A 72,089-nucleotide genomic window follows, 5' to 3' on the forward strand; every position below is an offset into this window, starting at 1 on the left:
CTCCCAACGTGACCTGTCCTCTGGCGGGAAAGGGTACGCCATTAGTAACTTTTTAGAAATTACCAGTTTCTTATCGGGGGAAGCCCACGCTTCTTCACACACTTCATTTAATTCATCAGATGGGGGAAAAACCACTGGTAGTTTTTTCTCCCCAAACATAATACCCTTTTTTGTGGTACCTGGGGTAATATCAGAAATATGCAACACATTTTTAATTGACGTAATCATGTAACGGGTGGCTCTATTGGAATGTACACTAGTCTCGTCATCGTCGACACTGGAGTCAGTATCCGTGTCGACATCTGTGTCTGCCATCTGAGGTAGCGGGCGTTTTAGAGCCCCCGATGGCTTTAGAAATGTCTGGGCAGGCACAGGCTGAGAAGCCGGCTGTCCCACATCTGCTATGTCGTCAAACCTTTTATGTAAGGAATCGACACTGTCGCGTAATTCCTTCCACATAACCATCCACTCAGGTGTCGACCCCGCAGGGGGTGACATCACATTTATCGGCACCTGCTCCGCCTCCACATAAGCCTCATCAAACATGTCGACACAGCCGTACCGACACACCGCACACACACAGGGAATGCTCTGACTGAGGACAGGACCCCACAAAGCCCTTTGGGGAGACAGAGAGAGAGTATGCCAGCACACACCAACAGCGCTATATAACACAGGGATTAACACTATAACTGAGTGATTTTTCCCAATAGCTGCTTGTATACACAATATTGCGCCTAAATTTAGTGACCCCCCTCTCTTTTTTACCCTATGTAGTCTGGAAACTGCAGGGGAGAGCCTGGGAGCGATCCTTCCAGCGGAGCTGTGAGGGAAAATGGCGCCAGTGTGCTGAGGGAGATAGCCCCGCCCCTTTTTCGGCGGACTTCTCCCGCTTTTTTCTATGTATATCTGGCAGGGGTATTTTACACATATATAGTCTCTATGACTATATTATGTGTTATTTGCCAGCCAAGGTACTCAATATTGCAACCCAGGGCGCCCCCCCCCCCCCCCCCCCAGCGCCCTGCACCCATCAGTGACCGGAGTGTGAGGTGTGCATGGGAAGCAATGGCGCACAGCTGCAGTGCTGTGCGCTACCTTGATGAAAACCGAAGTCTTCTGCCGCCGATTTCCAGGACCCTCTTCTTGCTTCTGGCTCTGTAAGGGGGACGGCGGCGCGGCTCCGAGACCGGACGACCGAGGCTGGGCCTGTGTTCGATCCCTCTGGAGCTAATGGTGTCCAGTAGCCTAGAAGCCCAAGCTAGCTGCAAGCAGGTAGGTTCGCTTCTCTCCCCTTAGTCCCTCGTAGCAGTGAGTCTGTTGCCAGCAGATCTCACTGAAAATAAAAAACCTAAAATAAACTTTCTTTTTCTAAGAGCTCAGGAGAGCCCCTAGAGTGCTTCCAGCTCAGCCGGGCACAAAATTCTGAGGTCTGGAGGAGGGTCATAGAGGGAGGAGCCAGTGCACACCAGGTAGTCCTAAAGCTTTCTTTAGTTGTGCCCAGTCTCCTGCGGAGCCGCTATTCCCCATGGTCCTTACGGAGTTCCCAGCATCCACTAGGACGTCAGAGAAAATAAAGGAACACTTCTTTGGAAAATTAAACTGAAAAATGGCCTACTTTGGCACTCCAAATATAATGGGAACAAAAAACAATAGAGACACCTACAAGAGAGAGAAATGGCCAATAAGAAATGATACACACTCTCACCAAACACACACCATGATACCCAGGGACAGGCAACTTACCTGCTCAGAAAATAAAGGAACACTTCTTTGGAAAATTAAACAAAAAATGGTCTAATTTGGCACTCCAAATATAATGGGAATAAAAAAAAAATAGACACCTACAAGAGAGAGAAATTGCCAATAAGAAATTTAAAAACCACTCTCAGCACTAGAACGGCCACATTGGAAATCACAGGTAACGTAACTATTAGATACTACATGTAAAAAAATAAAAAATAAACAACATTAAACACCAAACAATAAAAACTCATTTTAAACCACTACAAAGGACCATTGCACACCCATACATACTTGGTTTGGTAATATACTAATTTTTTTGAAAATACAAAATAAAATATGTTTTAAATACGCCATCCGCAACACAACAGTAACAAATTTGCAAGCTAACAAACGCACATTTTTATGCTATATACTGAAATAAAAACGTACTCTGAAATGTGATAGGCAACACGTCCACCTTGCTTGTGTCTTGATTCACCACTTATCATCATACACCCACTCACACAGGCTGCAGTCAAGGGTTTTAAATAGCCAGGACAACAATTACTGAAAGTATTTGCATAATTGACACCTGTGCGAATACCTGCACTGGAAATCACACGCAGCTATAAATCGCTAGACACCTGTGCAAACACACATGCCACCAGCAACATGGCTACTCGTGAGCAGATGGCAGCAGAGATGGACCAGGTGCAGCAGCAGATGTCCGCTTTGACACATAGGTGCCTAGCACTGCGGAGGCACATGCTGGAAGCTGCCAGTGCAGATGATGAAAGTGCAGGACCCAGTACTGTTCAAACTCCATCTTCTGATACACAGGAGTTAGGAGGGAATCCCCTGCCAGACACAGATACTGGGGAAACTGAGGGAGATTCAGGCCTACCATCTCAAACACAAAGTACACAAGCAGCTAGTGAAGAGGAAGATGGTGAGGAGGGACAGGACGATAGCTCACAGGCTACATCCCAAAAAAAAAAAGACAGCCCGCCTTCACTAAGAGGGAGTTACGTGTTTTGGTCACACAGGCCATGGAAAAAATTAGAGGCAGCAAAAACATGGGTGCTGCATCCAAAGATCGAATCTGGAGGGACATCACTGGCACATCACAGGAAGTTAGAAGACGGTAAGTGTATATTGACACACCATTTTCTGAGCCAAGTATTATTAAAAACTTAGCTAGATGTGATGCTGCCTATAGCAACCAAATACATAACATGTGTACTATCAATTAAAGCAGGTATTCATAACTTTTATGTCCCTTGCCCCTAATTCTAATCACATATGTAGTTGGGCCGACTTCAAATCCCGCCTGAAGGGCAAGAGGTGTGCGGAGTGGAATGCCTCGAGGGCAACAGGGGGAGGTCCAGCTGCCACTGTGGAATACACAGATCTTGAGATGGCGATGGACTGTGTGAGCTACGACGAGGAGGTTGGGGTGTCTCATATGGACACGGACCTGCCTGAAATACTGAATCCACATGACTTGCCAGGTAAGTTTACACACATATTCCTAAAAAACTAATTTAGTGGTTCAAAAAGTCTCATGTTGGTTTTTTCTTCACTTTTTCCACTCATTCTTCTATTTGCTTTTAACATAACACAGCACAGGTGGGTGAGCAGGTAGAGTCACAGGAGGGTTATGTGGCTGAGGCTGAGGTGGGGGGACCTAGTGTCTCTGCCACTGTGGGACCACAGATTCTATCCGTCCAGATTCCAACTGGCCCCCCCACCCAACCCTCTGCTATCCCGGACATCAAGTCTCAAATTGCCAGGTATGGTATCAGGCAGGGCCAAGAGCAACTCGCCTCCTCCTTCCAACAAATTGCCAATTCCATTCTGCAAGAGCTCCAGAACATCGCTGTCTGCCTTGCCCACAGTGGCAGAGAGCCAGCCACATCTGCTCCCTCCCCTCCTTCTGCCCAGGAAGAACATCCCACTGGGCTGGGCCCTCGAAGGTCACTTCGCAGACCGAGCCGGGAAGAACAACATCAGGCGGGGAAAAAGAAGAGAAAGTGATGTCTCTCCAGATGGCCAGCACCCATGTTTGACATGTTGCCTCAATGTTTTTTATTTTTGCTTGTGTGACCAGAATGTACAACTCCCTCAAAGTGAAAGGGTATTTTTGTGTTTTTTTTAAATTGTAGCCTGTGAGTTATTTTCGTCTACACCTGAGCCATCTTCCTCTTCCTAGCGTGCTGTGTATGTTTGTTTGTGTATTGGTTCCAGAATCGACCTTAGTTCCCCTAAAAGTTTCGTCTGGCTGGGGGTTCACAACATATACTTAGTAAATATTAAACATCATATTTTGTCAGAAGATGGGGTTATCATAGTACTGGGTTCTGCTATGTCAAATTTGGCTCTGGCATCTGCTTGTTGCTATGTCCATCTTTGTATGTGATGCTCATTTGTAGCCATATTGTGTTGCTGCTTTACTTTATTTTTTTAAGTAAAAAAAATATAAAAAAACCTTTTTTGTGTGTTTTATTAAAGGTTATGCACTCTGGAAAACTGTGCCCTGTAAACTATTACATGGCATATTGACATTTGTGGAACAAGGGAACAATCAGAATATTCATACAAACATTGAATATTATAATTTAAAACATGTATGCCTTGCACAACACTTAAGTGGCCATATAAAAAAAACACATAAAAACTTTGGAACTTGGGTTACTAGGGGCAACATGGCATAGTATTAGATATGGACACATATTCCCACACAAAAAAAAAATGGTATTAAGTAACATTAAGTGTAGGCTGCATTATGTTGCTCATGTTATTTGGTATGTACAAAGGAATATGTCTATGTCGAGAACATTTAGCTGATGTAGTTTATAAGTTGGTTTATTCACACTTGATTAAACTTAAAAGTATTAAGCAAATAATTAAAACATGCAGATAACATCAAAGTATTTAACCAAATAAATAAAATACAGTGCATTATTTGTGAGTGTGTCAGATTTATACGTGGTAAAAATAAAAATGTTATGTGGGCATACAATTGCTGTTTGTAGTCTTTTGTAACTGCAGTGTTTGGCAAGTAATTGGTCAACATGTGAATTCATTGGCCAATTAATTGCTAATTAGGGCAGACACACTTCGCAAGTGCTGAGTAGCTGCAGACATACTCCTCGGCTGCGACAAGATAGCGAACATTTGTTGTGTAATTTTTACCATCGCCAACGCATTTCTGCACAAACACGCCTACTGCCAGTTGCCTACTCCCACACTAGCCACCCACTTTCACGCCCATTTGATAAGATAGCGAAGCCGAGCCTCTGCCACGCCTCCGTCACTCCCTGTTTTCGGTGATGTGGTACGAGCTGATTTTCAGTTAGTAATTTTGCACAAGCGTCGTATCGCTCCCTTTGCGCACGCGCATTTCTGCTTTCGCGCATGCGCAGTTTGCGATTTTTTTTGCCATTTGCGATGCGATGAACTGCTGTGAACAACTCGGAATGAGGGCCCAAGTACGGACTTTTGCACGACAAGGCTCCCAATTCTGAGACATGCCTAGCAGAAGCCAGGGCCAGTAACATCACCGTTTTCAATGTGAGGTACTTATCTTCTAACGTCGTCAGAGGTTCAAACCAGGAGGACTGTAGAAAGCGTAACACCAGATCCCAAGGTGCCGTAGGTGGCACAAATGGAGGTTGTATGTGAAGCATCCCTTGCAAGAAGGTCTGAACGTCCGGCAAGAGAGCCAACTTCTTCTGGAAGAACATGGAAAGAGCTGAAATCTGGACCTTAATGGATCCCAGACGTAAGCCTTTATCCACTCCAGCCTGCAGGAAACAGGAACCTTCCCAAGTGGAATTCTGCAGAGGGATATGTGCATTACTCGCACCAACAGATATATCTCCGCCAGATATGATGATAGTATTTTGACATCACAGGTTTTCTGGCTTGCACCATAGTGGCAATGACCTTTTTGGTGAGCTAGGATGTTCTGCTCAACTTTTATGCTGTCAAACAAAGCCGCCGTAAGTCCAGGTAGACGAACGGTCCTTGTTAAAGAAGATCCCTTCTTAGAAGTAGAGGCCAAGGGTCCTCTACGGACATGTCCAGAAGAGCCGCGTACCACGCTCTTCTGGGCCAACCCGGGGCAATCAAGATTGCTCTCACTCTTTGATGCCTGATCCACTTGAGCACCCTTGGGATCAGCGGAATCGGAGGAAACAGGTAGACCAGCTGGTAAAGCCAAGGCGATGTCAGCGCATCGCCTGTGGGTCCCTTGTATGTGAGCAATAGCAGCAAAGCTTCTTGTTGAGGCGAGAGGCCATCAAGTCACTCTGTAGGTATCCCCACCTTTCGATGATCTGTTGAAACACCTGAGGGTGTAGTCCCCACTCTCCCAGGTGGAGGTCGTGGCGACTCAGGAAGTCCACTTCCCAGTTGTCCACTCCCGGAATGAAGATTACAGACAGAGCTCTTACATTTCTTTCTGCCCAGAGGAGTATTCTTGACACTTCTCACATGCAGGCCCTGCTTTTTGTCCCTCCTTGTTGATTGTCTGCACCAGGATCGCCTGATTCCAGAGTAGAGGGGATGCCTGAATCAGAACATTGTAGATAGCCCGAAGTTCCAGAATGTTGATCGGTAGTAGGGCCTCTGGGGCAGACCACCTGCCCTGGAACTGCACCCCCTGCACTCCCCATGCTCTCAAACTCGCATCTGTCGTAAGGAGGAACCAAGCCTGAATCCCAAAGTGTCGACCTACCAGTAGGTTGGAAGACTGTAGCCACCACAGGGGAGAAATCCTGGCCTTGGGTGACAGCCGCATCATCCAGTGCATCTGCAGATGTGAACCGGACCACTTGTTCAGGATGTTCAATTGGAAAGGTCTGGCATGAAACCTCCCGAATTGTATCGCCTCGTACGAGGCCACCATCTTTCCTAACAGTTTTATGCAAAGATGAATGTATACATGAGCAGGTCGGAGAACAATGCGAACCATTTCTTGAAGTGATTTCACATTGTCCTCTGGAAGGAACACTTTCTGTGCTACAGTATCCAGTAGCATCCCCAGAAACAGGAGCCGCTGAGACGGTTCCAGGTGGGACATCTGCAGATTGAGGATCCACCCGTGGCGAGACAGAAGTTGGATAGTGTGATCTATATGGAGCAGTAGAAGCTCCCTGGAACTCTATTTTATCGGGAGATCATCCAGGTAGTTGACCGCCTGGACCCTGAGCTGAAACATCATCTCCGCCATCACCTTCGTAAACACCCTTGAAGCTGTAGACAGGTCGAAGAGTAAAGCCTGAAACTGGTAGTGATCGTCTAGTATGGCGAACCGCAAATAAGAAAAAAATAGGTGAAGGCGCACAAATGTATAGTAACCGACTGCTGTTTTGATGCAAATTGGTAATTTATTTCTAATGAAATTTAAAATCTTTAAAAAACACAATAAAACAAAGGTAATTACCATAAGACCAACAAACATTCATAGGGTTAATACCACATATATTAGAATTCGCTCCACACAGACTGATGCTTTGGTTAGTAAATGGCTCCTTTTGAAGATGGCTTAATGCATGCACCCATCTAAATTAGACCGAATATGCATAAATCTCCTTCAGCTGATATACTCAAAGTCCATGCACATGTGTGAACAAAATATGATTAGTTTTAGTCCCAAGCATTAACTGTTAGTCGTGCAGAAAATAGATCACAAGGGAACCTTGATTGCATGCACTGATGATTAATGAGAGTTACAGAATAATTCTCTTTCAGCTGATGAGTTAAATTTTATGTGCACATAAGAATACAGTATATCTCCAGACCGGCTGAATACTGATTAGTGTGATGGTCACAAGAGTTAATATGAACACGTGCCACTTAGGAAGTAGGTGCTAGCTGTTGTGATGGTGTGGTTTATACTTCACCCATTAGTAATCTCAGGAGCGCTCCCGTGTTGCGTGAAACCCGTGTGTCCTCCTTTTGGTTCCTCCTGCCTGGTCCCCACTCACCGGGGGTACTGATGTCGATTGCAGTGGATGGAGGGCTTTGTAGCTGTGTCCACGGGTTAGTATAACCGCGGCGGCTGTGGAAGAGTGGAGACGCTTGTGTATGTCGCGTGCCGCGACTTCCGGTTTCGGGCTTCCTTTTTTTTGCGTTCCACTTGCGTTTCTCCGCCCACAAAGATGGCGGTTTCATCAGAGGATGATCAGATGCAATTATGTGCAGGTATATGTACATACTAGCATATATACATACACATGTACATATAAATACTATAACTCAGAGAAAAATCATATCCTCTCAAATTTCTATTTATTTTCCATATATATATATATAATATTATTACAACTACATATTTGCAGACTTTTTATATATGGATATATGCATAACACAGTCTCATCAAAATTACAATAAATAAATAATAAGATCAGACAAATACAAATATTTAAAAATCGGACAGGTCTGATTATATAGAGAAATAATTATATAGAAAAAAAAGGGGGGAGGACAAACATCCAATTATCCTAAAGGAGGAGACAGAGGTCATATGTAGAAATAAATATTCAAACTTAATATTTAATATTTATTATTCTACATTCAATATTCCGGAGGAAGGGACAGGGGAAAACGGACAGATAGATATCGTCCCTTTAATTTTCCTTTTTCATGTAGAGACAATAAGAATATATTTATTACTTAATTGTTATGAATACTCATTATTTTTATTTTTATATTTATGTTTATTATTTAATTATTCTATTCAGATACTTGATGTTATTTGTATTTTTTATAAAAAAAAAAAACGTATATACTAAATATTCAATTAAGAAGAGGTATCATAATTCCTATATATTATTTAATTCAATATTTTCATTAAGCCCTAGAGGTTCCAGTGTCTTTAGTCGGAATATCCAATAGGCTTCCCTTCTGCATAGCAGATTAAACCTATCACCCCCTCTTTCCGTCATTCTGACTTGTTCAATCACACATATGTTGATATTCTTTAACTCTCCTAGTTGACAATAATTAGTATGTCTGGATACACTATGTAACAAGCTTTTCTTCAAGATGTTACGTCTATGTTCCAGAAAACGTATTTTAATTTTTCTAATAGTGCGACCGACATATTGTCGACCGCATAAACAGGTAAGTAAATATACAACATAGGAAGACTCACAATTAGTGAAACTTTCTATAGGGTATACCTCTCCCGTGATGTAGGACTTAATGCTGGTTACTTTCCTAGAGCTAACAAAATTGCAGGTAAGACATTTATTTTTAGCACATTTAAAGAAGCCCTTTGGTTTTTCTAATCTCCAATCATTAATGCCCATACTCCTGTCTGTCATGATATTCTCTTGTTTGGGTTTCCTCTTCCCAAACATACTAGGGGCTAATTTTGATTGTAAAGTATCCGACTTCCTATAAAACACTTTAAAATTAGTGTTAGACCCTACATTTAAAAGGGTATCTACTTTCAATATGGTTGCATTCTGATTTATAATTCTCCTTATATCTGCAGCATGAGTATTATACTGTGTCACAAAAACTAATGTACCCCTATTTAAATCTTCTTCTTCTTCCTCCCCCTCGTCTATATTTTTAATTCTAATCATATTTTTATTTATATTTATGTTTTTAATATCATTACTATATTTATTTTTATTTTTTATAAGTAATGCACATCTATCTTTCTTATTAGTATCCTCTAACGCATTCTTCAGGATATGAGAGGGGTAACCTTGGTCCTCAAAAGCTTCATAAACCAGTTTAACCTGTTCTTGATAAGTATCTTGTCTATAACAGTTTCTTTTAATCCTATAAAATAGGCTTTTGGGGACATTATCCCGCCAAGCACGCAAATGACTACTGTCATATCTCAGAAAGTTATTTGTATCTACCGGCTTGAAAAAGGTTTTAGTTTCTATATTATCATCCGCCCTGGACAGGAGCGCAATATCCAAAAATGTAATAAAGTGAGGGTGTGTCGAATGTGTAAATTTTAGACCAAAATCATTACGATTAAGGTGATTAACAAATAAAGTGATAGAAGTTAAGTCCCCATCCCAAATGAAAAATAAATCATCAATGTACCGCTTATAGAGGACCAGGTTCGCCCCAAAGTCAGCACCCCAAATGAGCGCATCCTCAAGTGCACCCATATAAAGATTAGCATAACTCGGGGCGAACCTGGTCCCCATAGCGGTACCCCGTGTCTGTAAATAAAATTGTTTGTTAAATGTGAAATAATTATGCTCCAATATGTATTTTATTGATGCCACTTTAAACATCCTCAGCTTTTCTTCTAAGGATGGGTCTTTCTCTAACACCTGAGTAATCACCTCCAATCCCTTCTCATGGGGTATATTGGAGTAAAGCGATTCTACATCGCATGTGAGGAAATATGTTTTTTTCCAACTTATTTCTTTAATAATGTTTAAAAATTATATTGTGTCTCTAGTATAAGATTCTAATTTAGTGACATACTTTTGTAAATGTGCATCAACAAAATGTGAAAAATTAGAAGTGATAGACCCAATACCAGAAATAATAGGGCGACCCGGGGGTGAAATAAGTGTTTTGTGAATTTTAGGTAAATGATAATAAATGGGAGTGATAGGATAAGGAGTGTAAATAAACTGCCAAGTATCCCTGGAAATTGCGCCCCTGTCTCCTACATCACGGGAGAGGTATACCCTATAGAAAGTTTCACTAATTGTGAGTCTTCCTATGTTGTATATTTACTTACCTGTGGATGCGGCCGACAATATGTCGGTCGCACTATTAGAAAAATTAAAATACGTTTTCTGGAACATAGACGTAACATCTTGAAGAAAAGCTTGTTACATAGTGTATCAAGACATACTAATTATTGTCAACTAGGAGAGTTAAAGAATATCAACATATGTGTGATTGAACAAGTCAGAATGACAGAAAGAGGGAGTGATAGGTTTAATCTGCTATGCAGAAGGGAAGCCTATTGGATATTCCGACTAAAGACACTGGAACCTCTAGGGCTTAATGAAAATATTGAATTAAATAATATATAGGAATTATGATACCTCTTCTTAATTGAATATTTAGTATAAACGGGTTTTTGTTTTTTTTAAATAAAAAATACAAATAACATTAAGTAATTGAATAGAATAATTAAATAATAAACATATAAATATAAATCTAAAAATAAAAATAATGAGTATTCATAATGATTAAGTAATAAATATATTCTTATTGTCTCTACATGAAAAAGGAAAATTAAAGGGATGATATCTATCTGTCCGCTTTCCCCTGTCCCTTCCTCCGGAATATTGAATGTAGAATAATAAATATTAAATATTAAGTTTGAATATTTATTTCTACATATGACCTCTGTCTCCTCCTTTAGGATAATTGGATAATGTTTGTCCTCCCCCCTTTTTTTTCTATATAATTATTTCTCTATATAATCAGACCTGTCCGATTTTTAAATAATAAGATTTTACTCACCGGTAAATCTATTTCTCGTAGTCCGTAGTGGATGCTGGGGACTCCGTAAGGACCATGGGGATTAGCGGCTCCGCAGGAGACTGGGCACAACTAAAGAAAGCTTTAGGACTTCCTGGTGTGCACTGGCTCCTCCCACTAAGACCCTCCTCCAGACCTCAGTTAGGATACTGTGCCCGGAAGAGCTGACACAATAAGGAAGGATTTTGAATCCTGGGTAAGACTCATACCAGCCACACCAATCACACCGTATAACTCGTGATACTATACCCAGTTAACAGTATGATAACAACTGAGCCTCTCAACAGATGGCTCAACAATAACCCTTTAGTTAGGCAATAACTATATACAAGTATTGCAGACAATCCGCACTTGGGATGGGCGCCCAGCATCCACTACGGACTACGAGAAATAGATTTACCGGTGAGTAAAATCTTATTTTCTCTAACGTCCTAAGTGGATGCTGGGGACTCCGTAAGGACCATGGGGATTATACCAAAGCTCCCAAACGGGCGGGAGAGTGCGGATGACTCTGCAGCACCGAATGAGCAAACTCTAGGTCCTCCTCAGCCAGGGTATCAAACTTGCTCTTGCAAGAGTGTTTGAACCCGACCAAGTAACAGCTCGGCAAATTTGTAAAGCCGAGACCCCTCGGGCAGCCGCCCAAGAAGAGCCCACTTTCCTCGTGAAATGGGCTTTCACAGATTTAGGGTGCGGCAGTCCAGCCGCAGAATGTGCAAGTTGAATTGTGCTACAGATCCACCGAGCAATAGTCTGCTTAGAAGCAGGAGCACCCAGCTTGTTGGGTGCATACAGGATAAATAGCGAGTCAGTTTTCCTGACTCCAGCTGTCCTGGAAACATATACTTTTCAGGGCCCTGACTACGTCCAGTAACTTGGAATCCTCCAAGTCCCAAGTAGCCGCAGGCACCACAATAGGTTGGTTCACATGAAAAACTGCTACCACCTCAGGAAGGAATTGGGAACGAGTCCTCAATTCCGCCTTATCCATATAAAATACAGATAAGAGCTTTTGACAAAGCCGCCAATTCTGATACACGCCTGGCCGACGCCAAGGCCCACAGCATGACCACTTTCCACGTGAGGTATTGTAGCTCCACGGATTTAAGTGGCTCAACTCAATGCGACTTCAGGAAATCCAACACTACGTTGAGATCCCACGGTGCCACTGGAGGCACAAACGGGGGCTGACTATGCAGCACTCCCTTAACAAAAGTCTGAACTTCAGGCAGTGAAGCCAGTTCTATTTTGGAAGAAAATCGATAGAGCCGAAATCTGGACCTTAATGGAACCCAATTTTAGGCCCATAGTCACCTTTGACTGTAGGAAGTACAGAAATCGACCCAGCTGAAATTCCTCCTTTGGAGCCTTACTGGCCTCACAGCACGCAACATATTTCCGCCATATGCGGTGATAATGGTTTGCGTTCACTTCTTTCCTAGCTTTAAATAGCATAGGGATAACTTCCTCCGGAATGCCTTTTTCCTTCAGGATCCGGCGTTCAACCGCCATGCCGTCAAACGCAGCCGCGGTAAGTCTTGGAACAGACAGGGCCCCTGCTGCAGCAGGTCCTGTCTGAGCGGCAGAGGCCATGGGTCCTCTGAGATCATTTCTTGGAGTTCTGGTTACCAAGCTCTTCTTGGCCACCCGGAACAATGAGTATAGTTCTTACTCCTCTCCTTCTTATTATTCTCATTACCCTGGGTATGAGAGGCAGAGAAGGGAACACATACACCGACTGGTACACTCACGGTGTTACCAGAGCGTCCACAGCTATCGCCTGAGGGTCCCTTGACCTGGCGCAATATCTTTGTAGCTTTTTGTTGAGGCGGGACGCCATCCTGTCCACCTGTGGCCTTTCCCCACGGTGTACAATCATTTGGAAGACTTCTGGATGAAGTCCCCACTCTCCCGGGTGGAGGTCGTGTCTGCTGAGAAAGTCTGCTTCTCAGATGTCCACTCCGGGAATGAACACTGCTGACAGTGCTAACACATGATTTTCCGCCCATCAGAGAATCCTTGTGGCTTCTGCCATCGCCATCCTGCTTCTTGTGCCGCCCTGTCGGTTTACATGAGCGACCGCCGTGATGTTGTCTGACTGGATCAGCACCGGCCGGTGTTGAAGCAGGGGTCTAGCCTGACTTAGGGCATTGTAAATGGCCCATAGTTCCGGAACATTTATGTGTAGGGAAGTCTCCTGACTTTTCCATAGGCCTTGGAAGTTTCTTCCCTGTGTGACTGCCCCCCAGCCTTGAAGGCTGGCATCCGTGGTCACCAGGACCCAGTCCTGTATGCCGAATCTGCGGCCCCCTAGAAGATGAGCACTCTGCAGTCACCACCACAGCGACACCCTGGCCCTTGGAGACAGGGTTATCCGCCTATGCATCTGAGGATGCGACCCGGACCACTTGTCCAACAGATCCCACTGGAAGATCCTTGCATGGGACTTGGCGAATGGAAATTCTTCGTAAGAAGCTACCATCTTTCCCAAGGCTCGCGTGCATTGAAGCACCGATACCTGTATTTGTATTAGGAGGTCTCCGTCTAGAGACGCCAACTAATTGGACTTCTCCTCCGGGAGAAACCCTTTTTATCCTGTTCTGTGTCCAGAACCATACCCAGGAACAGTAGACGCGTCGTAGGAACCAGCTGCGACTTTGGAATATTCAGACTCCAGCCGTGCTGTTGTAGCACTTCCCGAGATAGTGCTACTCCGACGAACAACTGCTCCCTGGACCTCGCCTTTATAAGGAGATCGTCCAAGTACGGGATAAGTACTTCGGCCATTACCTTGGTAAATACCCTCGGTGCCGGGGACAGACCAACGGCAACGTCTGGAATTGGTAATGACAATCCTGTACCACAATTTTGAGGTACACCTGGTGAAGAGGGTAAATAGGGACATGCAGGTAAGTATCCTTGATGTCCAGTGATACCCTGAAATTTTCCAGGCTTGCAATAATCGCCCTGAGCGATTCCATTTTGAACTTGAACCTTCGTATATAAGTGTTCAAGGATTTCAATTTTAGAATGGGTCCCACCGAACCGTCTGGTTTCGGTACCACAACATTTTGGAATAGTAACCCCGGCCTTGTTGAAGGAGGGGTACCTTGATTTCACCTGCTGGAAGTACAGCTTGTGAATTGCCGCCAGTACTACCTTTCTCCGAGGGCAGCAGGCAAGGCTGATGTGAGGCAACGGCAAGGGGGAGTCGTCTCGAACTCCAGCCTGTATCCCTGTGATACTACTTGCAGAACCTAGGGATCCACCTGTGGGCAAGCCCACTGGTCCCTGCAGTTCCCGAGACGCGCCCCCACCGCACCTGTCTCCACCTGTGGAGCCCCAGCGTCATGCGGTGGACCAAGAGGAAGCGAGGGAAGATATTTGATCCTGGGAACTGGCTGACTGGTGCAGCTTTTTCCTTCTTCCCTTGTCTCTGTGCAGAAAGGAAGCGCCTTTGACCCGCTTGCTTTTCTGAAGCCGAAAGGACTGTACCTGAAAATACGGTGCTTTCTTACGCTTTTGTGAGGAAACCTGAGGTAAAAAAATTTCTTCCCAGCTGTTGCTGTGGATACGAGGTCCCAGAGACCATCCCCAAACAATTCCTCACCCTTATAAGGCAGAATCTCCATGTGCCTTTTAAATGCAGCATCACCTGTCCACTGCCGGGTTTCTAATACCCTCCTGGCAGAATGGACATTGCATTAATTCTGGATGCCAGCCGGCAAATATCCCTCTGTGCATCCTTTATATATAAGACAACGTCTTAAATATGCTCAATGTTAGCAAAATATTATCCCTGTCTTAGCGTATTAATATTATCTGACAGGGTATCAGACCACGCTGCAGCAGCACTATTTATGCTGAGGCAATTGCAGGTTTCAGTATATAACCTGAGTGTGTAAATAAAGACTTCAGGATCGCCTCCTGCTTTTTATCAGCAGGTTCCTTTAAGGTGGCCGTATCCTAAGACGGCAGTGCCACCTTTTGACAAACGTGTGAGCGCCTTATCCACCCTAAGGGACATCTCCCAACGTGACCTATCCTCTGGCGGGAAAGGGTACGCCATCAGTAACTTTTTAGAAATTACCAGTTTCTTATCGGGGGAAACCACGCTTCTTTACCCACTTCATTCATTCATCTGATGGGGGAACAAAACACTGGCTGCTTTTTCTCCCCAAAAATAAAACCCCTTTTATGTGGTACTTGGGTTCATGTCAGAAAATGCGTAACACATTTTTCATTGCCGAGATCATGTAACGGATGTTCCTAGTGGATTGTGTATATGTCTCAACCTCGTCGACACTGGAGTCAGACTCCGTGTCGACATCTGTGTCTGCCATCTGAGGTAACGGGCGTTTTTTTTTTTTTTTTTTGAGCCCCTGATGGCCTTTGAGACGCCTGGGCAGGCACGGGCTGAGAAGCCGGTTGTCCCACAGCTGTTACGTCATCCAGGCTTTTATGTAAGGAGTTGACACTGTCGGTTAATACCTTCCACCTATCCATCCACTCTGGTGTCGGCCCCACAGGGGGCGACATCCCATTTATCGGCCTCTGCTCCGCCTCCACGTAACCTTCCTCATCCAACATGTCGACACAGCCGTACCGACACACCGCACACACACAGGGAATGCTCTGACTGAGGACAGGACCCCACAAAGTCCTTTGGGGAGACAGAGAGAGAGTATGCCAGCACACACCAGAGCGCTATATAATGCAGGGATTAACACTATAACTGAGTGATTTTTCCCCCAATAGCTGCTTGTATACATATATTGCGCCTAAATTTAGTGCCCCCCCTCTCTTTTTAACCCTTTGAGCCTGAAAACTACAGGGGAGAGCCTGGGGAGCTGTCTTCCAGCTGCACTGTGAAGAGAAAATGGCGCCAGTGTGCTGAGGGAGAAGCCCCGCCCCTTTTCCAACTGACTTTCTCTCGCTTTTTCTGGAATACTGGCAGGGGTAATTTTACATCTATATAGCCTCTAGGACTATATATGATGTAGATTTGCCAGCCAAGGTGTCATATATTGCCCTCAGGGCGCCCCCCCCAGCGCCCTGCACCCATCAATGACCGGAGTGTGAGGTGTACATGAGGAGCAATGGCGCACAGCTGCAGTGCTGTGCGCTACCTTGGTGAAGACCGAAGTCTTCTGCCGCCGATTTTCCTGACTCTTCATGCTTCTGGCTCTGTAAGGGGGACGGCGGCGCGGCTCCGGGAACGAACACCAAGGTCGGGTCCTGCGGTTGATCCCTCTGGAGCTAATGGTGTCCAGTAGCCTAAGAAGCCCAAACTACCACCTGTTAGGTAGGTTCGCTTCTTCTCCCCTTAGTCCCTCGCTGCAGTGAGTCTGTTGCCAGCAGATCTCACTGTAAAATAAAAAACCTAAATATACTTTCTTTCTAGGAGCTCAGGAGAGCCCCTAGTGTGCATCCAGCTCAGCCGGGCACAAGAATCTAACTGAGGTCTGGAGGAGGGTCTTAGTGGGAGGAGCCAGTGCACACCAGGTAGTCCTAAAGCTTTCTTTAGTTGTGCCCAGTCTCCTGCGGAGCCGCTAATCCCCATGGTCCTTACGGAGTCCCCAGCATCCACTTAGGACGTTAGAGAAATTTGTATTTGTCTGATCTTATTATTTATTTATTGTAATTTTGATGAGACTGTGTTATGCATATATCCATATATAAAAAGTCTGCCAAGCAAATATGTAGTTGTAATAATATTATATATATATATATATATATATGGAAAATAAATTGAAATTTGAGAGGATATGATTTTTCTCGGAGTTATATTATTTATATGTACATGTGTATGTATATATGCTAGTATGTACATATACCTGCACATATTTGCATCTGATCATTTAGTATCTAATGATGTTGGAGTATAAAATATATATTCCTTTTAATATTCCCTTTTTTCTGTGAATTGAATAGTAGACAGGCACCTCAATAATTTAATATAAGTATTATGTACTGTATAAATGTTAACAGGGACATATTGATGAGCTAATGATCCACTTATTAACTATATGATGTGGTTAGAAAACAACACTGATAGAACTGAATAGGAATGTATCCCAACTAGGGAGATCAAGAGTTAATACTAATTATCCAATTGGGAGCCCTTGGAGGGGATAAAAGGAGACCATGGTGATGAGCCTATCATCCTCTGATGTAACCGCCATCTTTGTGGGCGGAGAAACGCGTCAGGTGACTCATCTTTGGTGAACCGCAAGTGGAACGCAAAAAAACGGAAGCCCGAAACCAGAAGTCGCGGCACGCGACATACACAAGCGTCTCCACTCTTCCACAGCCGCCGCGGTTATACTAACCCGTGGACACAGCTACAAAGCCCTCCATCCCCTGCAATCGACATCAGGACCCCGGTGAGTGGGGACCAGGCAGGAGGAACCAAAAGGAGGACACACGGGTTTCACGCAACATGGGAGCGCTCCTGAGATTACTAATGGGTGAAGTATAAACCACACCATCACAACAGCTAGCACCTACTTCCTAAGTGGCACGTGTTCATATTAACTCTTGTGACCATCACACTAATCAGTATTCAGCCGGTCTGGAGATATACTGTATTCTTATGTGCACATAAAATTTAACTCATCAGCTGAAAGAGAATTATTCTGTAACTCTCATTAATCATCAGTGCATGCAATCAAGGTTCCCTTGTGATCTATTTTCTGCACGACTAACAGTTAATGCTTGGGACTAAAACTAATCATATTTTGTTCACACATGTGCATGGACTTTGAGTATATCAGCTGAAGGAGATTTATGCATATTCGGTCTAATTTAGATGGGTGCATGCATTAAGCCATCTTCAAAAGGAGCCATTTACTAACCAAAGCATCAGTCTGTGTGGAGTGAATTCTAATATATGTGGTATTAACCCTATGAATGTTTGTTGGTCTTATGGTAATTACCTTTGTTTTATTGTGTTTTTTAAAGATTTTAAATTTCATTAGAAATAAATTACCAATTTGCATCAAAACAGCAGTCGGTTACTATACATTTGTGCGCCTTCACCTATTTTTTTCTTGTCTGCATTAGTATACTGGGTGGATTTCCAGGTCCACTTTGGGAAGGCAGCCGATTATCGATTGTCCTCTCTTCTTAATAGAAATTAGTACATATCAATCTAGCGCCAGACACATTGGTTTTTGTTGTCTCTTGAACCGCAGATAAGCCTGATGAGGAGGCCAAATTGGGATATGGAGGTAAGCGTTAATGATATGCAGGGACACAAGGAATTCCTGTGGCTTCAGGCCTGCGATCACCGCTCTCAAAGATTCCATCTTGAATTTGAAAACCTTCAGGTAAGGATTCAAGGACTTCAGATTCAGAATGGGTCTCACCGACCCGTCTGGTTTTGGTACCACGAACATACTGGAGTAGTAACCTTCTCCTTGTTGTTGTAGGGGTACTTGAACAATGACCTGGGACTGGACCAACTTGTTGATGGCCAGTAGTAGCGTACCTAGCATATTTTCCAAAGCTAGTACGCCTGAATTGAAAAAATCGTTGGGGAGGAGCACCGTCGAACTCCAGCTTGTAACCCTGAGAGATAAGGTCCCTTACCCAAGCATCTTGGCAGGAACCGTCCCAGATGTGACTGTAATGACGTAACCGAGCTCCCACCACGAGATCCCCTCGGGGTGGGTGGGCACCGTCATGCTGAAGTCATTGCGGAAGCCAAACTTGTGCTTTGATCCTGAGATCCTGCAACAGCTGGTTTCTTAGGCTTACCTCTGATGCCTTTAGCAGCGTTGGAGTCCCCCCTGGCCCTAGATCAAAATCTAGAGGACCGAAAGGACTGAGTAGATGGTCCCGGGTAGGTACGTCTAGCAGGCGGAGCTCCTGAAAGGAGAAACGTGGATTTCCCAGCAGTAGCTTTGGAGATCCATGCGTCCATTCACCTGTGAAGGGAAAAGATCCACACTATGTTTGGAGTCTGCGTAAGCAATCCACTGACGTACCCATATGGCTCTGCGCGCGGACACAGCCATAGCAGAGGTCCTAGCACTAATATTGCCAATCTCTTTAAGGGAGTCACAGAGGACTCTTGCTGTGTCCTGAATGTGTTTTAGAAAAGTTACAGTAGTAACTAAGGTCATATCACCCAAAAGACCTTCCTGAATCTGAGTAGCCCAGGAATGAATTGCATGCGTCATCCAGCAACCTGCAATGACCGGTCTTTGAGCTACACCTGCAGCAGTGTAGATAGATTTAGTGTGGCCTCAATTTTCCTATCTGCCGGGTCCTTTACCGTAGAAGAGTCCGGAGCAGGAAGTACCACCTTTTTAGAAAGGCGAGAGACTGAGACATCCACTGCTGGAGATTCCTCCCAGAATTTTCTGCCTTCAGTGGCAAAGGGGAATGTATGCAGAAACCGTTTAGACACCTGATATTTTTAATCTGGATTTTTCCAGGCTATTTTAAATAAGTCCAATTCCTTGCAATCAGGAAATGTGACTGTCAGTTTGTCTTGTGGGAGGAAAAATGACTGCTGAGTATTAGCATCCTCCAGGGGGAGCTTTAACACATCCCAAATAGGCAATATGAGGGGTTCAATACCCTGGATAGGAATGGAATCCCCACTTATGGGGTCCACATCATCCCCATCATCCTGTTTATAATTATCAGTATCTAATAGGAGTGCAGGTAGAGCACGTTTTTTTGTGCCCCTGTAGCAGAAAGGGGGGAATGTTTAGCAGTTAGACTTGCCACTGCTTGTTGGAGTTCTTGAGTCTTTTTGGCATTTGCAGTGAGTTGAGATGACATAGCCCCCAACAAGGAGGGCTCTGGACTCTCCCCCACATTGTTATCAGAAATCAGAGATGACTGACTACACTGCTCACATTATATTAAGCCAGATGCACTAGGAGAGAATCTAGCTTTACAAACACTGCATAACTTCTGTTTTACCATACTGAATAAGAAAAACAAGTACAATACACATACAACACAGCCTGAAATACAACACAAGCCTGTTCTATTGCATGTGAGAGGAGACACAGGAGCGCACCCAACGCAGCACAGCCCCAGTGAGGTTGTCAGCGTTTTATATGTAAACAACAGTGAGACTGTATTATGAAAAATCCCTCAGAGGGATGTTACTTGTGCACTCTATAGTGGCTCTCCCCCTCTACACCCAGTACCAGTGATCCAGGAACCGTTATGGAGGAGCTGTTGAGGCTGCTGCTGCTATGCAGAGGAAGGCGCCACAATGGCTGAGCCCGCTCTCATGCAGCTCCGCCCCCCGCCACGGCGACGGACCTACTGTTTTATATTTATACTGGCCATGTTTCACTATGTTTGTAGCCTCACATAAATGCTTGGTACAATGCATTTTAGCCAGTCTCACGCAGGGGTTACAGCTCACCAGAGCTTCAGCCGCACAGTGATCCGGAGGACCCCCCTAGTGGGATCCCCGGCATGTACCCACTAAATAAACAGCCCCTCAGGATGGTGGTCCTGCAGTGGGGAAGTGGCTCTGCACCTCAAGAGGCCGGTGACCGCCCCCCCCCCCCACACACACACACACACAAACACACACACTAACTCCCACGGTGCAGGCATGCTGTCTGTCGAACAGCATACCGAAATAAATAAAACCTTAAAAGAAATTGAAGAAAAACTCTGGAGTGTGCAACCTTTCCTGAGGGCACTTTTTTCTAAATTGATATATACACTATATACAAAAAAATATAAATCTATACAAATATATATCTCTAAAAATATAATCAAACATATTGGGAGAATACTATACATACTGGGAAAATTCACACACACGTAAACAGGAATGGACCATATATAAACATTCAAGTAAAACATAAGAGCATAACGTACAGATAATAGCCATAACAGAGTAAGGAAAAACCAATAGCAACGCATGTGCTCTCAAATCAAAACAGAATACAAAACCATAAAAATAAAACAGAATATAAAACGTTCAACCAGGTCAAAGCTATTGCAGCGAAGGTGACCCAAAACATCCCAGAAGATTGGGCCGGTATGTTAAGTGAGACTCCAAGGAGATCAACTGGTCAGGGACAGTGACACCAAAGTTCTCCAGGACAGAAAAACAGTACTATGGCTCACCAGACCCATCCCCCATCTTCTGCATATTTTAACATGAAACGGACAGCCACAGATAATTCAGCTATCCGAGCCATCACTCTGTTATAAGGGTGGAAAATGGCTTGGAGAAGCTGTTCCATAGCATGGTCAGAAGGAACAGCCAATATAGGAGAACAGAAAAGTTGCATAGGGAAGCCCTGAACAGGAGACTGGGGTGACCAAATCAACAAAGCAGGTGATAGCAAAAATCCATAAGATAACTGGAACAGGAGACTGAAGGTATAGTCAGGAGCTATACAGGGTCACACTGAACTGAAGACGGAAATATAGAGCCAGCGAGACAGACGAACGAGTGAACAGTTCAAGCAAAAGACAACCAGGCTGCAGCAGGTAAGTATCAGGAGCAGGACTCTACAGAATAGCTCTGAAACGGAGACTGGGATGACTAGATCAACAGAGAAGGAAATAATGACAGCTTAACGCCAGCAGACCTCAGAGAGATTAGGGTGTCCAGTATCACAGAAGTGAGAAAGCGGAACAGCAATCACCAGGGCCCCACAGACACATTGGGCCTAATTCAGACCTGATCGCTAGGCTGCGTTTTCGTACACCTTGCGATCAGGTCTGAACTGCACATGCGTATGCACCGCAATGCGCAGGCCGTCGGTCCGCAGCGTCGGGGATCAGCGGGCAGTGACGGGATGTGCAAGAAAAGAGGCCGTTCGTGGGTGGCAACTGACCGTTTTCAGGGAGTGGCCGGAAAAACCCAGGAGGGACCAGGCGTTTGTAGGGAGTGTTTCTGACGTCATCAACGGCCCCGATCATCGCACTGGAAGAGTAAGTCCTGGGCTGTGCAGAGACTGCACAAACTTCTGTTTGTGCAGCTCTCCTGCACAGCAATTTCCCCCTCCCCCTGTAGGCGGCTACTACCTGATCGCAGGGATGCAAAAAACGCACCCTAGCGATCATGTCTGAAATACCCACATTATACGGCATTCAAAATGGAAACAGATAGAAGACCCCAGCAGCAGAGAAGCGACCAGCAGGCAGGAGCAGGTCAGCAGAACAGAACCCCAATTCAAGCGCAGCCATGGGACAGCAGCAGTCACCATAGAGGAACCCGCAATCAGGAGCCGCCAGGCGGTAGAGGATATCCCTCAAGCCAGCAGCTCAGCGGAGCAAAGATACCCGGCACAGCACACGGAATCGCTCTGGAGCAGAGCTCAGGATCCAAGAAGGCTGCAGCTTGCAGGAGAATCGTGCAGCGACACGGCACCACGGGGGATCAAGAGCAACACTGGCACAGGCAACTGCAGGACCCAGGGGGAGACTGTCCACCTTCAGGGGGGACCAAACACCCAGAGAGACCTTCGCGGTCACAGGAGGCAGTGACGGACTGAGTCCTAAAGGGCTCACAGGGGAATGCAATGACAAGGGCCTTCTGAAAGGGTGTGACCAGCACATAAACATAGTAAACATACCTATACATAGTGTACATATACATACTTACAGTACACATGGAGCCACGCTAATCGTGGCTCTGTCTGTGCCTAGGCGTGCCTATCGCTAGAGCGTCTCCGTCCGCGCATCCATGACAGAGACTCACCCCATTCACCAGAATGGAAGAGCGTCTCCATCCAGGGTGAGCGCGCTTCTGTGATGGAGACGCGCCCCATTCACTAGAATGGGAGAGTGTCTCTGTGCACTCCGGCGGGGCTAGGCGGACAGATCACCTAGTCATGCCGGGAGTGCAGGCCTGCGATGGAGCCGCCTCAGATGAGCGCGGCTCCATCTGTATATGTGCACAGACTCAGTATACATACATACATATACAGCAGGCGTAGGCAATGTCCAAGACTCCAGAGGCTATGGAACTGAACATCCCAGTATGCCGTGCTACAATTACAGCTTGCTCTAATAGCAAAACTGTGGCAAGGCATGTTGAGATGTGACATGACATCGCAACTGAAATGCTGAACGTAACTTACATATACATAGTATACATAACAATACATAGTATACACATACATAGTATACATAAACATATACACTGTATACATTGTGTGAATGTACACACACTTTGTTTAATGCACAAAGTTATTAAAAATATTGGCTAAAATGACCTTCAGGCTGTGTGTATAAGGTGTATATGAAACATAAATGCATTCTGTGCTTAGACTTAGGTCCCATCGCCATGATATCTCATTATGGTATGCAATTATTCCAAAATACGGAAAAATCTGATATCCAAAATACTTCTGGTCCCAAGCATTTTGGATAAGGGATACTAAACCTGTACATGTATATACACACACACACACACACACACACACACACACACACACACACACACACATAAGGCCAGACAGCCCAGTGCAAGTGGGGTGATTGGCAGTACAGAGACTGATTCCACCATCCACAGCCATCAGCCGGCTCAGTCAACGGCCCGATGACTGCCCGGCAAGCAGCTGCACTGTGCAGCCTGCTATAATAAACCACCCCGGAGACCTCAACTAGGCATCGCCCTCCAGCGGCAGAGGACGTGGCTATGAATTTCATGGGCCCACCAGGGATTACCCTAAATACCCATACACAGCCCAGTCCAAGCCTGAGCAGAAGAGCCCGGAAAGATGGCGACCAGCAGTCTGGAGCTGGAGGAGACCCTTTGGTCAGTACAGAGTGGCAGGTAGACACACGCTTGTACAAAAAAAAAAATATGGATGAGTCTTTTGGTGGCCACAGGATAGGTAAACAGAGTTATCGGGCTGGAAAGCAGTAAGACTTACGTCTTACTCCATGCCCATCCAGGCCACACCCCAATAGGACACAGTTTATCAAGGTCACCATCGAGGCCAGTTTTGATAAATCGTGCCTTAGAAAAGCTACCCCCACAGTGTTGTATAAATATGTCCTTGCAGGTGTCCTAACACACAAGTGCTCAAACACAAACTGTGTTGCATTTTGGCAGGGTGATTTCGCACTAAGGGGCCTCCTTAAATTTCTACAAAGGTGGGTGAAAATGAACATTTTCACCTACTAGAAAACATACATATTAAATATCCATGTACACCAGAAACATATTACCACGCCTCTACAGGTCTAGAAGTAAAGTCTAGCCTGAGCGCTATCGGTAATTAATAATAATATTAATTACCTGTCTTGGGTCAACTATTCCTGCGGTTCTATCTTCAGAGTATGCTTTGTAGTAAAGATGACCGCGCAGAAGCCCAGAGATGAAGGATGGCGGCTGATGACCTCACAATTCAATCGTGGAGATGGTCCACCTGAAAAAAAAAATTAGAGGCGCGATAATATGTTCCTGATATACATGCATATTTATTATTGTTTCTTTACATAGTACCACAAATAAGTGCAGTGCTGTATATAGAACACATGTCATCCATATCAGTCCCTGCCCCGCAGGAGCTTACAGTCTATATAAATCTAAAATAATATATAAAATATATAATAAAATAGAAAAATAAAATATACACTATATACAAAAAAATATAAATCTATACAAATATATATCTCTAAAAATATAATCAAAAATATTGGGAGAAAACTATACATACTGGGAAAATTCACACATACGTAAACAGGAATGGACCGTATATAAACATTCAAGTAAAATATAAGAGCATAACGTACAGATAATAGCCATACCAGAGTAAGGAAAAACCAATAGCAACGCATGCGCACTCAAATCAAAACAGAATACAAAACCATAAAAATAAAACAGAACATAAAACGTTCAACCAGGTCAAAGCTATTGCAGCGAAGGTGACCCAAAACATCCCAGAAGATTGGGCCGGTATGTTAAGTGAGAGTCCAAGGAGATCAACTGGTCAGGGACAGTGATACCAAAGTCCTCCAGGACAGAAAAACAGTACTATGGCTCACCAGACCCATCCCCCATCTTCTGCATATTTTAACATGAAACGGACAGCCACAGATAATTCAGCTATCCGAGCCATCGGTCTGTTATAAGAGTGGAAAATGGCTTGGAGACCAAGCGTTCCATAGCATGGTCAGAAGGAACAGCCAATGTAGGAGAACAGAAAAGTTGCATAGGGTAGCCCTGAACAGGAGACTGGGGTGACCAAATCAACAAAGCAGGTGATAGCAAAAATCCATAGGATAACTGGAACAGGAGACTGAAGGTATAGTCAGGAGCTACACAGGGTCACACTGAACTGAAGACGGAAATATAGAGCCAGCGAGACAGACGAACGAGTGAACAGTTCAAGCAAAAGACAACCAGGCTGCAGCAGGTAAGTATCAAGAGCAGGACTCTACAGAATAGCACTGAAACGGAGACTGGGATGACTAGATCAACAGAGAAGGAAATAATGACAGCTTAACGCCAGCAGACCTCAGAGAGATCAGGGTGTCCAGTATTACAGAAGTGAGAAAGCGGAACAGCAGTCACCAGGGCCCCACAGACACATTGGGCCTAATTTAGACCTGATCGCTAGGCTGCGTTTTTGTACACCTTGCGATTAGGTCTGAACTGCACATGCGTATGCACCACAATGCGCAGGCCGTCGGTCCGCAGCGACGGGGATCAGCGGGCAGTGACGGGATGTGCAAGAAAAGAGGCCGTTTGTGGGTGGCAACTGACTGTTTTCAGGGAGTGGCCGGAAAAACCCAGGAGGGACCAGGCGTTTGTAGGGAGTGTTTCTGACGTCAGCAACGGCCCCGATCATCGCACTGGAAGAGTAAGTCCTGGGCTGTGCAGAGACTGCACAAACTTCTGTTTGTGCAGCTCTCCTGCACAGCAATTTTTCCCCTCCCCCTGTAGGCGGCCACTACCTAATCGCAGGGATGCAAAAAACGCACCCTAGCGATCAGGTCTGAAATACCCACATTATACGGCATTCAAAATGGAAACAGACAGAAGACCCCAGCAGCAGAGAAGCGACCAGCAGGCAGGAGCAGGTCAGTAGAACAGAACCCCAATTCAAGCGCAGCCATGGGACAGCAGCAGTCACCATAGAGGAACCCGCAATCAGGAGCCGCCAGGCGGTAGAGGATATCCCTCAAGCCAGCAGCTCAGCGGAGCAAAGATACCCGGCACAGCACACGGAATCGCTCTGGAGCAGAGCTCAGGATCCAAGAAGGCTGCGGCTTGCAGGAGAATCGTGCAGCGACACAGCACCACGGGTGATCAAGAGCAACACTGGCAGAGGCAACTGCAGGACCCAGGGGGAGACTGTCTACCTTCAGGGGGGACCAAACACCCAGAGAGACCTTCGCGGTCAGAGGAGGTAGTGTCGGACTGAGTCCTAAAGGGCTCACAGGGGAATGCAATGACAAGGGCCTTCTGAAAGGGTGTGACCAGCACATAAACATAGTAAACATACCTATACATAGTGTACATATACATACTTACAGTACACATGGAGCCACGCTAATCGTGGCTCTGTCTGTGCCTAGGCGTGCCTATCGCTAGAGCGTCTCCGTCCGCGCATCCATGACAGAGACTCACCCCATTCACCAGAATGGAAGAGCGTCTCCATCCAGGGTGAGCGCGCTTCTGTGATGGAGACGCGCCCCATTCACTAGAATGGGAGAGTGTCTCTGTGCACTCCGGCGGGGCTAGACGGACAGATCACCTAGTCATGCCGGGAGTGCAGGCCTGCGATGGAGCCGCCTCAGATGAGCGCGGCTCCATCTGTATATGTGCACAGACTCAGTATATATACATACATATACAGCAGGCGTAGGCAATGTCCAAGACTCCAGATGCTATGGAACTGAACATCCCAGTTTGCCGTGCTACAATTACAGCTTGCTCTAATAGCAAAACTGTGGCAAGGCATGTTGAGATGTGACATGACATCGCAACTGAAATGCTGAACGTAACTTACATATACATAGTATACATAACAATACATAGTATACACATACATAGTATACATAAACATATACACTGTATACATAGTATACATATATATAAATAGTACACACACATATATATATATACAGGTTGAGTATGCCATATCCAAATATTCCGAAATACGGAATATTCCGAAATACAGACTTTTTTGAGTGACAGTGAGATAGTGAAACCTTTGTTTTCTGATGGCTTAATGTACACAAACTTTGTTTAATACACAAAGTTATTAAAAATATTGTATTAAATGACCTTCAGGCTGTGTGTATAAGGTGTATATGAAACATAAATGAATTGTGTGAATGTACACACACTTTGTTTAATGCACAAAGTTATTAAAAATATTGGCTAAAATGACCTTCAGGCTGTGTGTATAAGTTGTATATGAAACATAAATGCATTCTGTGCTTAGACTTAGGTCCCATCGCCATGATATCTCATTATGGTATGCAATTATTCCAAAATACGGAAAAATCTGATATCCAAAATACTTCTGGTCCCAAGCATTTTGGATAAGGGATACTCAACCTGTACATGTATATACACACACACACACACACACACACACACACACACACACATAAGGCCGGACAGCCCAGTGCAAGTGGGGTGATTGGCAGTACAGAGACTGATTCCACCATCCACAGCCATCAGCCGGCTCAGTCAACGGCCCGATGACTGCCCGGCAAGCAGCTGCACTGTGCAGCCTGCTATAATAAACCACCCCGGAGACCTCAACTAGGCATCGCCCTCCAGCGGCAGAGGACGTGGCTATGAATTTCATGGGCCCACCAGGGATTACCCTAAATACCCATACACAGCCCAGTCCAAGCCTGAGCAGAAGAGTCCGGAAAGATGGCGACCAGCAGTCTGGAGCTGGAGGAGACCCTTTGGTCAGTACAGAGTGGCAGGTAGACACACGCTTGTACAAAAAAAAAAATATGGATGAGTCTTTTGGTGGCCACAGGATAGGTAAACAGAGTTATCGGGCTGGAAAGCAGTAAGACTTACGTCTTACTCCATGCCCATCCAGGCCACACCCCAATAGGACACAGTTTATCAAGGTCACCATCAAGGCCAGTTTTGATCGTGCCTTAGAAAAGCTACCCCCACAGTGTTGTATAAATATGTCCTTGCAGGTGTCCTAACACACAAGTGCTCAAACACAAACTGTGTTGCATTATGGCAGGGTGATTTCGCACTAAGGGGCCTCCTTAAATTTCTACAAAGGTGGGTGAAAATGAAAATTTTCACCTACTAGAAAACTTACATATTAAATATCCATGTACACCAGAAACATATTACCACGCCTCTACAGGTCTAGAAGTGAAGTCTAGCCTGAGCGCTATCGGTAATTAATAATAATATTAATTACCTGTCTTGGGTCGACTATTCCTGCGGTTCTATCTTCAGAGTATGCTTTGTAGTAAAGATGACCGCGCAGAAGCCCAGAGATGAAGGATGGCGGCTGATGACCTCACAATTCAATCGTGGAGATGGTCCACCTGAAAAAAAAAATTAGAGGCGCGATAATATGTTCCTGATATACATGCATATTTATTATTGTTTCTTTATATAGTACCACAAATAAGTGCAGTGCTGTATATAGAACACATGTCATCCATATCAGTCCCTGCCCCGCAGGAGCTTACAGTCTATATAAATCTAAAATAATATATAAAATATATAATAAAATAGAAAAATAAAATATACACTATATACAAAAAAATATAAATCTATACAAATATATATCTCTAAAAATATAATCAAAAATATTGGGAGAAAACTATACATACTGGGAAAATTCACACATACGTAAACAGGAATGGACCGTATATAAACATTCAAGTAAAATATAAGAGCATAACGTACAGATAATAGCCATACCAGAGTAAGGAAAAACCAATAGCAACGCATGCGCACTCAAATCAAAACAGAATACAAAACCATAAAAATAAAACGTTCAACCAGGTGAAAGCTATTGCAGCGAAGGTGACCCAAAACATCCCAGAAGATTGGGCCGGTATGTTAAGTGAGAGTCCAAGGAGATCAACTGGTCAGGGACAGTGATACCAAAGTCCTCCAGGACAGAAAAACAGTACTATGGCTCACCAGACCCATCCCCCATCTTCTGCATATTTTAACATGAAACGGACAGCCACAGATAATTCAGCTATCCGAGCCATCGGTCTGTTATAAGAGTGGAAAATGGCTTGGAGACCAAGCGTTCCATAGCATGGTCAGAAGGAACAGCCAATGTAGGAGAACAGAAAAGTTGCACAGGGTAGCCCTGAACAGGAGACTGGGGTGACCAAATCAACAAAGCAGGTGATAGCAAAAATCCATAGGATAACTGGAACAGGAGACTGAAGGTATAGTCAGGAGCTACACAGGATCACACTGAACTGAAGACAGAAATATAGAGCCAGCGAGACAGACGAACGAGTGAACAGTTCAAGCAAAAGACAAACAGGCTGCAGCAGGTAAGTATCAGGAGCAGTACTCTACAGAATAGCACTGAAACGGAGACTGGGATGACTAGATCAACAGAGAAGGAAATAATGACAGCTTAACGCCAGCAGACCTCAGAGAGATTAGGGTGTCCAGTATCACAGAAGTGAGAAAGCGGAACAGCAGTCACCAGGGCCCCACAGACACATTGGGCCTAATTCAGACCTGATCGCTAGGCTGCGTTTTTGTACACCTTGCGATCAGGTCTGAACTGCACATGCGTATGCACCGCAATGCGCAGGCCGTCGGTCCGCAGCGACGGGGATCAGCGGGCAGTGACGGGATGTGCAAGAAAAGAGGCCGTTTGTGGGTGGCAACTGACCGTTTTCAGGGAGTGGCCGGAAAAACCCAGGAGGGACCAGACGTTTGTAGGGAGTGATATGTGAAATTTAACCAGAAGATGTGCGCTAATCGGGACAAATAATGATTAAAAGTTGTTACTTCCCTTATGTAACCTCTTTCGTAGCTTTTAACATGAAATTCCGATGTCACGGATCCATATGTGGAAAGAAAATTAAAATATATGGTGTAGTATGTTCACAATAAAACGAAATTTATTAATAAAAAAATGCTGGAATACAATTGCTGCAAGCAAAGGTGGTAGGTGGAAAATTACCAAAGCAAAAAGGTAAATGCACAATAATACAATGTCCCTAACTTCTGGTATCAAAACTTCCAAAGGTTAAAATCAAGTGAAGGTGGAGGTTTACCAGATCCAGATGAAGTGATTGCGTTCAAGATGTTACCCAGGGGGAGATATCGGCTCCGGAACCAAATTCTCCAGCAATCCTCAATCCGTCTGGCAAATGCTTCCTCCTTCAATGGTTAGTCTGTCATACAGTGCCGACGCGTTTCGGGATCTCTCCCTTCATCAAGGCTGCATGACAGACTGTTAGAAAATTGTGCTATTTAAGCTCTCATGGGCAGCACTTCCGGGTCAGGGGGTCACACAGAAACAAAACTAAAATACATCCTAAAATCTATTGATCCTATCATATGATAAAGTAGTCAGCATAAGGTATATCTCCTGTTTGAAAAATGTATAATAGACTAGTTTTTTGAACAAAAACTAAAACTGAAAAGCAGCATAATCGAGTAGTCACCGGATGTGGTCATAATTTCACTTCCGGTCCGGCGGTTTTGAATTCAATCCAAAGTCTTGAAAGTCAATAAAAGGTACTTAATAAGTCCTTTATAGTGTTCCTGTCTGACTTCATTGGTGGCAATAGTGGCTAGATGCGGTGTATTTCGTGTTGGAACACCTCCTTATGCGTCCGTCCGGTACTTCCGGTATCTGGAACGCATATTGAACCGCAAGCCGGCTTCCGATGACGTATTTCCTGTCAATGACCCGCAAACACAGGAAATACGGAACTGTTCTCTGCCTTTCATTCCTATGGTAAACAGAACGTGATTTGCTTAATAGACGTTAAAACAATACGTTCTACATCAGCCTAAACTACTTTAGTAGAATTAATAGTAAAATTAACAGGTTTGCATCGTGTTTAATAAATATGAAAGAAATATTTTCTGTGCAATTAGAAAGGCATCCCATGCACGTTAAAAGATCATGTGACTCATGCATGTGGCTGATAGCAGGTGAAACAAATGATATACAGCCTGAGACAGGTGATAAAATATTAAAAACATATGTAAATAGTGAATAGGGAATAGAAGGATGGGACGGAGATCAGAGAAACCATTTTAATTCAAAGTCTGCGTTAAGGCCATTAGGGATAAGGCTTTTTAATCTGAATATCCATTTCATTTCTGATTTTGCTAGACGAGATGTTTCATCTCTATGTTTCCAAGTGTTTTTAATATTTTCAATTGCCAAAAACTGTAGGATATGTTTAGTGGAGGAGTTGTGTTTTTCTTTAAAGTGACTGGATAAGGGGTGTGTCATCACTCCCTTTTTGATGTTCCTTATGTGCTCACCCAGACGGGTTTTTAGCGCCCGACTGGTTTTTCCCACGTATGTCATATGACAACTACACTCTATCAGATATATTACATTCGTAGTGTGGCAGGTCATGAAGTTATGAAGTTTATAGGTAGTCCCGTTTGCGTTGAATTCTTCGTATTTTGATTTATCAGTTTGTACTTCACGACAGGCCTGGCATGTGCCGCACCTATAGAAGCCTTTACTTCGAATCGGATGATGGTCTTGCGATGTTAGTGCACTTTTGGTAAGTTTATTTTTTAAGTTCGGTGCTTTTCGATAAATGAATTTGGGCCTTGCTGGTAGAGTGTCTTTTAAGAGAGGACAAACCTCAAATTGTGGTTTCGTTATATAGACGACATCATATTTTTTTGGGAAGGCCCACAGGAGGATTTGAATTCTTTCTGTCAATCACTTAACAACAATGATTTCAATCTGACCCTCACTTGCACAACAAGCCAAAAAGAACTCAACTTTCTGGACCTCAACATATATATCGAGGAAGGGAAACTAGAGACAAAGTGTTACAAGAAACCGACTGATGCTAACAACTATATTGATGTATCAAGCGAACACCATATGAACTGGCTAAACAGTGTGCCAAAAAGCCAATTCCTCAGGTTAAGAAGAAATTGCAGCAGGAAGAATGTATGTGAAGAACAAATAGACCAAATGAAAATAGGTTTTGAAGAAAAGGGCTACGACAAAGTCCGACTGGGCAAATTTAAAGAAGAAGTGTTGAACAAAGATAGGGAGGAACTTCTGAAAGTAAAAGAACTTGGAAAACCAGAAGAGAACACAAATAAATTGGCCTTTATCACACAATTCACCCAACAGCATAAAAAGATCGAATCAATAATAAAAAAACATTGGCATCTTCTACAGAGGGACCCTCTCTTAAAAGACACTCTACCAGCAAGGCCCAAATTCATTTATCGAAAAGCACCGAACTTAAAAAATAAACTTACCAAAAGTGCACTAACATCACAAGACCATCATCCGATTCGAAGTAAAGGCTTCTATAGGTGCGGCACATGCCAGGCCTGTCGTGAAGTACAAACTGATAAATCAAAATACGAAGAATTCAACGCAAACGGGACTACCTATAAACTTCATAACTTCATGACCTGCCACACTACGAATGTAATATATCTGATAGAGTGTAGTTGTCATATGACATACGTGGGAAAAACCAGTCGGGCGCTAAAAACCCGTCTGGGTGAGCACATAAGGAACATCAAAAAGGGAGTGATGACACACCCCTTATCCAGTCACTTTAAAGAAAAACACAACTCCTCCACTAAACATATCCTACAGTTTTTGGCAATTGAAAATATTAAAAACACTTGGAAACATAGAGATGAAACATCTCGTCTAGCAAAATCAGAAATGAAATGGATATTCAGATTAAAAAGCCTTATCCCTAATGGCCTTAACGCAGACTTTGAATTAAAATGGTTTCTCTGATCTCCGTCCCATCCTTCTATTCCCTATTCACTATTTACATATGTTTTTAATATTTTATCACCTGTCTCAGGCTGTATATCATTTGTTTCACCTGCTATCAGCCACATGCATGAGTCACATGATCTTTTAACGTGCATGGGATGCCTTTCTAATTGCACAGAAAATATTTCTTTCATATTTATTAAACACGATGCAAACCTGTTAATTTTACTATTAATTCTACTAAAGTAGTTTAGGCTGATGTAGAACGTATTGTTTTAACGTCTATTAAGCAAATCACGTTCTGTTTACCATAGGAATGAAAGGCAGAGAACAGTTCCGTATTTCCTGTGTTTGCGGGTCATTGACAGGAAATACGTCATCGGAAGCCGGCTTGCGGTTCAATATGCGTTCCAGATACCGGAAGTACCGGACGGACGCATAAGGAGGTGTTCCAACACGAAATACACCGCATCTAGCCACTATTGCCACCAATGAAGTCAGACAGGAACACTATAAAGGACTTATTAAGTACCTTTTATTGACTTTCAAGACTTTGGATTGAATTCAAAACCGCCGGACCGGAAGTGAAATTATGACCACATCCGGTGACTACTCGATTATGCTGCTTTTCAGTTTTAGTTTTTGTTCAAAAAACTAGTCTATTATACATTTTTCAAACAGGAGATATACCTTATGCTGACTACTTTATCATATGATAGGATCAATAGATTTTAGGATGTATTTTAGTTTTGTTTCTGTGTGACCCCCTGACCCGGAAGTGCTGCCCATGAGAGCTTAAATAGCACAATTTTCTAACAGTCTGTCATGCAGCCTTGATGAAGGGAGAGATCCCGAAACGCGTCGGCACTGTATGACAGACTAACCATTGAAGGAGGAAGCATTTGCCAGACGGATTGAGGATTGCTGGAGAATTTGGTTCCGGAGCCGATATCTCCCCCTGGGTAACATCTTGAACGCAATCACTTCATCTGGATCTGGTAAACCTCCACCTTCACTTGATTTTAACCTTTGGAAGTTTTGATACCAGAAGTTAGGGACATTGTATTATTGTGCATTTACCTTTTTGCTTTGGTAATTTTCCACCTACCACCTTTGCTTGCAGCAATTGTATTCCAGCATTTTTTTATTAATAAATTTCGTTTTATTGTGAACATACTACACCATATATTTTAATTTTCTTTCCACATATGGATCCGTGACATAGGAATTTCATGTTAAAAGCTACGAAAGAGGTTACATAAGGGAAGTAACAACTTTTAATCATTATTTGTCCCGATTAGCGCACATCTTCTGGTTAAATTTCACATATCACAATTTTATTTGGGGATTGGGGCTATCCCCTTTACCAGTTGAATTGCAGCTCATATCGGTTGGCGCCACGACTCTTCTCTATTTTTCATACCTGTTTGTAGGGAGTGTTTCTGACGTCAGCAACGTCCCCGATCATCGCACTGGAAGAGTAAGTCCTGGGCTGTGCAGAGACTGCACAAACTTCTGTTTGTGCAGCTCTCCTGCACAGCAATTTTCCCCTCCCCCTGTAGGCGGCTACTACCTGATCGCAGGGATACAAAAAACGCACCCTAGCGATCAGGTCTGAAATACCCACATTATACGGCATTCAAAATGGAAACAGACAGAAGACCCCAGCAGCAGAGTAGCGACCAGCAGGCAGGAGCAGGTCAGCAGAACAGAACACCAATTCAAGCGCAGCCATGGGACAGCAGCAGTCACCATAGAGGAACCCGCAATCAGGAGCCGCCAGGCGGTAGAGGATATCCCTCAAGCCAGCAGCTCAGCGGAGCAAAGATACCCGGCACAGCACACGGAATCGCTCTGGAGCAGAGCTCAGGATCCAAGAAGGCTGCGGCTTGCAGGAGAATCGTGCAGCGACACGGCACCACGGGGGATCAAGAGCAACAATGGCACAGGCAACTGCAGGACCCAGGGGGAGACTGTCCACCTTCAGGGGGGACCAAACACCCAGAGAGACCTTCGCGGTCAGAGGAGGCAGTGTCGGACTGAGTCCTAAAGGGCTCACAGGGGAATGCAATGACAAGGGCCTTCTGAAAGGGTGTGACCAGCACATAAACATAGTAAACATACCTATACATAGTGTACATATACATACTTACAGTACACATGGAGCCACGCTAATCGTGGCTCTGTCTGTACCTAGGCGTGCCTATCGCTAGAGCGTCTCCGTCCGCGCATCCATGACAGAGACTCACCCCATTCACCAGAATGGAAGAGCGTCTCCATCCAGGGTGAGCGCGCTTCCGTGATGGAGACGCGCCCCATTCACTAGAATGGGAGAGTGTCTCTGTGCACTCCGGCGGGGCTAGGCGGACAGATCACCTAGTCATGCCGGGAGTGCAGGCCTGCGATGGAGCCGCCTCAGATGAGCGCGGCTCCATCTGTATATGTGCATATACAGCAGGCGTAGGCAATGTCCAAGACTCCAGATGCTATGGAACTGAACATCCCAGTATGCCGTGCTACAATTACAGCTTGCTCTAATAGCAAAACTGTGGCAAGGCATGTTGAGATGTGACATGACATCGCAACTGAAATGCTGAACGTAACTTACATATACATAGTATACATAACAATACATAGTATACACATACAAAGGGGTATATTTACTAACATTCGTAATTCTCCCGATTTGGTGGGAGAATAATCACGAATGACATCGAAAGTGTAAAACTGCAACTTTTTGAATTTGTTACGACGGATTTACTAAGCTGTCGTATTCGGGTTTTTCTTTTGTTCCGATGTCGATGTCATTCGTGTTTTTTTTTCTTTTTTTTACGGCAGTGATTAGCAAAACACTGCCGACTTTTTAAAAATGAATCTTGGCCGGATCTGTGTGATCCGTGCTGGGGTTTTTTTTTTTTTTTTTTTTTAAATTAAACAGTGTAAAATAAAATAAAAAATTGCGTGGGGTCCCCCCTCCTAAGCATAACCAGCCTCGGGCTCTTTGAGCCGATCCTGGTTGCAGAAATATGGGGGGAAAAATGACAGGGGTTCCCCCATATTTAAGCAACCAGCATCGGGCTCTGCGCCTGGTCCTGGTTCCAAAAATACGGGGGGAAAAAAGAGTAGGGGTCCCCCGTATTTTTAAAACCAGCACCGGGCTCCACTAGCTGGACAGATAATGCCACAGCCGGGGGTCACTTTTATATAGTGCCCTGCGGCCGTGGCATCAAAAATCCAACTTGTCACCCCTGGCCGGGGTACCCTGGGGGAGTGGGGACCCCTTCAATCAAGGGGTCCCCCCCCCCCAGCCACCCAAGGGCCAGGGGTGAAGCCCGAGGCTGTCCCCTCCCATCCAATGGGCTGCGGATGGGGGGGCTGATAGCCTTTTGTGATAATGAAAAGATATTGTTTTTAGTAGCAGTACTACAAGGCCCAGCAAGCCTCCCCCGCATGCTGGTACTTGGAGAACCACAAGTACCAGCATGCAGCGGAAAAACGGGCCCGCTGGTACCTGTAGTACTATTACTAAAAAAATACCCAAAAAAAGACAAGACACACACACCGTGAAAGTAAAGATTTATTACATACATGCACACAAACATACATACATACTTACCTTATGTTCACACGCAGGTCGGTCCTCTTCTCCAGTAGAATCCAAGGGGTACCTGTTGAATAAATTCTACTCACCAGATCCAGGGTCCCAGGGTCCTCGGGGCAACCATTTGTAATCCAGGTACTTGAATAAAATAACAAAACGGATACCCGAGCCACGAACTGAAAGGGGCCCCATGTTTTCACATGGGACTCCTTTCCCCGAATGCCAGAAACCCACTCTGACTTCTGTCTAAGTGGGTTTCTTCAGCCAATCAGGGAGCGCCACGTTGTAGCACTCTCCTGATCGGCTGTGTGCTCCTGTACTGAGTGACAGGCGGCACACGGCAGTGTTACAATGTAGCGCCTATGCGCTCCATTGTAACCAATGGTGGGAACTTTCTGCCCTGCGGTTGACCTAAAGTGATTTATCGGTAAGTAAAATCTTATTTTCTCTGACGTCCTAGTGGATGCTGGGACTCCGTAAGGACCATGGGGATTATACCAAAGCTCCCAAACGGGCGGGAGAGTGCGGATGACCCTGCAGCACCGAATGAGAGAACTCCATGTCCTCCTCAGCCAGGGTATCAAATTTGTAGAATTTAGCAAACGTGTTTGCCCCTGACCAAGTAACTGCTCTGCAAAGTTGTAAAGCCGAGACCCCTCGGGCAGTCGCCCAAGATGAGCCCCCTTCCTTTTGGAATGGGCTTTTACAGATTTTGGCTGTGGCAGGCCTGCCACAGAATGTGTAAACTGAATTGTATTACAAATCCAGCGAGCAATCGTCTGCTTAGAAGCAGGAGCACCCATCTTGTTGGGTGCATACAGGCTAAACAGCGAGTCAGATTTTCTGACTCCAGCCGTCCTGGAAACATATTTTTCAGGGCCCTGACAACGTCAAGTAACTTGGAGTCCTCCAAGTCCCTAGTACCCGCAGGTACCACAATAGGTTGGGTTATGTGAAAAACAGAAAACACCTTAAGGAGAAATTGAGGACGAGTCCTCAATTCTGCCCTGTCAGAATGAAAAATTAAGTAAGGGCTTTATATATGATAAAGCCGCCAATTCTGACACACGCCTGGCTGAAGCCAGGGCTAATAAAATATCTCACATGGAAGGTGACGATGCTAAGTCCACAGTGGTGAGTGGTTCAAACCAATGTGACTTTAGGAAACTCAAAACAACATTGAGATCCCAAGGTGCCACTGGGGCACAAAAGGAGGCTGTATATGCAGTACCCCTTTTACAAACATCTGAACGTCAGGCACTAAAGCCAGTTCTTTCTGGAAGAAATTCGACAGGGCCGAAATTTGAACCTTAATGGACCCTAATTTTAGGCCCATAGACAGTCCTGTTTTCAGGAAATGTAGGAAACGACCCAGTTGGAATTCCTCTGTAGGGGCCTTCTTGGCCTCACACCACGCAACATATCTTCACCAAATGCGGTGAAAATGTTTTGCGGTTACATCCTTCCTGTCTTCGACCAGGGTAGGGATGACTTCATCTGGAATGCCCTTTCAGGATCCGGCGTTCAACCGCCATGCCGTCAAACGCGGCCGCGGTAAGTCTTGGAACAGACAAGGCCCCTGCTGGAGCAGGTCCTTTCTTAAAGGTAGAGGCCACGGGTCTTCCGTGAACATCTCTTGAAGTTTCGGGTACCAAGTCCTTCTTGGCCAATCCGGAACCACGAGTATCGTTCTTACTCATCTCCCTCTTATGATTCTCAGTACTTTTGGTATGAGAGGCATAGGAGGGAACACATACTCTGACTGGTACACCCACAGTGTTACCAGAGCGTCCACCGCTATTGCCTGAGGGTCCCTTGACCTGGCGCAATATCTGTCTAGTTTTTTGTTCAGGCGGGACGCCATCATGTCCACCTTTGGTTTTTCCCAACGGTTTACAATCATGTGGAAGACTTCCCGATGAAGTCCCCACTCTCCCGGGTGGAGGTCATGCCTGCTGAGGAAGTCTGCTTCCCAGTTTTCCACTCCCGGAATGAACACTGCTGAGAGTGTTATCACATGATTTTTCGCCCAGCGAAGAATCCTTGTAGTTTCTGCCATTTCCCTCCTGCTTCTTGTGCCGCCCTGTCTGTTTACGTGGGCGACTGCCGTGATGTTGTCCCACTGGATCAATACCGGCTGACCTTGAAGCAGAGGTCTTGCTAAGCTTAGAGCATTGTAAATTGCCCTTAGCTCCAGTATATTTATGTGGAGAGAAGTCTCCAGACTTGATCACACTCTCTGGAAATTTTTTCCTTGTGTGACTGCTCCCCAGCCACTCAGGCTGGCATCCGTGGTCACCAGGACCCAGTCCTGAATGCCGAATCTGCGGCCCTTTCATAGATGAGCACTCTGCAGCCACCGCAGAAGAAACACCCTTGTCCTTGGAGGCAGGGTTATCCGCTGATGCATCTGAAGATGCGATCCGGACCATTTTTCCAGCAGATCCCACGGAAAGGTTCTTGCGTGAAATCTACCGAATGGGATCGCTTTGTAAGAAACCACCATTTTTCACAGGATCCTTGTGCAATGATGCACTGATACTTTTCCTGGTTTTAGGAGGTTCCTGACTAGCTCGGATAACTCCCTGGCTTTCTTCTCCGGGAGAAAACATCCTTTTCTGGACTGTGTCCAGAATCATCCCTAGGAACAGTAGACGTGTCGTCGGAAAAAACTGCGATTTTGGAATATTTAGAATCCACTCGTGCTGTCGTAGAACTACTTAAGATAGTGCTACTCCGACCTCCAACTGTTCTCTGGACCTTGCCCTTATCAGGAAAGCGTCCATATTTCTTTTAAGAAGAATCATCATTTCGGCCATTACCTTGGTAAAGACCCGGGGTGCCGTGGACAATCCAAACGGCAGCGTCTGAACTGATAGTGACAGTTCTGTACCACGAACTTGAGGTACCCTTGGTGAGAAGGCAAATTTGGACATGTAGGTAAGCGTCCCTGATATCCAGTGACACCATATCGTCCCCTTCTTCCTGGTTCGCTATCACTACTCTGAGTGACTCCATCTTGATTTGAACGCTTGTATGTAAGTGTTCAAATATTTCAGATCTCACCGAGCCGTCTGGCTTCAGTACCACAATATAGTGTGGAATAATACCCCTTCCCTTGTTGTAGAAGGGGTACTTTGATTATCACCTGCTGGGAATACAGCCTGTGAATTGTTCCCAATACTGCCTCCCTGTCGGAGGGAGACGTTGGTAAAGCAGACTTCAGGAACTTGTGAGGGGGAGACGTCTCGAATTTCCAATGTACACCTGAGATACTACGTGTAGGATCCAGGAGTCCACTTGTGAGTGAGCCCCCTGCGTGCTGAAACTCTTGAGATGACCCCCTACCGCACCTGAGTCCGCTTGTACGGCCCCAGCGTCATGCTGCGGACTTGGCAGAAGCTGTGGAGGGCTTCTGTTCCTGGGAATGGGCTGCCTGCTGCAGTCTTCTTCCCTTTCCTCTACCCCTGGGCAGATATGACTGGCCCTTTTGCCCGCCTGCCCTTATGGGGACGAAAGGACTGAGACTGAAAAGACTGTGTCCTTTTCTGCTGAGATGTGACTTGGGGTAACAAAAGGTGGATTTTTCAGCTGTTGCCATGGCCACCAGGTCCGATGGACCGCCCCTTTATACGGCAATACTTCCATGTGCCGTCTGGAATCTGCATCACCTGACCACTGTCGTGTCTTCGTCTGGCAGATATGGACATCACATTTACTCTTGATGCCAGAATGCAAATATCCCTCTGCGCATCTCGCATATATAGAAATGCATCTATAGTCAATAAAATCTTGTCCCTGTCAAGGGTATCAATATTTTCAGTCAGGAAATCCGACCAAGCCCCCTCAGCGCTGCACATCCAGGCTGAGGTGATTGCTGGTCGTAGTATAACACCAGTATGTGTGTATATACTTTTAGGATATTTTTCAGCTTCCTATCAGCTGGCTCCTTGAGGGCTGCCGTATCTGGAGACGGTAACGCCCCTTGTTTTTATAAGCGTGTGAGCGCCTTATCCACCCTAAGGTGTGTTTCCCAACTCGCCCTAACTTCTGGCGGGAAAGGGTATACCGCCAATAATTTTCTATCGGAGGAAACCCACGTATCATCACACACTTCATTTAATTTATCTGATTCAGGAAAAACTACAAGTAGTTTATTCACACCCTACATAATACCCTTATTTGTGGTACTTGTAGTATCAGAAATATGTAACACCTCCTTCATTGCCCTTAACATGAAACGTGTGGCCCTAAAGGAAAATACGTTTGTTTCTTCACCGTCGACACTGGAGTCAGTGTCCGTGTCTGTGTCGACCGACTGAGGTAAATGGGCGTTTTTACAAGCCCCTGACGGTGTCTGAGACGCCTGGACAGGTACTAATTTGTTTGCCGGCCGTCTCATGTCGTCAACCGACCTTGCAGCGTGTTGACATTATCACGTAATTCCTAAATAAGCCATCCATTCCAGTGTCGACTCCCTAGAGAGTGACATCACCAATACAGGCAATTTGCTCCGCCTCCTCACCAACATCGTCCTCCTACATGTCGACACACACGTACCGACACACAGCACACACACAGGGAATGCTCTGATAGAGGACAGGACCCCACTAGCCCTTTGGGGAGACAGAGGGAGAGTTTGCCAGCACACACCAAAAACGCTATAATTATACAGGGACAACCCCTTATACAAGTGTTTTCCCTTATAGCATTTTTATATATGTAATCATATCGCCAAATAAGTGCCCCCCCTCTCTGTTTTAACCCTGTTTCTGTAGTGCAGTGCAGGGGAGAGCCTGGGAGCCTTCCTCACAGCAGAGCTGAGCAGGAAAATGGCGCCGTGTGCTGAGGAGAATAGGCCCCGCCCCCTTTTCGGCGGGCTCTTCTCCCGGAGTTTGTGAGATCTGGCAGGGGTTAAATACATCCATATAGCCTCAAGGGCTATATGTGATGTATTTTAGCCATAAAAAGGTATTATACATTGCTGCCCAGGGCGCCCCCCCCAACGCCCTGCACCCTCAGTGACAGTTGGTGACTGTTGGTGAAGTGTGCTGACAACAATGGCGCACAGCTGCAGTGCTGTGCGCTACCTTATGAAGACTGAAAGTCTTCTGCCGCCTGTTTCTGGACCTCTGGACCTCTTCAACTTCGGCATCTGCAAGGGGGGTCGGCGGCACGGCTCCGGGACCGGACTCCATGGCTGGGCCTGTGTTCGATCCCTCTGGAGCTAATGGTGTCCAGTAGCCTAAGAAGCAAATCCATCCTGCACGCAGGTGAGTTTACTTCTCTCCCCTAAGTCCCTCGTAGCAGTGAGCCTGTTGCCAGCAGGACTCACTGAAAATAAAAAACCTAACTTAAACTTTTATTCTAAGCAGCTCAGGAGAGCCACCTAGATTGCACCCTTCTCGTCGGGCACAAAAATCTAACTGAGGCTTGGAGGAGGGTCATAGGGGGAGGAGCCAGTGCACACCACCTGATCCTAAAGCTTTTATTATTGTGCCCTGTCTCCTGCGGAGCCGCTATATCCCCCCCATGGTCCTTACGGAGTCCCAGCATCCACTAGGACGTCAGAGAAAAATCTTTACTTTCACGGTGTGTGTGTCTTGTCTTTTTTTGGGTATTTTTTTAGTAATAGTACTACAGGTACCAGCGGGCCCGTTTTTCCGCCGCATGCTGGTACTTGTGGTTCTCCAAGTACCAGCATGCGGGGGAGGCTTGCTGGGACTTGTAGTACTGCTACTAAAAACAATATCTTTTCAATTACAACAAAGGCTATCAGCCCCCCCATCCGCAGCCCATTGGATGGGGGGGGACAGCCTCGGGCTTCACCCCTGGCCCTTGGGTGGCTGGGGGGGGGGACCCCTTGATTGAAGGGGTCCCCACTCCCCCAGGGTACCCCGGCCAGGGGTGACTAGTTGGATATTTGATGCCACGGCCGCAGGGCACTATATAAAAGTGACCCCCGGCTGTGGCATTATCTGTCCAGCTAGTGGAGCCCGGTGCTGGTTTTAAAAATACGGGGGACCCCTACTCTTTTTGTCCCCCGTATTTTTGAAACCAGGACCAGGCGCAGAGCCCGATGCTGGTTGCTTAAATATGGGGGAACCCCTGTCATTTTTTTCCCCATATTTCTGCAACCAGGATCGGCTCAAAGAGCCCGAGGCTGGTTATGCTTAGGAGGGGGGACCCCACGCAATTTTTTGTCTGAAAATAATCACTTTCCCACCCCTTCCCACTGATATACATGCACGGATCTCATGGATCCGTGCATGCCTATCCAATCACGGATTAAAAAAGCAGGTCTGGTTTTTTTTAGCACTTTTTTACGAGTTGAAATTTTTCACGGCAGTGTTTTTTTTTTTTTTGCTTTGCACTTCTTAGTAAATTACCGAGATTCATAGTTAAACAGCCGCGTTTTGACCGATGGTGTATTCATTCGTAATTTTTTTGTTGGACTTCCAAAAAATTACGAATGCCCTCATCACTGCCGTGATTATTGCTTAGTAAATTACCGAGATGACACTTTGATGAAAAAACGGCATCTCGGTCAAAATCGGGACCTTAGTAAATATACCCCATAGTATACATAAACATATACACTGTATACATAGTATACATATACATAAATAGTACACACACATATATATATACAGGTTGAGTATCCCATATCCAAATATTCCGAAATACGGAATATTCCGAAATACAGACTTTTTTTGAGTGAGAGTGAGATAGTGAAACCTTTGTTTTCTGATGGCTTAATGTACACAAACTTTGTTTAATACACAAAGTTATTAAAAATATTGTATTAAATGACCTTCAGGCTGTGTGTATAAGGTGTATATGAAACATAAATGAATTGTGTGAATGTACACACACTTTGTTTAATGCACAAAGTTATTAAAAATATTGGCTAAAATAAGAATTTACTCACCGGTAATTCTATTTCTCGTAGTCCGTAGTGGATGCTGGGAACTCCGTAAGGACCATGGGGAATAGCGGCTCCGCAGGAGTCTGGGCACAACTAAAAGAAAGCTTTTAGACTACCTGGTGTGCACTGGCTCCTCCCACTATGACCCTCCTCCAAGCCTCAGTTAGGATACTGTGCCCGGAAGAGCTGACACAATAAGGAAGGTTTTGAATCCCGGGTAAGACTCATACCAGCCACACCACTCACACCGTATAACTCGTTATACCATATCCAGTTAACAGTATGAAACATAACTGAGCCTCTCAACAGATGGCTCATGACAATAACCCTTTAGTGAACAATAACTATGTACAAGTATTGCAGACAGTCAGCACTTGGGACGGGCGCCCAGCATCCACTACGGACTGCGAGAAATAGAATTACCGGTGAGTAAATTCTTATTTTCTCTGACGTCCTAGTGGATGCTGGGAACTCCGTAAGGACCATGGGGATTATACCAAAGCTCCCAAACGGGCGGGAGAGTGCGGATGACTCTGCAGCACCGAATGAGAGAACTCAAGGTCCTCCTCAGCCAGGGTATCAAATTTGTAGAATTTTGCAAACGTGTTTGCCCCTGACCAAGTAGCAGCTCGGCAAAGTTGTAAAGCCGAGACCCCTCGGGCAGCCGCCCAAGATGAGCCCACCCTCCTTGTAGAATGGGCTTTAACTGATTTAGGATGCGGCAGTCCAGCCGCAGAATGCGCCAGCTGAATTGTGCTACAAATCCAGCGAGCAATAGTCTGCTTAGAAGCAGGAGCACCCAGTTTGTTGGGTGCATACAGGATAAATAGCGAGTCAGTTTTCCTGACTCCAGCCGTCCTGGAAACATAAATTTTCAAGGCCCTGACTACGTCCAGTAACTTGGAATCCTCCAAGTCGCTAGTAGCCGCAGGCACTACGATAGGTTGGTTCAAGTGAAAAGCAGATACCAACTTAGGGAGAAACTGAGGACGAGTCCTCAATTCTGCCCTATACATATGGAAAATCAGATAAGGGCTTTTAAATGACAAAGCCGCCAATTCTGATACACGCCTGGCCGAAGCCAAGGCCAATAACATGACCACTTTCCACGTGAGATATTTTAGATCCACGGTCTTTAGTGGCTCAAACCAATGTGATTTTAGGAAATTCAACACCACGTTGAGATCCCAGGGTGCCACTGGAGGCACAAAGGGGGGCTGAATATGCAGCACTCCTTTTACAAATGTCTGAACTTCAGGTAGTGAAGCTAGTTCTTTTTGGAAGAAAATCGACAGAGCCGATATCTGTACCTTAATGGAGCCTAATTTTAGGCCCATAGTCACTCCTGCCTGTAGGAAGTGCAGAAATCGACCCAGCTGAAATTCCTCTGTTGGGGCCTTATTGGCCTCACACCACGCAACATATTTCCGCCATATGCGGTGATAATGTTTTACCGTTGCATCTTTCCTGGCTTTAATCAGCGTAGGAATGACATCCTCCGGAATGCCCTTTTCCTTTAGGATCCGGCGTTCAACCGCCATGCCGTCAAACGCAGCCGCGGTAAGTCTTGGAACAGACAGGGCCCCTGCTGCAGCAGGTCCTGTCTGAGCGGCAGAGGCCATGGGTCCTCTGAGATCATCTCTTGAAGTTCCGGGTACCAAGCTCTTCTTGGCCAATCCGGAACCACGAGTATTGTCCTCACTCCTCGTTTTCTTATTATTCTCAGTACCTTTGGTATGAGAGGCAGAGGAGGGAACACATAAACTGACTGGTACACCCACGGTGTCACTAGAGCGTCCACCGCTATCGCCTGAGGGTCCCTTGACCTGGCGCAATATCTCTCCAGTTTTTTGTTTAGGCGGGACGCCATCATGTCCACCTGTGGCCGTTCCCAACGATTTACAATCAGTGTGAAGACTTCTGGATGAAGTCCCCACTCTCCCGGGTGGAGGTCGTGCCTGCTGAGGAAGTCTGCTTCCCAGTTGTCCACTCCCGGAATGAACACTGCTGACAGTGCTAGCACGTGATTTTCCGCCCATCGGAGAATCCTTGTGGCTTCTGCCATTGCCGTCCTGCTTCTTGTGCCGCCCTGTCGGTTTACATGGGCGACCGCCGTGATGTTGTCTGACTGGATCAGTACCGGCTGGTGTAGAAGCAGGGGTTTTGCCTGACTTAGGGCATTGTAAATGGCCCTTAGTTCTAGAATATTTATGTGTAGGGAAGTCTCCTGACTCGACCATAGTCCTTGGAAGTTTCTTCCCTGTGTGACTGCCCCCCAGCCTCGAAGGCTGGCATCCGTAGTCACCAGGACCCAGTCCTGTATGCCGAATCTGCGGCCCTCTAGGAGATGAGCACTCTGCAGCCACCACAGCAGAGACACCCTGGTTCTTGGAGACAGGGTTATTAGCCGATGCATCTGAAGATGCGATCCGGACCATTGGTCCAACAGGTCCCACTGAAAGATTCTGGCATGGAACCTGCCGAAAGGAATTGCTTCGTAAGAAGCCACCATCTTTCCCGAGGGGGCGTGGCCTGGCTAGCAGTGAGGACAGAAGCACCTCTCATGAGCTCCTGCTACCTAAGGGCTTAAAATCCAATTTTACCCCCATAAAAGTACCCTGCTGCCACCTCCACATACCTTATTGCCTCTGCCCTCAGTAGCCTCCAACAGGGAAGCGAGCTGCGGAGTCGGGAGGCGGCCTTGGCTGTCTCTGCGGACTGCGGCCTTCCCCTCCTGGTGAAGCCGGGGCCTCGATTTTGGCGCCTAACGGGGCCGGGCTCCGGAGCCCTCAGCGGGAGCCGGGAAACCTCCTCCAGCCTTCCTAGATATACTGCGCTGGGCTGCGGTGACCTCGTCCACCCCCCGTGGGCCTGCACAGCGGAGTTGTGTGGCCGACGAACCGGGCCTGCGTCCTCCGGCTACCTCCGGCCGCCGAGGCCTACTACGCGACCTGCAGCCGGGGCCTGGAGTTTGGGGATACCCCGGCCGGGAGCTCCGGGACCGGAGCGCGGCCGCACCGGAACCCCCAGGACATCGGACCTTCCCCCCCTGGCTTGGCTGAGCACCCCCTGGCACCTGGAGAGAGCCTCAGCACCTCCACCAGTCCCACAGGAGATTTCTGAGGAGGGTGGGCTGCCCTGTGTGAGCTGCGGCGGCCATCTTGGATTCCCGGGCCATAAGCTGGAGAGAGCTGTGCACACCTAAGGGAAGCCCTGAAAAGCTGTAAAACACATCCAGCGGGCTGATTTACCCTCAATGCCTGGTCCACTTGGAGGGTGGTGAGTACCTGCTGTTGCCACAGCAATCATTCCCGATCTGCACCCCTGCCCCATAGAATCCTGTGACACGAACCCGGAACCTCCATTTTGCTTTCTGGCATTTAGCCAGGGTGAAGATAAATTGCATTATACCACACACCTCTCACCCGTGCAGGCCCACAGATTCTGCCCGCACTACCGCCCGCAGTGGCGACAACCATGAAAGAGCTTTAATATCCACGGGGTAAGCCAGAGCCACGGGATGAAGGGTTAAGCCGCAACCTACCTCGACACCGGAGCTGACGCCTGGGAAAGCCCAGCCCCCGACGTCATGACACTCGGATCTATATATTCCCGACCCACTCTTAAGATGAGTTAACGCAGGATAATAAAGTGCCATAACTAAGTAATACGAATCTATCTATAACGTTCTGGCACACTATCCCCAACTCAACGGTTAGGACACCTGAAGAAGACAAATTTATCCCCCTCGGGAGGCCGCTACGGTGAGCTACTTGATTTACAATAACAGAAATCAGGAACCCGAAATAATTTTGAATCCCGATCAACTCCTACGAACCTGACAAGACACCCTCCTCCGCCCCCCGACCCTCCTGGGGCTTCCACCATTCACCCCACCAGCCGCATAGGAGACCGGTGCAAACCTAAAACGGACAGCAGTCTGACCTCCCCGGACTATCCGTATAACATACGGACCCTGAACTGTGTCCCCCCGTCAACAATTTTTTCATTCCCTTTTTTTTTTCACCTCCACCTCCACCCCCCCCCCCCCCCCCCCCTTTTTTGGTACATACATGCCACTATGTCTAAAAATAAAAAAGCAACACAAGTCCCGACTAACTTCTTTGGCTCAAAATCTAAGGGCCCACAGAACCCCAACATGTCCGCAGGCTCCCCCCCCCTCTCCGTGCTTATCGGAAACAGGTATCGACCCTCAGATACAGGCGGTCATGTCGAGCCTACTGGAGGGGGTACAATCTGCGTTCAAACAGGAACTCTCGAACGCCATAGCCGACTTTAAATCAGACCTTACAGACCTTGGCAATCGAACGGACACATTGGAAACCAAGACAGACGATCTCTGTCGCTCCCAACACCGACTTGACAGTGAGCTCACTAGATTGCACGAAGAAATGGAGACCCTCAAAGAGCGACAAGAGGACCAAGAAAATCGCTCGCGTAGAAACAACCTACGCATACGCGGCATCCCGGAATCGGTCCTCGGAACATCGCTGCCGGCATTTCTGAGAGATTTCTTCACGCACATAACACCAGACCTCACAGACGAAGAATGCCTCTGCGACAGGGCACATAGAGCACTCCGTGCTAAACCGTCTCCTGCCCAACCACCCAGGGATGTTATTATCCGTTTCCATTATTTCCGTTCGAAAGAGAAAATCTTGTCCTCCGTTCGAGACTCACCGGAGACTCTGTTTAAGGGTATGCAACTACAGATTTATCAGGACCTAGCCCCCTCCACGATCCAGAAACGGCGGGACATCCAGCCGGTCACCCGGATCCTGCGTCAGCATCAGATCAGATACAGATGGGGATTCCCCTTTCAACTCCACGTCTCGGTCAACAACTTTGTCCACTCAGTCAAGACCCTAAACCAGGGACAGGAACTACTGGCAAAGTTAGATCTCCTCCCAGCATCACCCGTAGCAGATTCGGCGAATTCTTCATCGAAACCACCGCACCCTCCGCCACCCCTTCCCGACTGGACGAGGGTGACCCGACAGCGTAACGCGGACAAAGACCCTCCCTGACTTGGGGATCCCCCCACTGTGGATCATATACGTCATGCTGGCGCAACACTTACGCGCATTGAACTGAGCCAAAGTCGTGGATGACCCGACCTCCATCCTTCTGCCAGTATCGTAATTATTTTCTGTTATTGCTGTTATAACTAAGCCATACTTGCTTGCACCCCTGTGGTTTATCCTCCCCCCCCCCCCCCCACCCCTGTTTATATATTTTTTTTTTTTGTGTGTGTCTCTCCCTCCCTCCCTCCTTTCTCCCCCTTCCCCAACCCCCTCCTTCTCCCCCCTTCCCCCTCCCCATTTCAAATTTACGTTTGAATTTCTTGTTGTCTGGACACAGTTCTCACTGTCCTATACTGTAATATGTCCGATATAGTTAAAAAGGCTGACCCCGACCCTTGTGGCCCGGGCACCCTAGGCCCTCCCACATGGTACCCTGGTTACCCCCCCATAATCCCTCACTGATGCTTACAATGTTATTGATGCAATGCTTTCTCCCTGGCGGTCCCCGAATGGGACCCACAACTTTAGGGATGTTTGCCCGTTTGGGGTGTTTCTTTTTCTTCTCTATTTTCCTCTTTCTTTCCCTCTTCTGGCGACCTCTGCCTGACCTTCCCGTTCCTTTTCTTGCTAGGTCCGGAGGGGTGGCCTTCTCCTGGCGCGGGCGGTACGTTACTGGACCTTTAGGGCAATGTGTCATACTCCCCCATGCAAACAGCCATGTCCCTTAAAATATTCTCGGCCAATGTAAATGGCCTAAACTCCCCTAGGAAACGCACCGTGTTCCTGAGCGCCTGTAGACGCGAGAAAATCGACATAGCATTTCTCCAGGAAACACATCTCACCGGTCCCCATACCCAGCTTAAGGGCAAATGGTTCTCCCAGTCCTACTTTGCTTCGGCAGACTGTAAAAAACGGGGTGTGGCCATATTAGTTCGCCGTAACATCCCGTTTATCCACTCTAGGACAGTGACAGACCCAGAAGGACGTTTCCTCATGGTAATGGGCACCCTCCGCTCAACGGCTCTCACACTGGTCTCCACCTATGCCCCCAACCAAGATCAGTCTCTGTTTTTCGACTCTCTTTCTAAACGCTTATCACGGGAAGCACAAGGAAGCATTATTATGGGTGGCGACTTTAACACCATAATCGACCCCTTACTAGACAGATCTGCCCCCCCCCCCTCATGCTTCTATATCAACCCTCCCTCGGGCCTCCCGCACACTTACCGCCATCATGAAACATCACGGCCTCTGTGACACTTGGCGTTCTCAACACCCTCACATCAAAGATTTCACGCATTTTTCAGCCCCACACCAACACTACTCCAGGATCGATATGATCCACATCTCCTCTGCCCTCATGCCACTGGTCTCAGACACGGGCATTACACCTCTGTCATGGACGGACCACGCTGGGGTCTATCTCCTCATAGATATATACCGCGTGCCACGTAAGAGACGACTCGCTTTTACAACACCCCTCAGCATTAGAGGAAACCAGACTAGCAATCACACACTACTTCACCGAAAACACATCTCCCGATATCTCGCTCAATGTTCTCTGGGAAGCCCACAAAGCTACGATTCGCGGAGCCTTATTAGCAAAATCGTCAGCTCTTAAGAAAAAAGCCGCGCAGGAGATATCCTCCCTCGAAACAGAAATAGCCACCCTTCTATCCAAACATAAAGCATCCCCCAATCCTTCCCTGCTCACTCAGATAGATTCCCTCCGGGGACAACTTAATACCCTCCTCTCCAACCGCGCGGCATTGATCCTCCGGAAGCTGCAACAACGCTTCTATGATAAAATGGATAAAATAGATTCCCTACTGGCCAACAAACTACGCCGCAAGCAAGCGTTGGGTGCAATAGATAAATTGTATTCGTCACGAAGGGGAACCTATACATATGACCCTGAAGTGATGGCCGAAGAATTCCGTTTGTTTTATAGCTCCCTTTATAACCTACCCGACCCACCCCAGCAGTCTCCAGCAGAGACGGGGGGAGTGCGCTCATACTTGTCTGATACTCCAATCCCAACCCTGTCGGATTCTCAGTCGGAAGCCCTTAATTGTCGAATCTCGGAGGAGACATTAGCCGCCATACGATCAATGCGCTCGTCGGCCGCCCCAGGCCCGGATGGTTTCACAGCCCAATATTATAAACTCTTCGCGAAGGAGCTGACCCCACACCTAACCTCCCTATTTAACGGTGATTTTAAGGGAGCCCCCTTCCTGCCAGAGTCCACCCGAGCCGATATAGTGGTAATCCCAAAGCCCGACAAAGACCCGACTAGCTGCCTGAACTACAGACCGATTTCACTATTGAATGTCGACCTGAAGATATACGCGAAAATATTAGCTAATCGCCTGGGGCCTTTGATGCCCGGTCTGGTCCACCCGGACCAGGTCGGCTTCATCCCTGGACGCCAGGCACCTGATAACACCAGAAGGGCAATAGATCTAATATATTCGATACAAAAAAGGAAATCTCCCTCTCTCATCCTGGCCCTCGATGCGGAAAAGGCCTTCGACCGTATATCGTGGTCTTTTGCCTTTGCAGTCCTTGGCAAACTGGGATTCTCCGGAGAATTTTTGGAAGGGATCAAAGCACTTTACCGCTCCCCATCGGCCCAGGTTATGGTTAATGGTGTCTCCTCCTCCAGTTTTGAGATTGCCAACGGCACCAGACAGGGTTGCCCCCTTTCCCCGTTAATTTTTGCACTAGTCATGGAGCCCCTAGCAGCAAGAATTCGCAACAACAATTCTATTCGTGGAATATCCACAGGCCTATCCGAACATAAGATAGCGTTATATGCCGACGATGTCCTGATCTCCCTCACAGACCCAGCCCAATCTCTCCCCGCCCTCTTATCCGAGATCACCTCATACTCCCAGTTCTCTGGATATAAAATAAACGTTAATAAAACAGAGGTCCTCAACTTTTATATCCCAGCAGATCTCAAACAGGACCTCCAGAACATCCTTCCATGTAACTGGTACACAAAGAAAATCAAATACCTCGGTGTGTACCTGACCCACCATCACCACCAACTTTTCCAAGCAAATTATCCCCGTCTATTGCAGACAATCAAGGAAGATTTGGTGAAATGGTCCAGCTACTTTATATCATGGATAGGCAGAATTAACTCCGTCAAGATGAGCGTACTCCCCCGGCTTTTGTATTTATTTCAGACCCTCCCAATTTACGTCCCTACCTACGTGTTCAAGACCCTGCAACGCCAATACTCCCTTTTTATCTGGAACCATAAGCGCCCCCGCGTTAGACTTAAATTGCTTCAACGCCCCTCCAGAGGCGGAGGCCTGGGTATCCCGGACTTTAAGAAATATTTCTATGCTGCACAACTTGCTCAGTGCGCACAATGGTGCAACGAGGGAGGGTCACGAAAGGTCTGGGTGGGGATCGAGGCAGAGGAAACGGGCCTAGCTACATTATCCTCCCTACTGTGGCTTCACTGAAATCAGCGTCCACGCGCGGCCCTCTCGCACCCTGTAGTAAGCCGTTCATTAGCGACATGGGATCTAACAAATAGACGGTTCAATTTAGCCCCATACCCATCTCCGCTAATTCCATTATTTCACAACCCAGCCTTTCCTCCGGGCATGGGTAAAGCCTCGCATACATGTTGGCGCTCGAGTGGTATATTATACGTTAACGATATTACCTCCAATGCCACTTTCCCACAATTCGCGGATATCCGTGAAGGAACAGCAATCCCCTCCTCGGATTTCTTCCGCTACCTACAAATCAGACACTTCCACTCCACCACTACCACCACCCTCCTCCACAGACACTTATCTCCCTTCGAATACATTTGCTGGAAACGCACCAACACCAAGGGCCTCATATCAGATATTCACATCTTACTTGACAACTACCCCAACACACCCCAAGCCCCCCACGAAGCGGCATGGGAAAAGGAACTGGGAGTAACTATAGACAACGAAGACTGGGTAGATATTTGGGACAATGCTGCCTCCAGCTCTATCTGTGTGAAAATTAAAGAAAACACATATAAACTACTCTACCGCTGGTACTATGTCCCAGCCCGCCTACACACTATGTTCCCCAACACCCCAGATGGTTGCTGGAGGGGGTGCATGGACAGTGGCTCTTTCTTACACATATGGAGGGCCTGCCCCAAAATTCACAAAATATGGGGTGAACTCATTATATTGCTTTCGCGCTTATTTGATATCTCTATCCCCCCTGACCCCCAATACTTCTTGCTCCCCATGTCCCTCCCAATCCTCAATAGACACCAAAACAAACTATTTCGACATGTAGTTTCGGCAATGACATGCCAAATTGCTACAGACTGGAAGAGCCTGACCCCTTCACCAATGCCGGTGATAATCTCCCGAATATGGTATGTCCACAAAATGGAATATATGACCGCAGTCATACGTAACACCTCGAAACAATTTGACAAAGTATGGTCCCCATGGCTAAACCTACAACAAGCCTCCTCCCCATTTGTAGCCTGACGCGGTACCCCGCGGTTCGACCCGCCTCCTGCCCTGGAGGGCCCCCCCTCCCCCCCTCTCTACTCCCCCTCCTTCTCTCTCCGACTGGAGGCTCTCAGCCTCACCTGCTTTTCTACCCCCTTTTTACTCGATTTCTGAGTACTCTTTTCTTCTCATTGCCTTCGCTGACTCTCTATGACGGAAGGCCAATCCGTCGCCGAGAGTGCCCCACCGCATACATCTTAACTTTACTCTTTTAAAATAAGGGGAAAACAAAAACAAAAAAAAGGATCAATTATTCTGTTGTTGTAACAATTCATTGTAACTATATTTGTTCTTTAAACACCCAAATTGTCCGGGTGCTCTGTTACCAATGTAATCTTATTTTGATCCACCCAATAAATCGTGTTTAAAAAAAAAAAGAAGCCACCATCTTTCCCAGGACTCGCGTGCAGTGATGCACCGACACCTGTTTTGGTTTCAGGAGGTCTCTGACTAGAGATGACAGCTCCTTGGCTTTCTCCTCCGGGAGAAACACTTTTTTCTGGACTGTGTCCAGAATCATTCCCAGGAACAGTAGACGTGTCGTCGGAACCAGCTGTGACTTTGGAATATTCAGAATCCAACCGTGCTGGTGTAGCACCTCCTGAGATAGTGCTACTCCTACCAACAACTGCTCCCTGGATCTCGCCTTTATTAGGAGATCGTCCAAGTACGGGATAATTAAAACTCCCTTTTTTCGAAGGAGTATCATCATTTCCGCCATTACCTTGGTAAACACCCTAGGTGCCGTGGACAGTCCAAACGGCAGCGTCTGGAATTGGTAATGGCAATTTTGTACCGAAAATCTGAGGTACTCCTGGTGAGGATGATAAATGGGGACATGCACGTAAGCATCCTTGATGTCCAGGGATACCATGTAATCCCCCTCGTCCAGGCTTGCAATAACCGCCCTGAGCGATTCCATCTTGAACTTGAACTTTTTTATGTATGTGTTCAAGGATTTCAAATTTAAAATGGGTCTCACCGAACCGTCCGGTTTCGGTACCACAAACAGTGTGGAATAGTAACCCCGTCCTTGTTGAAGTAGGGGCACCTTGACTATCACCTGCTGGGAATACAGCTTGTGAATTGCCTCTAGCACAGCCTCCCTGCCTGAGGGAGTTGTTGGCAAGGCAGATTTGAGGAAACGGCGGGGGGTAGACGCCTCGAATTCCAGCTTGTACCCCTGAGATACTACTTGCAAGATCCAGGGATCCACCTGTGAGCGAGCCCACTGATCGCTGAAATTTTTGAGGCGGCCCCCCACCGTACCTGGCTCCGCCTGTGGAGCCCCACCGTCATGCGGTGGACTTGGAAGAAGCGGGGGAGGACTTTTGCTCCTGGGAACCTGCTGTTTGTTGCAGCCTTTTTCCCCTACCTCTGCCTCTGGACAGAAAGGACCCGCCTTTTCCTCGCCTGTTTCTCTGGGTCCGAAAGGACTGTACCTGATAAAACGGCGCTTTTTTAGGCTGTGAGGGAACCTGGGGTAAAAATGCTGACTTCCCAGCTGTCGCTGTGGAAACTAGGTCCGAGAGACCATCCCCGAATAACTCCTCACCCTTATAAGGCAAAACTTCCATGTGCCTTTTGGAATCTGCATCCCCTGTCCACTGCCGAGTCCATAAGCCTCTCCTAGCAGAAATGGACAATGCACTTATTTTAGATGCCAGCCGGCAGATCTCCCTCTGTGCATCTCTCATGTATAAGACTGAGTCTTTTATATGCTTTATGGTTAGGAGAATAGTGTCCCTGTCTAGGGTGTCAATATTTTCTGACAGGGAATCTGACCATGCAGCGGCAGCACTGCACATCCATGCTGACGCAATAGCTGGTCTAAGTATAATGCCTGAGTGTGTATATACAGACTTCAGGATCGCCTCCTGCTTTCTATCCGCAGGCTCCTTTAGGGCGGCCGTATCCGGAGACGGAAGTGCCACCTTTTTAGACAAACGTGTGAGCGCTTTATCCACCCTAGGAGGTGTTTCCCAACGTGCCCTATCCTCTGGCGGGAAAGGGAACGCCATTAGCAATTTTTTAGGGATTACCAATCTTTTATCGGGGAAAGCCCACGCTTCTTCACACACTTCATTTAATTCTTCAGATGGGGGAAAAAATAAGAATTTACTCACCGGTAATTCTATTTCTCGTAGTCCGTAGTGGATGCTGGGGACTCCGTCAGGACCATGGGGAATAGCGGCTCCGCAGGAGACAGGGCACAAAATTTAAAAGTTTGACCACTAGGTGGTGTGTACTGGCTCCTCCCCCTATGACCCTCCTCCAAGCCTCAGTTAGGATACTGTGCCCGGACGAGCGTACACTGGCCCTCATTCCGAGTTGATCGGTCGCAAGGCGAATTTAGCAGAGTTGCTCACGCTAAGCCTACGCCTACTGGGAGTGTATCTTAGCTTCTTAAAATTGCGACCGATGTATTCGCAATATTGCGATTACAAACTACTTAGCAGTTTCAGAGTAGCTTCAGACTTACTCGGCATCTGCGTTCAGTTCAGTGCTTGTCGTTCCTGGTTTGACGTCATAAACACACCCAGCGTTCGCCCAGACACTCCCCCGTTTCTCCGGCCACTCCTGCGTTTTTTCCGGAAACGGTAGCGTTTTTATCCACAAGCCCCGAAAACGCAGTGTTTCCGCCCAGTAACACCCATTTCCTGTCAATCACATTACGATCGCCGGAGCGAAGAAAAAGCCGTGAGTAAAAATACTATCTTCATTGCTAAATTACTTGGCGCAGTCGCAGTGCGAATATTGCGCATGCGTACTAAGCGGATTTTCATTGCGATGCGATGAAAAATACCGAGCGAACGACTCGGAATGAGGGCCACAACAATAAGGAAGGATTTTGAATCCCGGGTAAGACTCATACCAGCCACACCAATCACACCGTACAACTTGTGATCTGAACCCAGTTAACAGTATGATAACGTAGGAGCCTCTGAAAAGATGGCTCACAACAATAAACAACCCGATTTTTTTGTAACAATAACTATGTACAAGTATTGCAGACAATCCGCACTTGGGATGGGCGCCCAGCATCCACTACGGACTACGAGAAATAGAATTACCGGTGAGTAAATTCTTATTTTCTCTGACGTCCTAGTGGATGCTGGGGACTCCGTCAGGACCATGGGGATTATACCAAAGCTCCCAAACGGGCGGGAGAGTGCGGATGACTCTGCAGCACCGAATGAGAGAACTCCAGGTCCTCCTTAGCCAGGGTATCAAATTGGTAGAATTTTACAAACGTGTTCTCCCCTGACCACGTAGCTGCTCGGCAGAGTTGTAATGCCGAGACCCCTCGGGCAGCCGCCCAAGATGAGCCCACCTTCCTTGTGGAGTGGGCATTGACAGATTTAGGCTGTGGCAGGCCTGCCACAGAATGTGCCAGTTGAATTGTGCTACAAATCCAACGAGCAATCGTCTGCTTAGAAGCAGGAGCACCCAGCTTGTTGGGTGCATACAGTATAAACAGCGAGTCAGATTTTCTGACTCCAGCCGTCCTTGAAATATATATTTTCAATGCTCTGACAACGTCCAGCAACTTGGAATCCTCCAAATCGCTAGTAGCCGCAGGCACCACAATAGGCTGGTTCAGGTGAAACGCTGATACCACCTTAGGCAGAAAATGAGGACGCGTCCTCAATTCTGCCCTGTCCGAATGGAAAATCAGATATGGGCTTTTATACGATAAAAGCCGCCAATTCCGACACTCTCCTGGCTGAAGCCAGGGCCAGTAGCATGGTTACTTTCCATGTAAGATATTTCAAATCTACCGATTTGAGTGGCTCAAACCAATGGGATTTGAGAAAATCCAAAACTACATTGAGATCCCACGGTGCCACTGGGGGCACAACCGGGGGCTGTATATGTAGTACTCCTTTTACAAAAGTCTGGACTTCAGGAACTGAAGCCAATTCTTTCTGGAAGAAAATCGACAGGGCCGAAATTTGAACCTTAATGGACCCTAATTTGAGGCCCATAGATAATCCTGTTTGCAGGAAATGTAGGAATCGACACAGTTGAAATTCCTCTGTCGGGGCCTTCCTGGCCTCACACCATGCAACATATTTTCTCCAAATGCGGTGATAATGTTGTGCAGTCACCTCCTTCCTGGCTTTGACCAGGGTAGGGATGACCTCTTCCGGAATGCCTTTTTCCCTTAGGATCCGGCGTTCAACCGCCATGCCGTCAAACGCAGCCGCGGTAAGTCTTGGAATAGACACGGTCCCTGCTGAAGCAGATCCCTTCTTAGAGGTAGAGGCCACGGATCTTCCGTGAGCATCTCCTGAAGTTCCGGGTACCAAGTCCTTCTTGGCCAGTCCGGAGCCACTAGTATCGTTCTTACTCCCCTTTGCCGTATAATTCTCAGTACCTTGGGTATGAGAGGCAGAGGAGGGAACACATACACTGACTGGTACACCCATGGTGTTACCAGAGCGTCCACAGCTATTGCCTGAGGGTCTCTTGACCTGGCGCAATACCTGTCCAGTTTTTTGTTGAGGCGGGACGCCATCATGTCCACCATTGGTCTTTCCCAATGGACTACAATCATGTGGAAGACTTCTGGATGAAGTCCCCACTCTCCCGGGTGAAGATCGTGTCTGCTGAGGAAGTCTGCTTCCCAGTTGTCCACTCCCGGGATGAACACTGCTGACAGTGCTATCACATGATTTTCCGCCCAGCGAAGAATCCTTGCAGCTTCTGCCATTGCCCTCCTGCTTCTTGTGCCGCCCTGTCTGTTTACGTGGGCGACTGCCGTGATGTTGTCCGACTGGATCAACACCGGCTGACCCTGAAGCAGAGGTTTTGCCAGGCTTAGAGCATTGTAGATTGCTCTTAGTTCCAGTATATTTATGTGAAGAGACGTTTCCAGGCTTGACCACACGCCCTGGAAGTTTCTTCCTTGTGTGACCGCTCCCCAGCCTCTCAGGCTGGCATCCGTGGTCACTAGGACCCAGTTCTGTATGCCGAATCTGCGGCCCTCTAACAGATGAGCACTCTGCAACCACCATAGCAGAGAGACCCTTGTCCTTGTCGACAATTTTATCCGCTGATGCATCTGCAGATGCGATCCGGACCATTTGTCTAGCAGATCCCACTGAAAAATTCGTGCATGGAATCTGCCGAATGGAATCGCTTCGTAAGAAGCCACCATTTTTCCCAGGACTCTTGTGCATTGATGCACAGACACTGTCCCTGGTTTTAGGAGGTTCCTGACGAGTTCGGATAACTCCCTGGCTTTCTCCTCCGGAAGAAATACCTTTTTCTGAACAGTGTCCAGAATCATCCCTAGGAACAGCAGACGTGTCGTCGGGATCAGTTGGGATTTTGGAAAATTCAGAATCCACCCGTGCTGTTGGAGCACTACTTGAGTTAGTGCTACTCCGACCTCCAGCTGTTCTCTGGATCTTGCCCTTATCAGGAGATCGTCCAAGTAAGGGATAATTAATACGCCTTCTCTTCGAAGAAGGATCATCATTTCGGCCATTACCTTGGTAAAGACCCTGGGTGCCGTGGACAATCCAAACGGCAGCGTCTGAAACTGATAATGACAGTTTTGTACCACGAACCTGAGGTACCCTTGGTGTGAAGGGCAAATTGGGACATGAAGGTAAGCATCCTTGATGTCCAAGGACACCATAAAATCCCCTTCTTCCAGATTCGCTATCACTGCTCTGAGTGACTCCATCTTGAACTTGAATTTTTGTATGTACAGGTTCAGAGATTTCAGATTTAGAATAGGTCTTACCGAGCCGTCCGGCTTCGGTACCACAAATAGCGTGGAGTAATACCCCTTTCCCTGTTGTAGAAGGGGTACCTTGATTATCACCTGCTGAGAATACAGCTTGTGAATGGCTTCCAATACCGTCGCCCTGTCTGAGGGAGACGTTGGCAAAGCAGATTTTAGGAACCGGCGAGGGGGAGACTTCTCGAATTCCAACCTGTAACCCTGAGATACTACCTGCAGGATCCAGGGGTCCACCTGCGAGTGAGCCCACTGTGCGCTGAAATTCTTGAGGCGACCCCCCACCGCCCCTGAGTCCGCTTGTAAGGTCCCAGCGTCATGCTGAGGCCTTTGCAGAAGCCGGGGAGGACTTCTGCTCCTGGGAAGGGGCTGCTTGCTGCAGTCTCTTACCCTTTCCTTTGCCTCGGGGCAAATATGAATGTCCTTTTGCTCGCTTGTTCTTATAGGAACGAAAGGACTGCGGCTGAAAAGACTGCGTCTTTTTCTGCTGGGAGGGGACTTGAGGTAAAGAGGTGGACTTCCCGGCTGTTGCCGTGGCTACCAAATCCGATAGACCGACCCCAAATAATTCCTCCCCTTTATACGGCAATACTTCCATATGCCGTTTGGAATCCGCATCGCCTGACCACTGTCGTGTCCATAGACTTCTTCTGGCAGATATGGACATCGCACTTACTCTTGATGCCAGAGTGCAGATATCCCTCTGTGCATCTCGCATATATAGGAATGCATCCTTTAATTGCTCTATAGTCAATAAAATACTGTCCCTATCCAGGGTATCAATATTTTCAGTCAGGGAATCCGACCAAGCCACCCCAGCACTGCACATCCAGGCTGAGGCGATTGCTGGTCGCAGTATAACACCAGTATGTGTGTATATACTTTTTAGAGTATTTTCCAGCCTCCTATCAGCTGGATCCTTGAGGGCGGCCGTATCAGGAGACGGTAACGCCACTTGTTTGGATAAACGTGTGAGCGCCTTGTCCACCCTAGGGGGTGTTTCCCAGCGCGCCCTAACCTCTGGCGGGAAAGGGTATAACGCCAATAACTTCTTTGAAATTAGCAGTTTTTTATCAGGGGTAACCCACGCTTCATCACACACGTCATTCAATTCCTCTGATTCAGGAAAAACTACAGGTAGTTTTTTCAGACCCCACATAATACCCCTTTTTGTGGTACTTGCAGTATCAGAGATATGCAAAGCCTCCTTCATTGCCGTGATCATATAACGTGTGGCCATACTGGAAAATACGTTCGTTTCTTCACCGTCGACACTAGATTCGGTGTCCGTGTCTGGGTCTGTGTCGACCGACTGAGGCAAAGGGCGTTTTACAGCCCCTGACGGTGTTTGAGACGCCTGTACAGGTACTAACTGGTTTGCCGGTCGTCTCATGTCGTCAACCGACTTTTGCAGCGTGCTGACATTATCACGTAATTCCATAAACAAAGCCATCCATTCCGGTGTCGACTCCCTAGGGGGTGACATCACCATTACCGGCAATTGCTCCGCCTCCACACCAACATCGTCCTCATACATGTCGACACACACGTACCGACACACAGCAGACACACAGGGAATGCTCTGATAGAAGACAGGACCCCACTAGCCCTTTGGGGAGACAGAGGGAGAGTTTGCCAGCACACACCAAAGCGCTATAATTATATAGGAACAACCTTATATAAGTGTTGTTTCCTTATAGCTGCTTAAATATATATAATATCGCCAAAAAATGCCCCCCCTCTCTGTTTTTTACCCTGTTTCTGTAGTGCAGTGCAGGGGAGAGCCTGGGAGCCTTCCTAGCAGCGGAGCTGTGTAGGAAAATGGCGCTGTGTGCTGAGGAGATAGGCCCCGCCCCCTATTCCGGCGGGCTCTTCTCCCGGTTTTTCTGAGACCTGGCAGGGGTGAAATACATCCATATAGCCTCATGGACTATATGTGATGTATTCTTTTTAGCCAGAAAGGTATTAACATTGCTGCCCAGGGCGCCCCCCCCAGCGCCCTGCACCCTCAGTGACCGCCGGTGTGAAGTGTGCCTGAGCGCAATGGCGCACAGCTGCAGTGCTGTGCGCTACCTCATGAAGACTGAAAAGCCTTCAGCCGCCGGTTTCTGGACCTCTTCTTACTTCGGCATCTGCAAGGGGGTCGGCGGCGCGGCTCCGGTGACCCATCCAGGCTGTACCTGTAATCGTCCCTCTGGAGCTAGTGTCCAGTAGCCTAAGAAGCAAATCCATCCTGCACGCAGGTGAGTTCACTTCTTCTCCCCTAGGTCCCTCGTTGCAGTGAGCCTGTTGCCAGCAGGACTCACTGAAAATAATAAAACTATCAAAACTTTTACTCTAAGCAGCTCTTTATGAGAGCCACCTAGATTGCACCCTGCTCGGACGGGCACAAAAACCTAACTGAGGCTTGGAGGAGGGTCATAGGGGGAGGAGCCAGTATACACCACCTAGTGGTCAAACTTTTAAATTTTGTGCCCTGTCTCCTGCGGAGGCGCTATCCCCATGGTCCTGACGGAGTCCCCAGCATCCACTAGGACGTCAGAGAAACTACGGGTAGTTTTTTCTCCCCAAACATAATACCCTTTTTAGTGGTACCTGGGTTTATATCCGAAATGTGTAATACCTCCTTCATTGCCTCAATCATGCAACGAATGGCCCTAGTGGACATTAGATTAGACTCATCGTCGTCGACACTGGTATCAGTATCCGTGTCGACATCTGCGTCTGCCATCTGAGGTAGCGGGCGTTTTAGAGCCCCTGATTGCCTTTGAGACACCTGGGCAGGCACGAGCTGAGAAGCCGGCTGTCCCGCATTTGGCATGTCGTCAAATTTTTTGTGTAAGGAGTCGACACTTGCACGTAATTCCTTCCATAAAACCATCCACTCAGGTGTCTGCCCCGCAGGGGGTGACATCACTTCTATAGGCATCTGCTCCGCCTCCACATAATTTTCCTCATCAAACATGTCGACACAGCCGTACCGACACACCGCACACACACCGGCAATGCTCTAACAGAGGACAGGACCCCACAGAAGCCCTTTGGGGAGACAGAGAGAGAGTATGCCAGCACACACCAGAGCGCTATATAATGCAGGGACTAACTGAATTATGTCCCCTATAGCTGCTATAATATTTACTGCGCCTAAATTTAGTGCCCCCCCTCTCTTTTTAACCCTTTTCTGTAGTGTAGACTGCAGGGGAGAGCCAGGGAGCTTCCTTCCAGCGGAGCTGTGAGGGAGAAATGGCGCCAGTGTGCAGAGGGAGATACCCTTTTTCGTGGACTTTTCTCCCGCTTTTTTAAGGATTCTGGCAGGGGTAATTATCACATATATAGCCTCTGGGGCTATATATCAGGGACGTGCAGTCAGGGGAGGCAGTGCCTCCCCTGTGATTAATTATTAAAATAACACAAAGAACATACTTATGACACATATTCTGTGTCATAAGTATGTTCTTTATTTTATTCTAATAATTTTAGGGGTTTAAATAGGTTTGGGAGGCACTGATAGCAGTGCCTCCCGTAGATAATGAAAACGGGGATCGAGCGGGGGGCGGGGCCAAGAACTGGGCTGTAAAAGCCCATTGAAAAACACAGGCGAAGCGGCATCTCTAGAAGTGCCTCGCTGACATCACTGTCAGCAAGGCAGAAATGATTGGACAGCGGATCCAGCACTGGATCCGCTGGTCCAATCATCCATACGAGGCGGCGGGATAGTTTGCTGCTCCCCTCCCTTCATCCCCCCCCTTACTCCGTTACCTGCTGCTGGCAATCGCCCCTGCCTGGGGCCCTGTGTATGAGACAAGTGCAGCGGCAAGTGCTAAAAGTTCAGCGGCGGCGGGCGGCGCTCGCCTCCTCCAGCCTCAGCATCGGGTGTCTGTCAGCCGCGTCCGGAGTGCAGGGACAGCCTGAGCGGCGCCGGCGTGCGGCGCTCGCCTCCTCCAGCCTCAGCATCGGGTGTCTGTCAGCCGCGTCCTGAGTGCAGAGACAGCCTGAGCGGCGCCGGCGGGCGGCGCTCGCCTCCTCCAGCCTCAGCATCGGGTGTCTGTCAGCCGCGTCCGGAGTGCAGGGACAGCCTGAGGCGCCTGTGGTGAGTACAGCACATATCTCTCTCTCTCTCCCTCCCGTGGATTGAACTATGGCCGTACACACTGGTCGATATATCGGCCGTTCTCTTGAACGGCCGATATATCACTAGTCCGTCGGCCAGTGTGTACGGCCGATACGTCTGTGAACTCTGTCGTTCACAGACGTATTGCGTCGGCCCCGCAGCACAGCCGACGGCCAATATATCTACCGATATATTGGTGCGTCGCTGTGTGTGTACGGCGGTCGGCCGACCGCCCGTACACATGCTGCGGCGGGCGGCGGTGATTGACAGCTGAACTGGGCGGGCGTGTGTACACGCCCGCCCAGTTCATGACGTCAGTCCCCGACGGATCGGGCAGTGTGTATGCTCAACACACTACCCAATCCGTCCATAGATATATCTGCAGATCAATTGATCTGCAGATATATCTTTCTAGTGTGTACCCACATTAAACCTAATTTTAATTTTTACAGGTACCGGCCCTATTGGATTCTACTGGACAAGTGGACGTGACCGGCGTGGGATGTAGGTAAGTATGTGTGAGTGTGTAAGTGTGTTTTTAATAAACTTTTACTTTCACGGTGTGCGAGTTGTGTTTTTATTTGGGTATTTTTGTTGTTGTAGAACTACAGGTACCAGCGGGCCCATTATTTCCTCGCATGCTGGTACTTGAGGTTCTCCAAGTACCAGCAAGCGGGGGAGGCTTGCTGGGCCTTGTAGTTCCACAACAAAAAACAATATTCTTTTTTTTTACACACGTGGCTACCAGCCTCCCATCCACCGCCCACGGATGGGGGGGACAGCCTCGGGCTTCACCCCTGGGTGCCTGGAGGGGGGGGGGGCCTTGATTTAAGGGGTCACCACTCCTCCAGGGAACCCCGGCCAGGGGTGACTAGTTGGGGGGGTAATGCCACGGCCGCAGGGACCTACATAAATGTGTCCCCCGCCTGTGGCATTATGTCCCTGGCTAGTGGAGCCCGGTGCTGGTTTTAAAAATACGGGGGACCCCTACATCTTTTGTCCCCCGTATTTTTGGAACCAGGACCGGACTAAGAGCCCGGTGCTGGTTGTTTAAATACGGGGGACCCCTGTCCAATTTTTTCCCAGTATTAAAACAACCAGGACCGGCTCAAATAAGCCCGAGGCTGGTTATACTTTGGAGGGGGGACCTCATGCATTTTTTTTTTAACCCATTCAGACTCCTTTCCATTAAGTTAATGGAAGCCCTGGACAACAAAATTGCATTCATGTCCTCCTCCCACTCCCTTCCCAGTCCCAAACACTATTTTTTTTTTCTATAAAAATGTACACTATATCACAAGTATGATGAGCAGGCAGGCAGCGGGCATTGGCGGCATCGGACTGAGATGCAAATTAGTGGTGGAGGGCTGGGTCAGTTGATGGTGGGTGAGTTTGTAAGCCACTGGTGGTGGCAGCAGGCAGCGGCTCAGTGCAAGTAGCGGGCATTGGCTCGGCGGCGGTAGGGGCCATCGGCAGGATTCGGCAGACTTTATGGCTGTAGTGCCTCACCAGCCACTGACCTCACCGCACGCCACTGCTATATATTGTGATTGTTTTGCCAGCCAAGGTGTTTTTATTGCTGCTCAGGGCGACCCCCCCCAGCGCCCTGCACCCTCAGTGACCGGAGTGTGAAGTGTGTATGAGGAGCAATGGCGCACAGCTGCAGTGCTGTGCGCTACCTTGGTGAAGACAGAAGTCTTCATGCCGCCGATTTTCCGGACTTCTTCTTGCTTCTGGCTCTGTAAGGGGGACGGCGGCGCGGCTCCGGGACCGAACACCAAGGCCAGTTCCATGCGGTCGTTCCCTCTGGAGCTAATGGTGTCCAGTAGCCTAAGAAGCCCAAGCTAGCTGCAAGCAGGTAGGTTCGCTTCTTCTCCCCTTAGTCCCTCGTTGCAGTGAGCCTGTTGCCAGCAGGTCTCACTGTAAAATAAAAAACCTAAAATATACTTTCTTTCTAAGAGCTCAGGAGAGCCGCTAGTGTGCATCCAGCTCGGCCGGGCACAAAAATCTAACAGAGGCTTGGAGGAGGGTCATAGTGGGAGGAGCCAGTGCACACCAGGTAGTCTAAAAGCTTTCTTTTAGTTGTGCCCAGACTCCTGCGGAGCCGCTATTCCCCATGGTCCTTACGGAGTTCCCAGCATCCACTAGGACGACAGAGAAAATGACCTTCAGGCTGTGTGTATAAGGTGTTGTCAAAGTCAGAAAAATATCTCTATGCACACTACCATATTTGCACCTCACACAGGTCCGTGCTGCGCATGCGTACGCTCTCCCGTACGTGCGCATACTCACAGTCGCGGGCACCCGCAGGCGCACGGTATGCGTATTTACGGTAGAGTTTATGTGATCGTAGCGTGCGACTCAATCATTACATATTTTCACTATATAATGTATTTTGTAGATCATGGTCCCTTTGATAGATTCTGAAAGTTTGGTTAATATAGAATGTTCATGAACAAAAGAATCCCTCTTTGTTTGATACGAAGGGTCAGACAGGAGTAATACAGTGGTGTTTAGTATCCATCGGAAGAATATTTAATTAGAAATATTCCGGTGTTGGTTTGAAGCAGATCAATCGCTCGTGCGAATAGTTATGGACATAAGAAGTTTATGAACATTTACTTTATTTGCACTTTATTACCCATGCGGCGGGAAACCCAGTTTCCCTCCCACCTGAGCTGTTGGAAATAGTCACAGCCCACCTGTATGAATCAACCTATGACCTTTTGTTATAATGCGAAGCCGAATTCCTGTGTCCAATGAACAATGAGATTGTAGGGACCATTGAATTGCATTGTGTGTGGGGCATAAATAGAAAGGCCGATCACATCCAGCTCTTACTCTTCAACGGTTATCATTGCTGAAAATCGGGAGCTGGATGTCCAGAGGCGCATGCGATCGTTTCCTTTGTGCGTAAGTTTTTCTCCGTAATCATACTGTTTCTCTCTTGTTATTATGGGCCATATCTTTCTCTCTCTTCTCTTTCTCTCATTTTCTCTTAAACTTAATTGTATTGTATTTACTGTATAGTTACCTGGTTAGTTAGTCTATGTTATATTGTAGTGTATGATTTGTATTTGTATTAATTCTTTTGCAAGTATATCATTCAAAATATATATATATTAGGCGTTGGACCCTAAGCCTAGGTATCTGTGTATTTCTTATAGAGTTAAGTATTCTCAGAGCGTCGGTGACGCTCAAACTGCTTTCAAGCTAGTAAGGTTATACTGTGTTGCATTTATACCATATCACTACACAAAGGGTTTACTGCATAATACACTGTTTATGGTTTAGATATAAAGGTTTTACATTGTGAGCGTATGCGCCGCTGGTGATCTCTTCATGGTCTCGAGCGGTCGCATCGCTATAGCGAATCATTACGGTAGTCGGCAGCCAATAGCGTGCCTGCCAGTGATCTCTTGGCCGTGAGCGAACATAACGCTTGAGCGTCTCGACCACGGCTAAGCGATCGTTACGCAACGTGCGTACCCTTACGGTACTTCATACGTAGTTAGCGTACAGTGTTCTTAGACCTCATAAAGGGTATTATATACGATAAATATTTAGCTTTATCAATTGCGGGCTCGTCCTGTCCTTCACATATCTACACTAGGTAATTTCAGCAGACATTATCCAGCAGCAAAGGGCGGGAGATCATATTCCTCGTAGTGCTGTTTGGATAAGCGTCTGCTTCTCTTAGTAAAGGGTGCTGAAGGAATCCGGGAACCGGAGGTAAGAACAAAACAATAGTGTTTTTTTAAAACTGTTTATTTTTCTGTCTTGCGTACACACGCACGCACACATATATATCTGCATTTCCTTTTCATTTGTGTATTTTCGTATATCACTCTTCTGTTTGCCAGTTTTATAGTTGATAAACGTGCTAAGAAAGATTTGTCACTATTTTATAGTTTAAGAGTAAAGGTAACATAGTTAAAGTATAGACAAACACACAGTTTTGCCTGGGAGATAAGGCGAAGTCAGTGTGGTGCGTGGTAGATGATAAAGGATCATCTACATTGATAAACGTATAAATTGTGTTACGGTGGATCTTTGCTTTGCGTACACGTGTCTCTAACAAAAGACTGAGACTTGCGTACGCAATCCAAGGGCCGACGCACGCAGCGTATATTACGCAACGGAGCGTACGGGTACGCCCACGTAACTCAAATCACAAGTTTTTTTTCTCTCCTCTCAACGCGATAAGTAGCGCCACGCGGTAAATAACGCCAGGCGATAAATCGCACAAATTTATTTTAAATTCGAAATTTAAATTAATAGATCCTTCTCCTAATTTGTAACACATCTGGTCTAAAGAGAAATTTCTGCGCAGAAATAGAAATAGAAACAAAAGTGTATATGTGGTGAGTGAGTGTTTGTTTTTACAATTTTTGAGGTTGAACCACAAGAAAAGTCGAGTTCTCGTGAGGTACATACGTGTAAGTGACGTACATGGTGGCTAGGGAGGCATCCCTGGTTAAAACATACAATTTGAGCATTAGAGTGTAGCAGACCAGGAGGTCATACTGTAACAGACCAGGAGGTCATAGCAGACCAACAGGTTCAGGTACAGCAGACAAGGAAGTCCGCTATACAGTCCACAGGCACAACACCAAGAAAGGGTTGGTGCAACACCCATATAGGCCATACAAGCTCTTGCTGAAGGAATTCGCAGCCGCAATTTTCGATTCCGCTGGTCGCCCCGTACATAAGATTAGTTGCTTATGTGCTGAACGATTGTACCGCACGTAATTGTGTACATTAGTAAACCTGACCGGTACTATTTGTGTACGAAGGTCATAAACGCTATTTGTACATTCTAACGTGATTTGTGTAATTTTTTTTATTTTAAGGGAAGTTCGCTGCTCACTCAGGAACTATCCAGCAACCAATAGTTACTGGAAAGAGTAAGTGTTCTTCGGATCACCCTCACAGGTTCCAGTAAATAGAGGTTCAGGTCGCAGGGGCCCTAGGTCGAGTACGCCAGCACCATATCGGTGTGATCAGGTCGTATTGGTCGGCGTGGGCGAGTGAGTGGGGTACTCGGTAAACCGCCACCGTCAGCCTATTTTGGACATTTGGTTTGCGTAAGGGTTGGTTGAATAAAGCAACACCTTCGAACTATGGGGGCCACTTGTTCAGGTAGGGGGCGATCAACCTCGGTTCGGGTTGATTCAGTGAACCGACCAATTGGGTCGGCAAGGTATGTAATGTGTGAGAAATACGGAAGTCACACAGAAGCTTTATGTGATGAATGGGAGAGAATGACGGTACATGACGGGGAGAAATTCCCAAGAGTAGGTAGCTTCAGCTCAGAAGTGTTAACGAATTTAAGGAGAAGGATATGTCTCATTAAATCAGCAAAGAGACGAATTAAGCATTATGATTATTTGCAGTTGTGGCAACAGGAGGGTGACATACAGAGAGGATTGGCTCAGGCGGCGGGATCTGGCTCAATCAGAAAACTGATAGCCACGGCCCCACCGCCACCATATATATCGGGAGAGAAATTGGTTGCGGAGAATGACGCACTAAGGTGTAACACACAAACACTTAGCAACTGTGTAAATGTTAAAGATATTGTTAACCAATTAACCAATGCAAGTATTAACCCGTGCAAGTTGTACCCTGTTTTGAACTTTCCTCAGGAGTGTGATCAAGAAGACGAATCGGCAACAATTTCAGCGCTCTCTCTAGCAGCCACCATAGCAGAGACCACAGTAGGCACAGCTCCACCCACGAGATTAGTAACAAAGGCCCCTAGCGGAGGGATAGGTGAGGTCGTATCTACAGGTAAGTACGGCACCATACACTATGCTGAAGCCATTTCACCACAGGCTGTAGAACCCACACAGAGTGATGTTGTTAGAGTTACTCCTGTTAGGGTAATAGCTGTTCCAAATGGGAAAACTGACACATCAGGAGTCACCCCTGTGAGGAACATTGCCATGTATAGCCCATTTTCCAGAATGGAATTAAGGACCATAGTGTCTGAATTCCCTGACCCTAGAAAAGACTTAGTTGCCAGTCAAAAATACATCAGAGACTTAGGTAACACTGTAGAGCCCAACAATAAAGACTGGCAGATATTGCTGAGAGCATGTTTACCCTCCAATGTTGACGCAACTCAATTTTTAGCTGATTGCGGATTAGATCAGGATGTACCTCTTACAGATGTGTACAACAAAGATAATGTAAAAAGAATAAGCTTACAGTTAAAAGAGTATTTCCCAGCGGTAGTCAGATGGAACAAGATATTCTCCATTAAACAGAAGGAGTCAGAGACAGCTGCAGAGTATTTTCACAGAGCATTATCAGAAATGGCAAAATACACAGGCATAGAGGACATTAAAACAAACATAAACCATCGAGAAGTAGCAGTATCGGTACTGATGGATGGTTTAAAAGAATCATTAAAGACTAGGGTACAGACCACACAACCATGTTGGCGAGGTCTGTCTGTGGCTACTTTGAGAGAGGCTGCTATTGATCACGATAGGAACATCACCAGACACAGGGAACAACAAAGTGATAAGTTAATGGCAGTAAGTATACAGGCCCTGACCACAAAACAGCCTGTGTTAACATCACCAAACCCTGTGGGTAAGTCAAATGTGGTAACATGTTATTTTTGTCACAGACAGGGACACTTTGCACGAGACTGTAGATCGAGAAATGTACAAAAATCTTATCAACCCCCTAGACAACGACACGACACACGACATTGGGAGCAAGGTCCGCAGAAACGGAGTTATGAGCCACATGCAGGGGAAACAAAAAAATACCCCCCAAACAGAGATTGGCAAACCTCTGGTAGTTCCCAGCTAACCCCCTCACAAGTAGTTGCTGCCAGCGGGATTCAGGGAGGTCACCATACCCAATAGGGGTGTGGCCATACCTGTAATCTGCAGCCAGTAAAATTGATTGCAAGTCTTGGAAGTGAACCAGAAATTGCAATCAATGTAGCTGGTAAATCATTAAACTTTCTTGTAGACACAGGGGCGGCCAAATCAGTGATAAATTCGACAGTGGGCATGAGGACCACTGGTAGGACAATTCCAGCCGTGGGAGTAACAGGAGTAGTCCAGCATTACCCTGTTAGCAAACCAGCAGAGATTACAATAGGGCCTTTACATACCAAGCATTCCTTTTTGCTGGCTGCATCGGCACCGACCAATCTCCTGGGAAGAGACTTACTGTGTAAAATGGGGTGCGTCATTTATTGTACTCCTGAAGGTGTATTCTTGGACATACCTGAGAATCACGCTCAGGAAGTACGAGACATGTTAGACTCCCCGTCAAAATTAATGTCACATACCATTATGACAAATAGGACTCCCTCCCAAGTAGAAGAAATGACATCTCAGATACCAGAGTCACTTTGGACAAAAGATGGACAGGACACTGGATTAATGGCAAACGTAGCTCCGGTAGTTGTACAAGTAAAAGATGGTAGGATAGCTCCAAAAATCCCACAGTACCCTCTGAAGCCAGAGGTGGAGTTAGGAGTTTACCCAGTAATAGAGCGCTTGCTACAACAGGGCATTCTGGTAAGAACGTCCAGCACTGCTAATAGTCCCATCTTCCCTGTGAAAAAGAGTGGGGGGAGGGGTTACAGGCTAGTGCAGGATCTAAGGGGGATTAACAAAATAGTTGAGAGCCAGTTCCCCGTAGTGCCAAATCCAGCTGTCATCCTAATGCAAATCCCTCCCACTGCGAAATTTTTCACTGTTATTGACCTCTGCTCTGCTTTCTTTTCGGTACCTCTGCACCCTGACAGTCAATATTTGTTTGCATTTACATACAGAGGAGTCCAATACACATGGACTCGATTACCACAAGGATTCATAGATAGCCCAAGTATATTTTCTCAGGCTTTGCATGACTGTTTACAGTCTTTCCAACCAGTGAGTGGATCAGTATTAATACAGTACGTGGATGATCTACTACTGTGTTCTGATTCATTGGAAGCATCCCTGAAGGATACGAAACAGCTCCTGTTTCATCTTTCAGACACAGGACACAAGGTTTCCAAAGACAAGTTGCAATTATGCCAAACTAAGGTAAAATATTTGGGACACTGTTTAACACAAGGACTGAGACACCTGACCGCTGATAGAATTCAAGCAATTAGAGACATGACTCTGCCACAAACCCAGCAACAGATCAGAACATTTTTAGGAATGTGTGGGTATTGCCGTAACTGGATCCCAGGGTTTTCCATCCTAGCGTTACCTTTGCAGGAGATGGTCTCCTCAAACAAACCTGATCGGATTTCGCATACAGACGAGTCTGAGGCAGCATTTGAGAGACTTAAACAGTGCCTAACGCAGGCACCAGCATTAGGTATGCCGGACTATGGGAAACCCTTTGAACTATACGGAACAGAAAGTGCTGGTTGCGCGGCAGGCGTACTAACCCAAAAGCACGGTGATGCCAGCAGGCCAGTAGCATATTACAGCGCTCAGCTAGATACGGTAGCGCGATCCCTCCCCACATGCTTGCGAAGCGTTGCTGCGATAGCATTGCTAGTAACGAAAAGCGAAGACGTCGTGCTAGGTCACAACCTCACAATTCATACACCACATGCAGTGTCAGCCTTGATAAATTCTGCCCAAACCAGGCACGTCTCATCAGCGCGGTTTACAAGATGGGAATTGGCACTAATGGCCCCCGTAAACATCACCATAAGGAGATGCAGTGCATTAAATCCTGCAACATATCTCCCAGGTGTGCCTGGACAGGCACAAAGGGTGGAGGATGAGAGTGGTGGGGAAGGAGGATTTAATACAAAGGAAGACACTCATGATTGTATGGAATATTTGACCCAAAATTTTACCGCAAGGCCTGACATCAGTGACAACCCACTGGAAGATGCAGAACTTACGTTCTACACGGACGGTAGTTGTCATAGACAGTCAGACTCGGGAGACTTGTGTACTAGGTACGCAGTCGTAGATGACCAAGGCACCATAGAAGCGGAACCGCTAGGCCCACCTCACTCAGC

General features: G+C 46.8%; 1 long non-coding RNA gene across 1 annotated transcript; it reads right to left on the reverse strand.

Annotated features, from left to right (window-relative positions):
- Positions 1–1,574: 1,574 nt before the first annotated feature.
- Positions 1,575–29,629, reverse strand: LOC134933338 (uncharacterized). Its single transcript, XR_010179676.1, has 4 exons — positions 28,584–29,629; positions 24,464–24,593; positions 1,747–1,844; positions 1,575–1,662 (listed from the first exon to the last, which is right to left on the reverse strand). It is a non-coding gene; the product is annotated as an uncharacterized LOC134933338 (long non-coding RNA).
- Positions 29,630–72,089: the final 42,460 nt, after the last annotated feature.

This window comes from Pseudophryne corroboree, chromosome 6, assembly GCF_028390025.1.
Source record: "Pseudophryne corroboree isolate aPseCor3 chromosome 6, aPseCor3.hap2, whole genome shotgun sequence".
Taxonomy (NCBI): domain Eukaryota; kingdom Metazoa; phylum Chordata; class Amphibia; order Anura; family Myobatrachidae; genus Pseudophryne; species Pseudophryne corroboree.